This window comes from Bufo gargarizans, chromosome 3, assembly GCF_014858855.1.
Source record: "Bufo gargarizans isolate SCDJY-AF-19 chromosome 3, ASM1485885v1, whole genome shotgun sequence".
NCBI lineage: Eukaryota > Metazoa > Chordata > Amphibia > Anura > Bufonidae > Bufo > Bufo gargarizans.
The window spans coordinates 63,454,520-63,526,608 of NC_058082.1; the positions used below are offsets into that span (position 1 = coordinate 63,454,520).

The 72,089-nt window shown below is 42.9% G+C and overlaps 1 protein-coding gene across 1 annotated transcript; it reads right to left on the reverse strand.

The window, feature by feature from the left end:
- Window positions 1-6,385: 6,385 nt before the first annotated feature.
- On the reverse strand, window positions 6,386-50,582 carry CTDSP2 (CTD small phosphatase 2). Its single transcript, XM_044284815.1, has 8 exons — window positions 50,077-50,582; window positions 23,915-24,063; window positions 23,419-23,457; window positions 17,876-17,977; window positions 16,740-16,796; window positions 15,741-15,833; window positions 14,858-15,043; window positions 6,386-9,039 (listed from the first exon to the last, which is right to left on the reverse strand). The coding sequence occupies exons 1-8, from the start codon at window positions 50,138-50,140 to the stop codon at window positions 8,914-8,916; spliced, it is 816 nt and encodes a 271-aa protein (XP_044140750.1). The 5' UTR covers window positions 50,141-50,582; the 3' UTR covers window positions 6,386-8,913.
- Window positions 50,583-72,089: the final 21,507 nt, after the last annotated feature.

The following is a 72,089-nucleotide window of genomic DNA, read 5'->3' on the forward strand; positions in this document are numbered from 1 at the left end:
CTGCCCCACGGCAAGTGTTCATGCGTTCACAGGAGGCCTTAATTATATTGAGACTGCTCCAGCCGATACAGGGGCTGATTGGCCATAGACCTTACAGAGAAATTTCCCGGTGGGCCAATGCCCAGAGGGGCCATCTGAGCCCTCCTCACGGCCAGCCAGTGGAAGTTTTTGGGGATGTATTTTGTCCTGCTGGGGACAGTATTTTGTGATGGACTGTGGTATTTGGCTCTGTTGGGTGATATAATGTGCTACATATGGTATTGCTGGCGGATGCAGACCCAGTCAACTTGAATGGGTCGGCGATCTGTCCACACCGCAAAAAATAGAACATGTTTTATTATTTTGCGGTGCGGAGGCAAGGACACGGCCCGTTTGTGTGCATGAGCCCTTATTGACATGAGTAGGTCTGCAGAAAAAAACGATGCAGATCTCATAAAGCCTCCTAGCATAGCTTCATATGGGCCCCTCCCTGCCAAATTTATGATAAAAAAAAAAAAAAAAAAAAAAAGTGGCGGAAATGTAAAAGTGCAAAAGATGGTTCATAAATATGCTGTAGTGTCCCTAGCAACCTGGGTCCAAATTAAGGTACAGTAGAAACCATTAAACAATGAGGCGGATGGGGGGGGGGGGTGTATATGAAAAGAGAACGCCAGTTTTCTGGTGTAAAAAGCTGCAAAATTTACAGCAAGTGACATTTTGCGCAAATATTTGTCAACTTCTGTAGTTTTATGCCAACCTCACCAAAGTGTGCATGTTTAGTTAATTGGTTTCACTCCAGATTTATCACTGTGACTTTTTACAAAAGTTGCAAACTCACTCCTATAGTGGATGGTGTAGGAAAGTGAGAGCGGCATTTCTAGACAAAAGTGTTAGCTCCGAGGCATGTCGCAGAAAGGTTGCGCAACATTTTTTTATAACGATAGTCAATGGGGTCACAAAAAGGGTACAATTACACCACCAATGTTGCGTGACATTTTTTGTAATGATAATCAATGGTGTTGCACTGCGATTGGATTTTTGTGCGCATCGCAGTATGACACCATTAAATATCATTACAAAAAATGTTGCGCAAGATTGGTGCAATTGTACCCCTTTTGTCATGTGACATGTCGGCGTGTAGGCCTAGCCTAAAGAGAATCCAAATTTGGTACAAAGTACAGCAATGTAGGCTCAAACAAAAAACTGACTTCAAATATTTTCCTCGTAATAAATTCCTCCTGTATCTTTAGAGTTTTCACGTAATTTTGGCGATTCCTCGGCAGAGATCCCACTGCAAAAAAAGTCTTTCGTGGGGTGTTCTCTGTATGTAGTCGGTAATGCCTAGCAAAAAGCAGTCCAAGGACAATCAGTGAACAGGGTCACATTGGCAACATGGTCATTGATGTGAGTGCGGAGCAAAGTCTAGACCAGTGGTGGCGAACCTATGGCACGGGTGCCAGAGGCAGCACTCAGAGCCCTCTCTGTGGGCACCCGCACCCTGGTGTACTAGTATGCCTTAGACATCTCCTGCCATTCATCAGCGCAGGGCGCACTATGAACAGCACAGGCAGCGCACTGAATCTAGGCAGGCTATTATAGCTAAGTGATAAAGTACATGGAAGATATATGATATTGGTATTAAGGGTAAATTGCTGTGTTGGCACTTTGTGATAAATAAGTAGGTTTTGCATTGCAGTTTGGGCACTTGGTCTGTAAAAGGTTCGCCATCACTGGTCTAGGCCGTCTGGTCCAATCCCACAGAAGAGTTACTGTAGCTGAAACTGCTGAAAAAGCTAATGCCGGCTGTGATAAAAAAAAGTGTTTGAATACCAAATGCATGGCAGCTTTCTGTGTTTGGAGGACCACAGACCGGTGAAAAGCCCTACAATGGCGGCTATGTGAGCATCAAACTGGGCCATGGAGCATTAGTAGAAGGAAATGAATCAGGTCTTCTTTTGCACCATGTGGATGACCGGGCTTGTATGTCACTTGGCTGGGGAAGAGATGGCACTAGGGTGCACTATGGGAGGAAAGCAAGCTGGCAGAGGCAGTGTGATGTTCTGTCGGAAAACCGCGGGGCCTGACGTTGTTATAGCTGTTGACACATATCACCTGCCTAAATATTGTTGCAGACCAAGTTCAAGGCAACGCACTCTTTCAACAGAATAATGTGGCCTGCCACACCGCAGATATCGTAAAGAAATGGTTTAAGGGACATAATAAAGTTCAAGGTGTTGACTTGACCTCCAAATTCCCCAGATTTCATTTAGATCAACCATCTGTGGGATTTGCTTGAAAAAGCACATCACATCCATCGAAGCCCCATCTTGCAAAACCATGACTAATCTCTTCCAATAACAACACCACACCCACCCATGGGTTGTCTGGTATTGCCGCTCCAATGTAGTGAATGGTCCTGTGCGGCTATATATACCATACACCACCTGTAGACAGTCTGGTGTCATTTATAAAAAAAAAAAACATCAATTTTTTTTCCAATCCAGCACAATCCCTTAGGCTGGGTTCACACGGGCGTTGCGGATTGGGGCCGGACGCGTTCAGGGTGCGTTCAGTGAAACTCGCACTATTTTGCAAGCAAGTTCAGTCAGTTTTGTCTGCGATTGCGTTTAGTTGTTTTATTTTTTTTCCACGTGGGTGCAATGTGTTTTGATGCGTTTTTCACGCGCGTGATAAAAAACTGAAGGTTTACAAACAACATCTCTTAGCAACCATCAGTGAAAAACGCATCGCACCCGCACTTGCTTGCAGATGCAATGCGTTTTTCACGCAGCCCCATTCACTTCTATGGGGCCTGTCCTGCGTTACAAACGCAGAATATAGAACATGCTGCGATTTTAAAGCATTGCAGAAGTGATGCGTGAAAAAAAACGCTCATGTACACAGCCCCATTAAAATGAATACAGGGAGTGCAGAATTATTAGGCAAATGAGTATTTTGACCACATCATCCTCTTTATGCATGTTGTCTTACTCCAAGCTGTATAGGCTCGAAAGCCTACTACCAATTAAGCATATTAGGTGATGTGCATCTCTGTAATGAGAAGGGGTGTGGTCTAATGACATCAACACCCTATATCAGGTGTGCATAATTATTAGGCAACTTTGGCAAAATGGGTCAGAAAAGTCAAAAATAGTGAGATATCTTGCAGAGGGATGCAGCACTCTTAAAATTGCAAAGCTTCTGAAGCGTGATCATCGAACAATCAAGCGTTTCATTCAAAATAGTCAACAGGGTCGCAAAAAGCGTGTGGAAAAACCAAGGCGCAAAATAACTGCCCATGAACTGAGAAAAGTCAAGTGTGCAGCTGCCAAGATGACACTTGCCACCAGTTTGGCCATATTTCAGAGCTGCAACATCACTGGAGTGCCTAAAAGCACAAGGTGTGCAATACTCAGAGACATGGCCAAGGTAAGAAAGGCTGAAAGACGACCACCACTGAACAAGACACACAAGCTGAAACGTCAAGACTGGGCCAAGAAATATCTCAAGACTGATTTTTCTAAGGTTTTATGGACTGATGAAATGAGAGTGAGTCTTGATGGGCCAGATGGATGGGCCCGTGGCTGGATTGGTAAAGGGCAGAGAGCTCCAGTCCGACTCAGACGCCAGCAAGGTGGAGGTGGCGTACTGGTTTGGGCTGGTATCATCAAAGATGAGCTTGTGGGGCCTTTTCGGGTTGAGGATGGAGTCAAGCTCAACTCCCAGTCCTACTGCCAGTTTCTGGAAGACACCTTCTTCAAGCAGTGGTACAGGAAGAAGTCTGCATCCTTCAAGAAAAACATGATTTTCATGCAGGACAATGCTCCATCACACGCGTCCAAGTACTCCACAGCGTGGCTGGCAAGAAAGGGTATAAAATAAGAAAATCTAATGACATGGCCTCCTTGTTCACTTGATCTGAACCCCATTGAGAACCTGTGGTCCATCATCAAATGTGAGATTTACAAGGAGGGAAAACAGGTACACCTCTCTGAACAGTGTCTGGGAGGCTGTGGTTGCTGCTGCACGCAATGTTGATGGTGAACAGATCAAAACACTGACAGAATCCATGGATGGCAGGCTTTTGAGTGTCCTTGCAAAGAAAGGTGGCTATATTGGTCACTGATTTGTTTTTGTTTTGTTTTTGAATGTCAGAAATGTATATTTGTGAATGTTGAGATGTTATATTGGTGTCACTGGTAAATATAAATAATTGAAATGTGTATATATTTGTTTTTTGTTAAGTTGCCTAATAATTATGCACAGTAATAGTCACCTGCACACACAAATATCCCCCTAAAATAGCTAAAACTAAAAACAAACTAAAAACTACTTCCAAAAATATTCAGCTTTGATATTAATGAGTTTTTTTGGGTTCATTGAGAACATGGTTGTTGTTCAATAATAAAATTAATCCTCAAAAATACAACTTGCCTAATAATTCTGCACTCCCTGTATATATATATATATATATATATATATATATATATATATATATATATTATACACACACACACACACACACAGTACAGACCAAAAGTTTGGACATTCAAAGAGTTTTCTTTATTTTCATGATTATGAAAATTGTAGATTCACACTGAAGGTATCAAAACTATGAATTAACACATGTGGAATTATATACATAACAAAAAAGTGTGAAACAACTGAAAATATGTCATATTCTAGGTTCTTCAAAGTAGACACCTTTTGCTTTGATTACTGCTTTGCACACTCTTGGCATTCTCTTGATGAGCTTCAAGAGGTAGTCACCTGAAATGGTTTTCACTTCACAGGTCTGCCCTGTCAGGTTTAATAAGTGGGATTTCTTGCCTTCTAAATGGGGTTGGGACCATCAGTTGCGTTGTGGAGAAGTCAGGTGGATACACAGCTGATAGTCCTACTGAATAGACTGTTAGAATTTGTATTATGGGAAGAAAAAAGCAGCTAAGTAAAGAAAAATGAGTGGCCATCATTACTTTAAGAAATGAAGGTCAGTCAGTCCAAAAAATTGGGAAAACTTTGAAAGTGTCCCCAAGTGCAGTCACAAAAACCATCAAGCGCTACAAAGAAACTGGCTGACATGCGGACCGCCCCAGGAAAGGAAGACCAAGAGTCACCTCTGCTGCGGAGGATAAGTTCATCCGAGTCACTAGCTTCAGAAATCGCAGGTTAACAGCAGCTCAGATTAGAGACCAGGTCAACGCCACACAGAGTTCTAGCAGCAGACACATCTCTAGAACAACTGTTAAGAGGAGACTGTGTGAATCAGGCCTTCATGGTAGAATATCTGCTAGGAAACCACTGCTAAGGACAGGCAACAAGCAGAAGAGACTTGTTTGGGCTAAAGAACACAAGGAATGGACATTAGACCACTGGAAATCTGTGCTTTGGTCTGATGAGTCCAAATTTGAGATGTTTGGTTCCAACCTTCGTGTCTTTGTGCGACGCAGAAAAGGTGAACAGATGGACTCTACATGCCTGGTTCCCACCCTGAAGCATGGAGGAGGTGTGATGGTGTGGGGGTGCTTTGCTGGTGACACTGTTGGGGATTTATTCAAAATTGAAGGCATACTGAACCAGCATGGCTACCACAGCATCTTGCAGCGGCATGCTATTCCATCCGGTTTGCGTTTAGTTGGACCATCATTTATTTTTCAACAGGACAATGACCCTAAACACACCTCCAGGCTGTGTAAGGGCTATTTGACCATGAAGAAGAGTGATGGGGTGCTGCGCCAGATGACCTGGCCTCCAGTGTCACCGGAGCTGAACCCAATCGAGATGGTTTGGGGTGAGCTGGACCGCAGAGTGAAGGCAAAAGGGCCAACAAGTGCTAAGCATCTCTGGGAACTCCTTCAAGACTGTTGGAAGACCATTTCAGGTGACTACCTCTTGAAGCTCATCAAGAGAATGCCAAGAGTGTGCAAAGCAGTAATCAAAGCAAAAGGTGGCTACTTTGAAGAACCTAGAATATGAGAATATGACATTTTCAGTTGTTTCACACTTTGTTATGTATATAATTCCACGTGTTAATTCATAGTTTTGATGCCTTCAGTGTGAATCTACAATGTTCATAGTCATGAAAACAAAGAAAACTCTTTGAATGAGAAGGTGTGTCCAAACTTTTGGTCTGTACTGTATGTAATATATATATATATATATATATATATATATATATATATATATATATATATATATATATATATTTGCATAGGCTGGTTGAGATCCTGTAAACTGCGTATCTGTATGTAGTGCAGTCAATGTACTGTGGCATGTGTTCCTTGTGCAGGAAGGGGGGACTATGGGCCCATTGGTAGATTTACCTGCTCCTCTGTGCGCTAGTCCGAGCCGGGACATATAGGACTTTCAGGTCTTTTTCATTCAAATGTAAGCACACAACACAAAGTAGGGCATAAAAATAGATTTTATTACATGCTCTGTTAGAGGGATTACATATTTTAACAATTCACCCATTCAGTCTTGTAGAACCTTAAATACAGCAATGTGCTGAAAAACCATCCAACAGCTGCTCAACCTAAAAAGAAGGAAAAAATAAACCTAATACTTATTGTAGACCCTCAATCAAGAAGGTTGTATCCCAAACGCACATCCTCACACCATAGAAAATACACACAGGAATGTACGTTATTCCATTTTCCTTTTTTTTGCTGACGTATGTGCAGAAGTGTTCAGTAAAAACAAGATGGCCGACTCCACAGTGGATGGGCCACGTTACGTGATGTATAATTCAGTAGGAGTGTTTCCCCTGAGGTCTACTTTGTAACAGTCTTACAGATTCTTGTAGATCACTCACTACCTGAGAGGCAGCATGAAAATAACCTCGGAAGATGATAGCTACACATCTCAAACTCCAAAAACAACGAGTGTTATAAAGAGTAAAAAATAGCTATCTATGGACTTTTAAAATACGTGTAATTAAAATAGCCAAAAAAAAGGCACTGCATGGTTTTCCATTCATTACCTATCAGGAAAGTCTCTGCTCAGTGACCAAATACTGGCATAAAGAGGCCATGGCCATCTTATAGCTGGGTAGTGCCAATGGAATTATAAATAAGGACTAGAACGTTTCTCAAACCCTTGCTATAATAAGGCGTTGCCTTTGTAGTGTATGGTCAGTAACAGGTTGAAGTTACCAAGCACCATTCTCCACGGGCTTGATAAATACAATTATCAAACCATCGCTAGATACCAAACAGTAAAGCTATAGTCAGACCGATCCTCTCCCTCGCCCATAATGGCAGCAGATGGACAAACGGCTTTGATTCAAGTCAGTTGTTAGAAAAAAATATTACATATAATCTCTGAGTGGCTAAAAACATCAATCGTTATAAATCGCTTTGGCTTGGATAGTCTTTTGTTCCATCAAATAAACAGAGAGGGGGTTTGGGTGAAGCACAGAGGCCATGAATATGATGGCGTAACCAGTGATACGCATCCCTACATTTACCCTACTGCAGTGTTTTTACCACGTCTTTGTAGTAATTATACCCTGTACATCACTGGCATTTACATTAAAGAGCATGACTAACCCTAGTAAACCATACTGCCTTGTAGGATTGATCACGATGGGTGCAATGACCCCCCTTCTCTTGCAGCAATCCAATGTGTAGGTTTTGAGACAGTCATACTTTTATTGTGTTAATGAAATGCTCAGAGCACCAAGGGGCAGGCCTAGCTCCTTGGCGTACCCCTTCACCACCGCCTTTCATCCTTTACCACTCCCTCTCCCATAATGATTGACAGGGCTAGGCATCCGGATCTGAAACCTGGCCCTAAAGTATTGCACATGCCCCTGCAACAGTACAATTGGCGCACTGGCAGTCCTGATTTCAGAGTGGGGACTACCAAATAAGATCCACAGTGCATGCAACGAAGGTAATCTCGCCAGCGCATGCATGAGATTTCAGGACCAGGCATCAGAACAGAGAGGATGCATGGCCCTGTCAATCATTGGGGGAGAAGGAGTGGGCAAAGGGTGCAAGGCAAGAATGAAGAGGTGCTCCGAGGCCAACCCCTTGAGTGCTCCGAGCATGAATTTCTCAACAACTACACAACAGATTGCTGCAAGACAGGGGTTGTTGCACTCGACCTGATCAACCCTATCATGCAGTATGGTTTACTAGGGTTGATCAGATGCTCTTTTAACACAGGCATGCTGCCAGCGCCTGGACAGCAAAGCTCCAATCTTGAACTATAATACAAATACCGTATAAATCCGTTTCCGGAGAGATGAGTTGGAATAATCTTAAGTGACAGTAATATTCATGGAATCAAAGTATGTTTCCAATAAGAAAGACGGACTGTAAAGGGCACAAAATGCCAGTCAGTGCCAACAGTTACCATGGCCAGTGCATTCAGCAAAAAATATGCATGACAGACACTGGCATGTAGAAAATTAAGGAATCGGTGGGAAAGTTACGACTGTGTCCCAGCAGCCCGATTCCTAATGTGTGTCAAGTTATCAAACTATCTGAAGTACCTGTGTGTGCCCTTTCAGTTCAGCATTTTGGCATTGCACCCTCTGTGTTCATGTTCCAGCCTAGACATTTAATGATATGAAAGCTAAACAGTAGTGGAGAACCGAAAACCATAGGTACACGGTACCATTGTTCAAAAGGACACTGTCTTCTACTAGTGCACCAAAGCAATGGCATTAATATTTCCCTGCATTCACCGCTAACATGCCGCCTGGCATGCGAGCCATTAGGAGTGTAAGCCACAGCCAGTTTGCTTGTTAAGGGCAGATGAATTTCCCTTGAAATTCTTCTTTTGCTGTGAATATCAGTTTTTGTTCCTCTTCCTCTGAGGCCAAAGGCACAGCGAGTGAGAAAAAAAAAAAAAAAAAAAAAAAAAAAAGAAGAACATATACGATATAAAAAGTCCCCTGATAAAACAAAGTCAAGACAAAGAGTCTTAAGGTGCCCTCAGCTGTCCAAGACTTGCATAAATATCCTCAGAGTCGCTGAGCTCCTCAAAGATCGGGATGAGGCTTAAAAGTTCTGTGTCTCCCATGTCATCAAACCAAGACTGCACAGGTACCTGCAAGACAAAAAGACCTGCGATTAGTATTCCATGATGGACACTGCACCTGTACTCCAACTCCTATTATCCATGTACACCATTCCTTTTAAACGGAAACAAAAACTGCAAGCAATTTAATTACCCATGGCAATCAGGGAGGAGGGGCTGACCATGGAAACAGGAGGTGCAAGGGTGCACTGAGTGGCTTGGACCTTACTTAATGTCCTTAACTACTCATCTACATACAGTAAGTATTAAAAGTACTTTTACTCCAGAAAGATGCAACGGATCGCTAACTGAAATGTACCATTACATTCAGTTGAGCTAGTCTTACAAGGCATAGAGCTGGGATGTCACTCCAGCTGTGGTAAAACTACGACTCCCAAGATGTACACTTGCTTCACTGTTCTCAGAACTCCATAGAAATGATTGGAGCATGCTGGGAGTCGAAGTTTCACCACAGCTGGAGTGCCAGGGAGATGCAGTGACAGCGGTGCGGGCATCAGGAGTGACGCAGGAACCGGGGTAAGTATAACGTGTATGAGGTGCATGGGCATTTTGGGGGGCATTATAGGGGTTGGATAACCTCTTTGAGTAAAGAAAATCATGGATGCTCTAGTAAACCCTTTCGGTAGAAGTTTTTTTTTTTTTTTTTTTTAAGTATAATGCGAGCCATACACTACAAATGGCTTCTCTCAATAGCTTTATTTTAATACAAAAAAGTGCTAAAAGCCTTAAGTGTGGTAAATCCTATTACCTAGTAATAAAAGCAGAGCACAATGTACATCATCTGCAGACGCCTTACAATGAAGATTGAGATTTGTTATGCATTGTGCCTTAATAAAATGAATTACAGTGGGAGACGCATAAGGATAAAAAAAATAACAACCTTGAGGCTAATGTAGTTTCCAAATGAAATATACAAAGTACCAGTGAAAGAACTTTTCATCATTGTTCTGAAGCAGCGTCAGACATCTGGTATTGTTAATGGTCTCCTACCAACCAGTCCACAATACCTCTCCATACAATGTCAACATTATTATTGTGTGCAACAATCAAAAAAGGAGAACTTGGAAGGAAACGCGGAGACTCTGCTCTTAGTGATGACCTGCCTGGCAGAGCGTTATGCAACCATATACTGAAAGGTTAATAACATATATAGACAAGAAGAATACACAAGAAGAAAATCAACAGTCTGGATACTGACGCAGATAGAACTTAGCTTCAACATAATGTAAATCTTTTTAGAGCAGGGATCAGCAACCTCCGGCACTCCAGCTGCTGTGAAACTACAACTCCAAGCATGCACACTTATTCGGCTGTTCTTGTAACCCCCATAGAAGTGAAAGGAGGATTCTGGGAGTTGTAGTTGCAGAACAACTGGAGGTTGCTGATCCCGGTTTTAGAGGATCCAAGAATAACGCCTCTTCCAAGAACACATGGAAGGGCATCTGTCCGCAGATTTGTGCCTATGACACTGGCTGACCTGGTACGTGTGCACTTGGCAGGTGAAGGTATCTGTGTTGGTTTCTATGTTCACATGTGCCCGCATTGCAGAGAAAAATGAATTTATTTACACATGCAAATGAGCCTCTAGGAGCAACGGGGGTGTTGGTATTACACCTAGAGGGTCTGCTCTCTCTGCACCTGCCACACCCTCTCCACTATGATTGACAGGCCAGACAGTGAAAAACTTTATCTTTGCCGGCCCTATCAAAGTGCAGAGGACACAGCAGTTGCAGAGAGAGCAGAGCCTTTAGGTGTAATGGCAACACCCCTGTTGCTCCTAGAGGCTCATTTGCATATATTCACCCTTTATTATTTTCAGCAATGCGGGCACATAGGAACATGGGACCAACACAGATGCCTTCAGCTGCCAAGCGCACATGTAACAGGTCAGCCAGTGTCATAGGGACAAATCTGCTGACAGATGCCCTTACCAAGATTGCATTGGATTTAAAAGCTATGAAAACCTTCAGGGTTGAACTTTTTTATGACTGCATTTTTCTCATTTTCAGCAGTTTTTGTCCTACAGGGTTAAATTTCAGCAAAGCTGCAGAGTATCTTAGTTTCAGTTTTAGGGCTCATGCACACAAAAGTAATTTCTTTCCACGATCATTCGGATTTTTTGTGGATCGTATGCAGAACTGTTCATTTCAATTGGTCCGCAAAAAAAAAAAAAAACGGAAGTTCCTCCGTGTGCATTAAGTTTCCGTATGTCCGTTCTGAAAAAAATAAATAAAAATAGAACATGTCCTATTATTGTCCGCATTACGTACAAGGATAGGACTGATCTATTAGGGGCCAGCTGTTCAGTTCTGCAAAATACTGAATGCACACGGATATCAGTATTTTATGCTGGACTGCAAAATACATACGGTTGTGTGCATGAGGCCTTACACTCAGTCCCGTCATGTTGCTGTTCTGACAGCTATGTATAGTACTTACCTCTGAACTCCTCAGCTCATAAACGCTCATTTAAGCCTTTTTTTTTTATTTATCAAACTGATAAGAATATGTATTCCCATTATAAGAATGTAAACCTAAGACATTCTGCTGCTAGGCTGAAATTTAACCTTGTAGGATGAATTTATATATATATATATATATATATATATATATATATATATATATATATATATATATATATATATATATATATATATATATATATACACACACATACATACATACATACACATACATATTTTTTATTTATTTATTGAAATAGGGGAGCACTCCTAAAATACTACCAGTGCCACGAGCATCACTAGAGAGACAACGGGAGCTTAGGGAGTTAAATAAGTGGCTCAGAAGCTGGTGCAGGAAGGAAGGGTTTGGGTTCATGGAGAACTGGGCCGACTTTGCGGTCGGTTACAGGCTCTACAGTAAGGACGGGCTGCACCTCAATGGGGAGGGTGCAACTGCCCTGGGGGAAAAAAAATGGTTAGACGGCTGGAGGAGCTTTTAAACTAGGATCGGGGGGGGGGGGGGCGACAGTGGGGAGAAGACTGGGAATAACTATACATTTATAAAAAAAAAAATAGAACTGCTGGTAACAAGAACCTGTTACATACAAAAATTAACCAAGGTAACCGAAAAATCCTGGATAAATCAATTTACAGGTAATAGCTATTTAAAATGTATTTTCACAAATGCCAGAAGTCTAGCTAGCAAAATGGGGGAGCTGGAGGCTATGGTACTAGAAGAACACATAGATGTAGTTGGTGTGGCTTAGACATGGTTGAACTCTTCGCATGACTGGGCTGTAAATTCTGAGGGTTTTACACTACCGTATTTAGGAAAGACCGGGTCAATAGAAAATTGTGGGTGCGGATGGTGAGGATGTGGAAACCTTATGGGTGGAAGTTCAAAGGAATATAAACACTGAAAAAATAATACTTGGTGTAATCTATAGACCCCCTAACATCACAGAAGAGATAGAAACACAACTGTATAACTAAATAGAGCGGGCGGCACAGGCTGGTACAGTAGTCCTAATGGGAGATTTTAACTTCCCAGACATTGACTGGGGTCATGGTTCTGCCTCAACTGCAAAGGGGAGAAGATTCTTCAACTTGCTTCAGGACAACTTTATGGGCTAGTTTGTAGAAGCTCCCACTAGGGGAAATGCTCTGTTGGATCTGGTAATTTCTAATGATGCAGGGCTTGTTGGTAATGTTACTGTTCTAGAAACACTTGGTAATAGTGACCACAATATAATTATATTCCCCCTAAACTATAAGAAGCAAACTGTCAGGCAGAGAAAAAACACAGAATTTTAAAATGGCTAATTTCCCTGGGTTTAGGGCAGCGTTTCAGGGCACAGACTGGGAGCAGCTACTGCCACATAATAATACTGAAGATAAATAGGAAAGCTTCAAATCCACATTGAGTAATTGCACTAAGAAATGTATCCCTTTAGGTAACAAGTATAAACGGCTAAAATCAAACCCCCCATGGCTTACAGCTACTGTAAAAAGAGCAATAAAAGACAAAAAGAGGGCATTTAAAAAAATACAAATCTGAGGGGTCAGCTGTAGAGTTTGAAGATTACAAAGGGCTTAATAAAATCTGCAAAAAGGAGATAAAATTAGCAAGGATACAAAACGAACAGCAGGTAGCACAAAAGAAAGCAAAACAAATTCCAAAAAGCTTTTTAAATATATAAATGCTAAAAAAAAAACTAGGTCTGAGCAGGTAGGTCCCCTAAATAATGGTAAAAGGGGGGGGGGGGGGGGTAGTCACTGAAGATAAGGAATAGGCAGAGTTCCTAAATAGGTTTTTTAGCCCTGTATATACAAAAGAAGAGAAAGGAGCCGATATCTGTGGCACCGGGGCAATTAGTAAATCCAGTGATATACTCAATTGGCTAACTGTAGATATGGTCCAAGATAAGTTAAATAGGGCAAATGGACAAAACTCCGGGTCCAGATGGATTACACGCAAGAGTGCTTAAAAAGAGCTCTGTTCAGTCATTGCTGTGCCCCTGCTTATAATTTTTAAGGATTCTCTAGGGACTGTACTAAGTGATTGGCGCAAGGCAAACGTGGTGCCCATATAAAAAAAAAAAAAAAAAAAAAAAAAGGATCAAGGTCCTTCACAGGTAATTATAGACCAGTTAGTTTAACTTCTGTTGTGGGAAAAATGTTTGAAGGAATCTTAAGGGCCCTTTATTATTTAATTTATTTATTAATGATATTGAGGATGGGATTAATAGCACCATATCTATTTTTGCACATGACACTAAGCTGTGTAGAACTGTACGGTCTATGGAAGATGTACACAAACTACAAGCGGACTTGAACACTCTGAGCGATTGGACATCAACTTGGCAAGTGAGGTTCAATGTGGACAAATGTAAAGTTATGCATCTTGGTAGTAATAATCTCTGTGCTTCATATGTCCTAGGTGAAGTAACACTGGGAGAGTCACTTATAGAGAAGGACTTGTAGATGGTAGATTAAATTATAGTATACAAATGTCAATCAGCTGCTTCTAAGGCTACCAGGATGTTGTCATGCATTAAACGAGGCATGGACTTGCAGGGCAGGGATGTAATATTACCACTTTACAAAGCGATGGTGCAGCCTCATCTGGAATATGCAGTCCAGTTCTGGGCACCAGTCAGTAGAAACTAAACTGATAAGGGGCATGGAGGGTCTTAGTTATGAAGAAAGATTAAAATAATTAAATTTATTTAGTCTTGAGAAGAGACATCTAAGGGGGGACATGATTAACCTGTACAAGTATATAAATGGGCCATACAAAAAAATACGGCGAAAAGCTGTTCCATATAAAATGCCTTCAAAAGACAAGGGGGCACTGCCTCCGACTGGAGAAGCAAAAGTTCAGTCTCCAGAAGCACCAAAGCTTCTTTACTGTAAGAACTGTGAATCTGTGGAATAGACTTCCTCAGGATGTTGTCACAGCAGGAACAGTGGACAGTTTTAAAAAGGGTTTAGATAAATTCTTAAAAGTAAATGACATTAATGCTTATGAAAATGTGTAAAAATCTGAGTATCACTTTCTTCTGGGATTCGCGTCCCCACCCATCCCTTGGTTGAACTTGATGGACGTTTGTCTTTTTTCAACCGTATTAACTATGTAACGATGCAGTCCGGGTGCCCGTGTTAAACCCTTGATGTCCACTGAAAAAATCCACGCCCCTCCTTTATAGAAAGTGAAAAAATGTGCCTTTATTCACACATGTCAAAGCAGCAATGTTTCAGTCCTCTCATGGGACCTTTCTCAAGCCAAGTATATATAATTTTAGCCCAAAATGAGTAAAATACACTAATTAAAAAAGGTGGTGTTCATAGCCTCTAACACTTACAGCATTTTCTGGATGGAAGATGTAAGAGGCAGGAGAGTTGTCTAAAATGATAGTCTTCTTCAGGTCTCTCCCCAGACGGCTCAAGTCTTTCACATAGCAGCCCTGGTGAAACACACAAGCTTCCCTGAAGAGACGGGATTGGAAGACTCCTCCCTTGTCCAGAAGATCAGTCACTGGATCGGCATACTGGGAATAAAAGATAAATCACCATGATGGACTCCACTAGTCTCAGGTTTCATCCAAATTTTATTCTCAAGTGATGTTGCTACTGACAGAGGGAAAACTAGATCTGAGTACTTTGTATCCCTCTCCTCCGTACACATGCATGCTCAGCTACCATTTCAGATAAAGGTTCTGGAAGCCACAAACTCTTCATGGCTTAAATTTACAGCTCTGTTCCGTACAGTGCGATGTGTATGGGGGCCTGCCTACGTCCCTATGAGGCTGATTTCACGAGTAGGCAAAGACTAACTTTTTCTCCTGGCCTCTGCATGACTCACATTAGGGTATGCGCCATCTTAAGCCATATGTTTTCCTAGGGTGCTTAAAGGGGTTATCCAATCTCTACAATGACCCCCCCCCCCCCCCTAATGCCCTGGGCCCCTCATATTGGTTATACTTACCCCACTTCTTGGCACTTGCGTCCCTCTGGATCTCCGCACGGCCGCCTCTGCATCTGCCCATCGCGCGGATCAAAACATCCGAAAATGGCGGAGCAGCCAATAGCAGGCTGTGATGGGATGGCGCTAGGGAGGCTCATGCGAGGATCAGGAGCGACGCAGGTGCCGGGGAAAGTATAATCTATTGAGGGGCCCGGGCATTTGGGGAAAGGGGGGGGGGGGGGGGGGGGGGTCATTTTAAAATTGTAGAACCTTTTCCTTACCTTGGCAAGACTAGCAGTAAATAGCACACATTCATAGAGCTCTCCCATTCTTTCCAGAAACTCATCCACATAAGGCCTCTTCAGAACATACACCTATGGAGGAGAAAGAAGCCGGTTCAATTCTGGTTTTATGCTGCATGACCTATATTCTGCACACATGTTTATAGACCAAATACAACTTGGATGCAAATCAGTAATCCATCGTTATACGGTAATTTCCATAAACTTACTTATATCTGTGCTGTAATGTACACCTCCCAGTTAACCCTATGTATGGCCCCAATGCTCTGATCCCCAAAAGGACAGACAGATAGGGCCATATACATCAGTACTGACATTTCCTACGTTGGTCTTAACATCCCATGCAGGCCCCGTCATTAGAGATGAGCGAATTTTCGCTTATGAAATTTGTTCACACTTCGTTTGTTGGCTAAAGGTGAATTGGGTTATGGATTCAGTTACCACGACCATAACAAAATTCTATGACGGGACGCATAACGGAATGCCTTTAGAGGCATTCCGTTATAGTAGAAGTCTATGAGCAGAAAATTGGATCAAGTGAAAGAGTACCTATATTACTCCTCCTGAAAACATATCACTAAATTGGCAACTGGGTGTTGCCACTTGCCTTGCTTGTGCCCCTGTACTGTCTGACACTAGTAACACCGACTGGACAGGAATAATGGAGGAACAGAACATCACAGAGGCTGCAGAATTACTATATAGGGGGAATATTTCATAAAACAGACATGTGAGGAGAGATGACATGGCTTTAGGCCCCACTTTAGATTCTTCTTCTTCAGCGGTAACATTCCTCTCAGTCTTAGGTGGAATATCAGCTGCTTCCTGAAACAAGTAATCAAGAGTAGGCCGCGCTGTGAGGAAACAGCCTATCCTGGATTACTTGAACCGGGCTGCAGCCATGACCTTCTGACGTCTCCACTTTCTTCCGAAAGCTGTGGAGGAAATTGAAAATTATAAAAATGTCCGCCCCCTCACCTGATGAGTGGTCCCCTCAATCTCCACCGGAACGATAAAATCTGCATTGTTGATTGGCTATGTGAGAAGAAAAATAAAAATTATTATTTTTATTGATACTCCATTATGTCAGAACCTGCCGCCTGTACAGTGGGACTCCTGACCATGTCCCTCGTTTACAATGTTCTTGGCCTGGGTCCTCGTACTTTTATATGGTGACAGAACTACTTGATGACATCAAAATATTTTTACAATTAAAATAAAGAATGGGGGGAGGGGGTCATTATCACATATATGACATCATAAAAACATCTAAAAGCCTCTACTTTCTAAACAGTGTTGGACTGGGGTTCCTTGGGCCCACCAAAGGAAATTATTCTCAAGGACCAAACCCCAACTAAGTTTAATAGGTTTTGATATACCACTATGGTATCGCATAGATGCCAATAGTGTTGAGCGAAGTATAAATTCGTATAAATTCGATTCGCTGCGAAGCAGAATTTTGTGGTAGCGAATCAATTTAACCTGAAATAGTGTAAAAAAAACAAGAACATTTTTTTCTTGCGACGGGCCGTCCGCCGTTATCTTGCTTGAAAATCTCAACCGAAATCCCGTGCGCGGTGACGTACAACGCCACCACGCCAGCCAGCCATGCGAGATTCCACGCTAGATCTTCAAGCAAGATGGCAGGCGGCCGACCTGTCATGAGCAAAAGAATCAATTTGACACTTTGTTATGAACGAGGCATCTGAGGGCTACAATGACGGGGAACAGCGCAATCGCCGCTCTCGGTCATTGCAAATTTTTATTTATTTTTTTTATTCGGTGAAGCAGCCAAATCTCTGAGTAAAATTTTTTTCACTACTTGCCAGCTGTCCTAAATTTGTAGGAACTGTCCCCAATTTTCAGAAACAGCCCCAGCTAATTCAGGTTGTAACGGGCAGAAAAGGGGTGTGGCTAATGTATGCCACATCCATAAGTGGGAGTTCCCAGGGGTGGGGTTTACATGCCCCGAATTTACCAACTAAAATGGTTAAGTATGGTGTCAGAAGCCTGGGCCAACAGGAGGATCCTCTGGTAGTCTGGTGGGCCAGTCCGACCCTGCTTCTAAAGTTTAATAACAATTACTTCACAACCAGTAAATAATTAAGCTTTACCTTAAAAGAACTATGAACTAGCGTTTCATCCAAGTCTATCACCATGCATATTTTTCCCTTATCTTTTGGCACTACCTCGGGGAGTAAAGAGGTACCTGGAATCTGAGCGAGAAAAAACAAAAACATATTATATTAACTCATCTGGGCAATTCTGTATTGGGAAATACATAGGCAGCAGCACAATCTGACACCAATCATCTACGGTATATAATCAGGGAGGGAAACAGCAAATACCAAAGGCTAATTGTGCCAAAGCAGGTCTTCGCTCCTGTCCCACCTGCAGAAACATGCATCAAAAAAATTGGCCAGAAAAAGGTTTGTAAAAGTATTAAAATTAAAAGGTATAAAAGTGTAAAACAAAAAACAAAACAAAAAAAAAGCACAAAAAGTATAGTAATACGTAGTCTAATGAAATCATACCAAATAAATGAAAAATTTAAATTTTTACTGCCTATGTATAAAAGACGCATTGAAATTTGCTGGGATTTCAATCTAAAACTTTACATTATGTAAGAAAACCGCCCATTTTCATGCATGTTTCATTGAAAAGGTACAAGGTACTAAATAAACTAGTGGGACTGTTTGTCAATAGACAGCCGTTCCTTTCAAAGGGTATGCTCACTCTATGTTTCTGCCACACAGGGGAAGAAAAAAAAAAGAAAAAATATCTATCAAGCCGTTCTAATGTATCCTTCAGGATAAAAATGGTTTTACAAATACAGGAAGACAGCACTGCAATTATCATCGGTCTCCAATGTATCTACCTGGAAAGGATGAAAGAGTGAGCAGAGCTAGCCGGGATTAGATCCTGCGACCTGCAGGTCACACAGATGCTTCCAGACAGGAGTCTCAGCTGGCTGAGCACCCTCTTCGGTCCCACTGGCTGAAGCATTAAAAGTGCAGGTGGAAGAAGCTTATTGGTGAAGCTGCATTTCACAAATTAATTTCTTGAGGTTTTATGAACTATGCACAGAAAATGAAAATGAGAACAAAAATCTGGGTATAGGATTGGAGGGGTAAAAGAGATGGAAGAACCTAAGATAAGTCACTTCACACTGGCATGAGATTCATTGTGATCATGACAAGACAACACTGTTTGGGGCATGGAGTGACTGATGACCTTGAAGGGGTTGTCCCGTTTCAGGAGGAAACTGGACAGCAAAAGCGTTCCACCTGCAGTAAAGAATAGTTACTTGCCCAACAGATCCTATGCTGTCACTCCGGGTCTCCCGACAGGGCTCCGTTTACCCGAGTGCAGCAGTGATGTCATGTCCACAACATGTGACCACTGCAGCCAATCCCTGGTCTCTTCAGTGCACTGCTGAGACCAGTGATTGGCTGCAGCAGTCACATGTTGTCGATGTGATGTCACCACTGCAGCCAGGTAAACAGAGCACTGCCGGGAGAACTGGAGTGGTGGTGTGGGAGCTGTCAAGTAAAGTAATGATGCAGGTGGATCACACGTGTTGTTCTGTTTCCTACTGAAACCGGACAACCCACAAACATTTTAAGACAAATCAAAAGGTTTGCTGGTGGTCCACCATCCAGTGCCTCAGATGATGCACAGCCTCTTTGAAATCACAGTGCTAGCCTCGGCAAAAAGCCTTTGGATATGTTTGGGTCCTATAGTTTTAATCATTTTTAAAGTTTTACTCTTAAAGGGAACCTGTCTCCTGGTTCGAGGCCACTAAACTGCCAGCATCCATTATGCAGCTGGGGTTAGGGTCCAAAACCTACCCATAGAAAACCCATCTGTCCCTGCAAAAGACAGCTGAAGACATCTGTGTTGCTCCCATGTTCATATGTGCCCACACTGCTGAGAAAAATTATGTTTTAATATATGCAAATGAGCCTCTAGGAGCAACGGGGGCGTTGGCATTACACCTAGAGCTCTGCTTTTTCTGCAACTGCCCAGCCCTCTTACTTTGATGGACTTTAGGAGAAGTCCGGGCCAGACATGATGACGTTTACAGTGCCTGGCCCTGTCAAAGTGGAAAGGACGTGGCAGTTGCAGAGAGAGAGCAGAGCCTCTAGGAGCAATGACAACGCCCCCGTTGCTCCTAGAGGCTCATTTGCCTATATTAAAACCTCATTTTTCTCAGCAATGCGGGCACATATGAACATGGAGCCAACTCAGATGCCTTCAGCTGCCAAGCGCACATGTAACAGGTCAGCCAGTGTCATAGGTACAAATCTGCTGACAGATGCCCTTTAACAAAACTTTTCTTATATCTGGATCCTCTTCTTTACTAATTCAGGCCTACAACACAATGCTCTTTGATCGCAAGTAGTTTGGCTAGGAGTCTCCTGTCGCTAGGAAAAGTCAGCATTATTGGCCTATAGGGAGATTTCTAGCTTGCATGAAGGAGGATGGAGCAGATATGATGGGGGCAAATCTAACAGATATTGTAAGGTGAGACAAAAAGGTACTGTAATCACGTTCTAGCAACCTGGGAGGCTTGCACACATGTCTGAAGGACAAGAGGAGCAGCCATTACTGGAGTTGTCTCACAGCTGGTGGTAACACACATTTCATGACTGGAGCTACAGACGTGGACAAAATTGTTGGTACCCTTTGGTCAATGAAAGAAAAAGTCACAATGGTCACAGAAATAACTTTAATCTGACAAAAGTAATAATAAATTAAAATTCTATAAATGTTAACCAATGAAAGTCAGACATTGTTTTTCAACCATGCTTCAACAGAATTATGTAAAAAAATAAACTCATGAAACAGGCATGGACAAAAATGATGGTACCCCTAGAAAACACAGAACATAATGTGACCAAAGGGACATGTTAATTCAAGGTGTGTCCACTAATTAGCATCACAGGTGTCTACAACCTTGTAATCAGCCATTGGGCCTATATATATGGCTCCAGGTAATCACTGTGTTGTTTGGTGATATGGTGTGTACCACACTCGACATGGACCAGAGGAAGCAAAGGAAAGAGCTGTCTCAAGAGATCAGAAAGAAAATTATAGACAAGCATGTTAAAGGTAAAGGCTATAAGACCATCTCCAAGCAACTAGATGTTCCTGTGAGTACAGTTGCACATATTATTCATAAGTTTAAGATCCATGGGACTGTAGCCAACCTCCCTGGACGTGGCCGCAGGAGGAAAATTGATGACAAATCTAAGAGACGGATAATCCGAATGGTAACAAAAGAGCCTAGAAAGACTTCTAAAGAGATTCAAGGTGAACTTCATGCTCAAGGAACATCAGTGTCAGATCGCACCATCCGTCGTTGTTTGAGCCAAAGTGGACTACATGGGAGACGACCAAGGAGGACACCATTGTTGAAAACGAATCATAAAAAAGCAAGACTGGAATATGCCAAACTACATGTTGACAAGCCACAAAGCTTCTGGGAGAATGTCCTGTGGACAGATGAGACAAAAATCGAAGTTTTTGCCAAGGCACATCAGCTGTATGTTCACAGACGAAAAAATGAAGCATATCAAGAAAAGAACACTGTCCCTACTGTGAAACATGGAGGAGGCTCTGTTATGTTCTGGGGCTGCTTTGCTGCGTCTGGCACAGGGTGTCTTGAATCTGTGCAGGGTACAATGAAATCTCAAGACTATCAAGGAATTCTAGAGAGAAATGTACTAGCCAGTGTCAGAAAGCTTGGTCTCAGTCGCAGGTCATGGGTCTTGCAACAGGACAATGACCCAAAACACACCGCTAAAAACACCCAAGAATGGCTAAGAGGAAAAAATTGGACTATTCTAAAGTGGCCTTCTATGAGCCCTGACCTCAATCCTATTGAGCATCTTTGGAAGGAGCTGAAACATGCAGTCTGGAAAAGGCACCCTTCAAACCGGACACAACTGGAGCAGTTTGCTCATGAGGAGTGGGCCAAAATACCTGCTGAGAGGTGCAGATGTCTCATTGACAGTTACAGGAAGCGTTTGATTGCAGTGATTGCCTCAAAAGGTTGCGCAACAAAATATTAAGTTAGGGGTACCATCATTTTTGTCCATGCCTGTTTCATGAGTTTATTTTTTTACATAATTCTGTTGAAGCATGGTTGAAAAACAATGTCTGACTTTCATTGGTTAACATTTATAGAATTTTAATTTATTATTACTTTTGTCAGATTAAAGTTATTTCTGTGACCATTGTGACTTTTTCTTTCATTGACCAAAGGGTACCAACAATTTTGTCCACGTCTGTATATCTCCCCTAGCATGGGTTGCCCTGGTCTTAGGTGGAGTCCAAGTAAGTCACTAGCTGAATCTTATTCATATAAGCAACCAAGAACTTATAGGTAATGAATCAGAAATAAGAACTAGAATTTCTAAGAGGCTTGCACTGAGGGAATCTTTAATAGGACATGTCAGCCATTGTAGATCATGACTACATAAATGGGCCGACCCTCGATAAAATCATAATTCACTTTGTTGGATCACACACACACACGACAAAAAACATTTTTTAACTGGATTTATACAAAAATTGCTCCTGTGCCTAGATACTGATGTTAGATACTTGTTATAGCGCCCCCTGGTGTTTGTATTCCTTCTCAGAATGTCCAACTAAGGCCTCGTTCACATTTCAGTGTCTGTGTTGTGTGACATCCGTGTGGTGTTCGTGTTTTTTCACAGACCCATAGACTATAATGGGTCGGCCTCACAGACCAAAGTAGTGCATGTGTCTGATTTTTTTTTCTGTGACCCACAGTCAGTAAAGAAAAGCGCTGATACGGGAAACAGACACATTAAAATCAATGGATACGTGCTGTCCGCATTTCTGAAGTGTGAACGAAGCCTAATGTGAGAAGTCGCCAACATTGTGCCCATTCTTAGTGGCTGATTTGCCCAACACCAAGAAGCAAATCACATGTACAAAGAGATACGGAGGGAAGTGGAACTGAGCATGTGCGACCACTAATTACTGGAAGTTCTGAGAGGGAATCAAAAGAACACCAGGCGGCGCCATAACAAGTGTGTAACCCTAATATCTAGACACAGGAGTGTTTTTTTTTTTTCATTCCAATTGAAAATTTCTTACATTTCCTTTGATCTAAAGGAATAAATTAAAGGGGTTCTGCAGTTTTTTAAAACTGACGATCTATCCTCTGGATAGATCATCAGCATCTGATCGGCGGGGGTCTGACACCCAGGACCCATGCCAATCAGCTGTTTGAGAAGGCAGCGGCGCTGGCAGTAGTGCCGCGGCCTTCTCGCTGTTTACCGCAGGCCCAGTGACGTCACAACTTGGCCTGGGCGCGGCTAAGCTCCATTCAAGTGAACAGAGCTTAGCCCCGCCCAGGCCATTGATACTAGTCGTGAAGTCACTGGGCCTGCGGTAAACAGCGAGAAGGCCGCGGCGCTACTGCCAGCGCCACTGCCTTCTCAAACAGCTGACCGGCGGGGGTCCCGGGTGTCGGACACCCGCCGATCAGATGCTGATGATCTATCCAGAGGATAGATCATCTGTTTAAAAAAAACTGCAGAACCCCTTTAATATTTATTCATGGGACAACCCCTCTAATGAAGTATGGAAGCAATCCTAGGACCAAGAAGACACATACCTGGTAAAACTGATACTGAAGACACTGGAGTAACTCCGACTGAAAGAAAGGGGGAAATATCACAAGTAAGCCATCCTTATCTTTACAGGATACACAGCTACATACAGTAGACGGGAGTCCTGGCAAAACACAGGGAAAATGCCGACGCAAGGTCAAATGGTAGTCAGGCCAAGCAGAAAGCAGTGGGCTATTCACAAATTCTAGAAATAATAATATAATTTCCGATTTCACTCCATTTCTCTGCAGAAGGATAGGAGTCGACGGACATTATGTGACATGATAGCTGCAGAAATGCTTTGTCCATCGTCACAGTAGTGCTTGGCGCTATTCAGAACTCCCATAGACTACAATGAAAAGGGCCACACCGCCAACTCTGCCATAAAGTATGTATAAAAAGGGGAAGGGGGGACGGGGCAGGATAACCCTAAATATTATATTCAGTACAAGGATAAGGAGTCCTACATACAGGACTTCTGGATATCTTGCTTGAACGTACCTTTGGGGTAGTTTGGGTCTCCTCCTTTTGGGTGGGAGGTTCACCGGTGCCTCCTGGTCGATTAACATTCTGTGCACTGAAGCAACAGAAAAATGCCTTAAATATACTCCGATTTCTAGGCTTCTTTGGTGAGGACCTGGAGACTAGCCCTGGAGGAAGAGAGAGACAGATCGTTTAGGTTTTCATTGGGGGATCTAACATCAAGTAATTCACTTTTTGGAACACTAGCGGGTTATTGGAAGTAAGTTCTTAGCCTGGAGTTGCAATGCGCATCTGCACCAAATTTATGAAAATGGCGCACAGTAATAATACATGGTGCAAATGCAATGTAAATGCTCCTCCTGTAGTAACAGTTTGCCTGGGGGATGCCTGGTGTGGAGTTTAAAAAAAAAGTCGCACTTCATAAATGTGATCTAATGAAGTCCTGACCAACTTTTAACTCCACTCCATCATGTTTGACAATTTTTGCGCCTATACAAGGCGTGCCTAAGGCCTATTGCACACGACCGTGTGGCTTTTTCAGTGTTTTGCGGTCCGTTTTTCACTGATCCGTTGTTCCGTTATTTGTTTCTATTGTGTTTCTGTTACTGTTCCTTTTGTCCATATGGCATATACAGTAATTACATAGAAAAAATTGGGCTGGGCATAACATTTTCAATAGATGGTACCTCAAAAACGGAACAGATACAGATGCATACGGATGCATTTCCGCATGTGTTCAGTTTTTTTGGGCGGACCCATTGACTTGAATGGAGGCAAGGAACGTGATTTGCTAGCAATAATAGGACATGTTCTATCTTTCATCGGAACGGAAAAACGGAAACGGAATGCATTCCGCTTTTTTTGTGGACCTATTGAAATGAATGGTTCTGTATACGAACAAAGAAAAAAGAAAAAAAAAAGAAAAAAAAAAAAAAAAAAAAAAAAAAAAGGGTCGTGTGCATGAGGCCTAATAGTAGTCTTAAAATGTAGCGAATTTAGCAAAATCCTGCGCCATTTGTGTGCACATTTTCGGTGAGGATGTACAGCAGTCATAATGAAGCTGCGTAATGGAAAGAAATGTCTAATGCACCCAATATACTATGCCAAATGCAATTTTCGCAAACTTTCATGCATCTTACGACAATGATTATAAATCTCGCATGTTTCTTGTTTAAGTGGAAAATGGGGAAATGGTTAGAGCCCTTCTCAAAGCCTTGAGCGCCAATTGTGATTTATTGATTCCATATTACGAGTGTAATCTTGGAAAATTCCTCTATTACGGAGTGTCGCATGCTTCATTTGCTTCAGATTATTAACAGGAAAATATAGCGAATAGCCAAAAAGGTAGAAAATGTTACAAAAACATGGGCTGTCCATACAATGCTGGCATTTCAACACTAGAGGGCAGCCAAGCCAACGTATTACCCTGAGCTCTCACCCAGAAAACACAGCTCAGCCTTAGTGCATATGACAGAATAGGAAGAGCGCAAATATATGTGCCTGCTATTAGTGAACAGGGAAACTAATGCTCACATTGAACTGAAACGTGTTAGCGGAATTGCTTTCCCGCACAGGAACGAGCATGTCCAAAAGATAACATGGGATATACTCGAGTATTAGACGGTCCAGGAGATAGTTTTACTTTATTTCACTGGACCAGCAATCAGTATAGTAGAGATTAATATAAGATACAAAGGATCTGTCCTCCCTGAACAAACATATAGTCAGTGCCCATTATATGCTGGAGAAGTATTTCTCTCCCTTCGACATCTTAAAGGAGCAACAAGTGGACCAGTATCCATTAAAGGGCATCTGTCAGCAGATTTGTGGCTATGACACCGGCTGACCTGTTACATGTGCGCTTGGCAGCTGAAGGCGTCTGTGTTGGTCCCATGTTCATATGTGTCCGCATTGCTGAGAAAAACAATGGTTTAATATGTGTAAATGAGCCACTAGGAGCAACAGGGGAGTTGCCTTTACACCTAGAGACTCTGCTCTCTCTGAAACTGCCGCGTCCTCTGCACTCCGATTGACAAAACCAAGCAGCGAAAACATCATCACACCTGGCCCTGTCAATCAACGTGCAGAGGGCATGGCATTTACAGAGAGCGCAGAACCTCTAGGTGTAATGGTAACGCCCCCATTGCTCCTAGAGGCTCATTTGCATATAATAAAACACCCATTTGGGACCAACACAGATGTCTTCAGCTGCCAAGTGCACATTTTACAGGTCAGCCAGTGTCATAGGTGCAAATCTGCTGACAGATGCCTTTAAGTGCTATGTTAGGCACGACAATGCTCCTCCATGTTCATGATGGAAACCATCAGCATTAATACCAAGTGGAAACCATTGGCAGAGTAGACAAAAAAATAATAAAAAATACTGCAACCATAAAAGAGCTCTAAAATGAATATTCACAAAAATTTCAAGGTTGCTCATCCATGGCAGTTTTTTGATATTCACCAAGTATATTACAATGTTATCTTCTCACGACTGGCCAGAGCCCCTTCCCTCCCCCCTCGTGCCGCAGGGATCTCCTCCTGGTTTAGCTGAACAAAAGCTGCAAAATGGAAAACACATCACAGTCACACACAAAAAAAAAAAAAAATTATCAAAAGATCAGAATTTAGGAAATGCCTGGGGGGGGGGGGGGGAGGGTGCAATTTTGGCATTGAAAACGGTCAATCAAAAATTCATATTGAAGACCTGCATGCATTAAATAGCTTTTTATAGGTCATGAGAAGGCATTTACTAATAAGCAAGCAACTGGAGTAGCTCCAGGACCTTTTATTGCATTTGCTTAATTGTGCTCACTTCCGTAATAGCTTCAGGAATGTGTTATCTACAGGTTTAAGTTTTCAGCAAATTATAAAATATCCAGAAACGTCCAAAATCAACATGTTCATTGTCAGCTATTGTTTTCTCTGCCACAGCACTGCCCCAGCAAACTATATCTAAGACCTCATGCACACGGCAGTTGCCCGGCCGTGGCCGTATTGCGGTCCGCAAACAGCGGGTCAACAATATGTGGGCACCGGCCGTGTGCTCCCCTCATCACAGATGCGGACCCATACACTTGAACGGAGGCAGAGAACCCGACAGAAGCACTCCTGTGTCAGTCTGGATCCGTAGCGGCTGCCTCACGGATGGGGCCCGTGCATTGGGGACCGCAAATTGCTGGACCAGTGCATTGGGGACTGGGCTGTCCACACAAAGGCCGTGTGCATGAGGCCTAAGGAAGCACGCCCCATTTTGGTTGGATTTTCATGCTAGACGTGCCCATTTAAGTCAAAGGATCTGTGAACAAGAACGGCCAGTCCTTGGATGTTTTCTACGAAGCGCTGAAAAGAAGTAAAAGCAGTTCTTCGGAGGACAACCTGATGCCACAACCGGAACGCAGTCACAGCCAATACTGATTGCACATAGAGCATTGTCCTTTTTAGTGGCTGGAACATGGACAAGTTCTACAACACACATCTGAATATGACCTAAAAGGTGGCCATACACATTTGATGACCAAACCGAAGAATTTGGTGGGACTTGCTGACCATCTAGCGTAATAAAATCTAGCAAAATATTCCAAAAGTAGCAGGATCCGGCGTGTGGTGTCACCACCAGAACACTAGGGTATACGGTTTCACGGTCAATACCATCTGGAAGCCTCCTTTGATGAAAGAGCAGAAGACCTGCCATACAGTAGTAAACACTTAAGAGCAGGTGTGAAATTACCCAGACTGTTTCCGCTGCAGAGATACAGGGTTATGGACCTAAAAAGACAGCAATTAGAATAGATAAAGCCATAAAACATAAGTGACGCCTCTAGGTCCTTGTGGTTTCAAAGGTAATTTTCATGTCCAGCAGGTAAAACACCAGGGTACAGCAGTTAGGTATAGCCGTATAGATTTTACTTATGTGTTTAGAAGTATCTAGAAAATTTTAAGGTTTTCTGGGATTAGACCACCCGTCTATAGGCTGGATCTTGTGTCACCTATAACATTACAGCTTCATTCGTTTTGTAGGTGTGGATGGAAAGGGAGAAGGAAGAGGTGTCAAACGCTTTAACAGACAAAGCTGGAGAGACTATTAACAGGATGCCACCAAAGACCACAAGCAACTTGGCATTGGCTATGAAGAAGATGGTTTGGCCACTGCACCTCTGATTGCATCAACTGGAGGGATGGTTGTAAATTTTCTCTGGTTGGGTCACTACATAACCAATACATACGGTACCACATTGCACGAGTGAGATCAATCAATTTAGTGACCAAATAAGCCCTTTGCTACGGTCAATGTTGATATGTCATCTGAGGGCCACCATCACGGAGGCACTGCTGCCTTTACACTGGCCTATGAAACCACTGTTGCATTTGGATCGCAATCCTTATCATCTAGACATTTTTCTCCTCTCACAATGATACTTCATAGAGTTTATCTAGTGCTACATGGAGATAGCACATAAGGATGGAGTTCGTAATAAATGATTACCGTGGGCAGAAATTCATTCATTGATCTACAGCACTTTCCATATTTAGGACTTCTTAAAGTGTCACTCAACACTTTTCTTCTGGGTGTCGTGACATTATTTTTAAATCCCAAGTGTTAAAGGAAATCAGTCAGCAGTTTTGACCATTCTAAACTGCTGACTGCACTAGGTAGGGAGCTGAGGAGAGCAGTACAAACAGTTTTGTCTTTAATTAAAGGAGTAGTATGAATATGAACTTTTATTCTGCATCTGCAAGTGCACAGGAGGAAAAGAGTCACCATGTAGTGTTCTCTACATTGAGCTGCTTCACATCCCCTACTCTCTGCTCTCAGTAACAGCTGTCCTATCCAACCAGGAGACCACTACTGCTGTCACTCAGCAGAGGAGAGGGCTAGTGAAGTGTCACTCTGCCTCCAGGACCCTTAAGGAGAAGAACTTGGCAGAATTAAACGTCATATTCACATTACTCCCGATTCCAAAAAATTCTCAGCATAAGGTATGTTTGTCCTGTTCTCCACAGCCCCAACCTAGTGCTGTCAGCAGATTAGCATGGTCCAAACTGCTAACAGGCTCCCTCTAAAGTGATATGTTCCTACTAAACCCAGCTTGCATTCATCAATAACATGAAAAGAGAAGCATTTGAGACTTTATGCTCCAAACTTAACAAACCCTTTCAGGTGAAACGTTATGAAGAGGCTCAATACTGGGATCTTTGTTTTTGGATTAGATGGTCACTATGAAATGACTAACAAAGACAGAAAATTGTGGGAGTAGAAGCTTCAGACCTGACTCACGATGAGTTATGATATATATATATATATCCACCGTAGTAAGCCTCTAATTATAGTCCACAGCTTCCTTCTCTGGGAGTTCCTAGCAGGTCTTTTGAATTGTCTTCCTTCAGGCCAATAATGACTTCCTGCAGTGCTTCAAATAGGTTCTTCACATCTTGCATATACTGGTCTTCTGCACCACCTCAATTCCTACTCTACCTAGTATTATGCTCGGTTTATCAGCTCATGTCCAGTCTTACCATGTAGCAGAGCCGATTTTGTATTTTCACAACAAGCTTTATAAAATGTAGAATAACAAGTCTTACAACCTTCTAAAAGTCTTTTATGCCATTTTCAAAATATCTGCGTGCTGTCTGTGAAAGGGAGCAGTCATCCATATGGAGAACTTGCCGTGTAAAACGTGCCACTTACTGAGGCGCGCACCTAGGTAGGTACATCAGAGCTCTCTCTTCTAACAAGCCTTGCAGCTGTAATAGAAGTTTTGCTGAGGTTTTAGATTGAGAAGTTCTATGAAGATGCTCCTGAATGGTTGTTCTATGGGGAAAAACAAACATGTGAGGAGCGCTGCCAAATCCTCTTTCATTTCATGGGGATGCATATTAGGATTACCTGCAGATCTGTGCAAAATGCCAAGTATTAAAGCAAGATATAGATCCCGAATAAGATTCGGACAATCTGCTTAAACAGACACGGCTGTGCGAGTCAACTCAACAAATTTATTGTAGCTCAAGCCTCAAAGCATCTGCGGCCCAAACAGATGCAATATGTTAAGATGTCCATGTCCAGTCTAAAGGTCATCAAAATGTATGGATTTCAACCAAAACAATGTTAGTCAGGTGAAATTTAAGAATGACTGATGGCTTTAGCTGACCAATTACATACCATAACTGTCCAAAAAGAAGTCGGCAGGTTTTATTATTTTCATCCGATATTCGGAAGAAAGCTCTTTAGATCAAAGAAAGATAGGGGGTCATTTACGAACAGATATACAACACTTTTGTGACTTATATCTGGCGCAGATTCTGTCACACGCCATGTTGCGGCAGAATCTGGAACTTCTTACCCACTCACGCCAGGTCTAAAAAAGGGGCCGGGCAGGAAGCGGTCTTACATTTAGAATCAGTGTTGAATACGTTAAAGTTAGAGAGGCTGGCGCCTCTACATAACTTTGCCGATCCACCACAAGCACAGGGGCTTATGAGGCCGGCACCTAAAACGCCGGTCTTAATAAATAACCCCCATAGAACGTGGACGTAAGATCTTTCTTTGAAAGAAGGTTTCTGCCATCCAGAAAGAGCTTTCGTCCATCGTCCAGTTTCACTGAACATGTATGGCCAGACCTGTAACATTTAATACGGACTAAAGTGTGTATGATCGAGTCCGTGAAACGTTCACCAGATGTTCAACCATCAACCGACTTCTTTATAATGTGCCTGGCCGCCTTTAAGGCAGCCATACATATTATGTTTACTGACAGTGTACAGGTAACTTCTAACTCCGATGATGTCGGGGCAGAGAAGAATTGGGGAAAAGGAATATTTTCCCTTAATCCTTTTGTTCTACTGGGAGAGAAGCTGCCACTAGAAGTGTCTGGCAGAGGCTTCTCCTCTCTTCCCGGGATGGTGATGGGGGAAATAGGCCTTGGCCGTCCAATCGCTCAGCTGACAGCTATTGAATATGTATGGCCACCATTAGTCCTGACAACATTATTCCAACCAGTTTTCAAGCTTACAAGATGACCTGAAATAGCCATCATTAAAGACTACAACAAAAAGACTCATGTCTCCTACCTAATAAGAACCATTTCCCTGAAGCAGGACAAGACTCTTCAAGCAGATATGGAATGTACTATGGTGGCACGCAGGTTATGAGAGATACAACTATGTACAGAACGCAGCTGGAGAACAGTACATTATGTCCTATTCCATTTCAATTACTGATCTACAGGGCATTGTAACACGAGTCTGGACCCTCCTGGCACATCTGTTTTACACCTCAGCTGACAGAAGGCCTACCTCCATAAGTGGGCAACTGCACAGATCGGACTTCCAACAGTTATCTGTACCTTGCTTGGCTAGACATACAATATTAGATGCAAGTAATCCACACCTGCTCTGAAATGTATGCAGATTTTTCCTGCCACGTGAAAATGTTGTTTAGTAGACCCCACTTACTTGCCCTGTGCTACACTTTCATACACATTTCTGGTGCACAGCTCAAAACAAATCTGGACGTAGCCTAATCCTTCCATACAATCACTGATGTGCATGGCCACTGATAACGGATGTAATCTACTCGTTACTGAGGGTTGTAGTCAATGCCGAAGAAGCAGATGCTATAGAATGCAATAAAAATACATCCCCGTGCTGGGTCATAGATACACCTCTGACCATGGCAGGTTATGTGCTGGATTTTAAAAGGACAGAGGCTTACAAACCTGCCACAAATGGTCAGTTACTTGTATAAAGCCCCCAAAAGGACCAAGTCACTTGAGACATACATTACTTAAGGAGTTTACCAAATTTGTGATGTCAATTGTACAGGTCCATCAACTGTGACTCATCAAGCAAGGGAAGTCCTTCTCCACTGAAATCAATAGACGTTACAGAAACTGGAGACCAGTGACGATGGCAGCTGCTGAATCGCCATTAAGGGCTTATTTACACGTCAGTGAATCACAGACGTGTGCTGTCCATGTTCTTCATGGACAGCACATGTATCCACTGAATTTAAACGTTTTAACTCACATAACAGTGATTCTTCACTGATCTGCATTGCTTTGGTCCATTTTCTGTACCAAATATGACCATAGAAGTTTATGGGACTGTGAAAAACACTGACAGGATACAAATGGCATAAATGTTGCCAATGATTTTCACTGATCACTGGTAGGGGAAGCTCTGGAAACCCCTTTTTTCAGACTAGCAGTGTCCATGGAATACGGGATGACTTAAAAAGCGACAGGTGTACCCAAAACGGACCGTTCCCAGACATCTTCACGTGTCATATGACTAAGGTCTTACACAAAAAACTCATTAACAGACATTAGCTTCAGGTGGTCCCCAATAGGGCTCACAATCTAGATTCCCTATCAGTATGTCTTTGGAGCGTGGGAGGACGCCCACACAAACACATACCAGCTCCATGCAGATGTTGTCCTTGGTTGGATTCGACCCTATGACCTCAGCCCACCAGAGCTAACCACTGAGCCACCATGCTGCCCCTTACTATCTCTGTATATCAACGTGAGCTGCCTTTAACATTACATCCAAGCACCATATATACTGCATTTCCTAATTATTATATAGTACTTCGCTCTTTGTAGTCAGAAGTTTGGTCTCCTACAACTAAGGTTTGAATTCAATCATGTCGTCTTTGTCAACTTTCTTAAAAACTAGTCTTCGTATCCAGGTTGTGTATAGCAGAATGACTTAAAGCAGTATATATGTAGCCTTGCTCTGAATACCGGCTCAAACACTATGAATTACGGAGTAATTAATAATAATTAAAGTATTAACGCTATGACATCTGGAAAATATGTCAGTTCTCGGCAGGAGTGGGATGCATAATTAAGAATGACCCAGTTCAGATTATGAAAAAAATTTTTAAAAAAATAAGATCACAAAAAAAGGCAATGAAAAATATGAGATCTATGTAAAAAAACAAAGAAAATAGACATATGAAAAAAAAAAAAAGAAAAAGATTTCAGCTGGCCACAGGTCATACTTGGCCCTACATATGATCAAATGTGATCACTAAAGGTGGCGCAACAAATTACATGAATGTTGGTTGAATTCGCCGATATCTGAAGCAATAGCTGTCAGCCAAAACGGATCGCCATCTAAAATGTACGACCACCTTAAGGCTTCATGCACACCATAGTTTCGGGCCGCATCTGATATAATAATATCGCAAATAAGAAAGATCTGCATGGTCATGTGACTACAGCCCAGTACGGAAAAAGGCAGAAGAGATACATTATTTATGAAGGTAGCTGCAATTCAGTAATCATTTTAAAGGATGTTGATGCAAACCGGAAAAATCCCTTTAGGACTGCAGTAAAATAAGGAGGTTAGTTCAAATTGCACGTGTTGGGGCAGTAAGGAAACCCACCTTAAGGCGTAATAGGGCCAGCCAGGCCTAGGTACGAGGACGGGGAGACTCCACCTTTAGGGGTCACCCCCGAGCTGAGGATTCAGCAGAGCCACTTCAGGGCATCCGTTTCCCTTTTACAGACCGCATTGCCCATCCCGTCTATATAATCACTGGCGGCCTCTATTGTAGCAGGAATACATTTAATTATTTTAAAAAATCTTTTTCACACTTACCTTGTGAAGTTTGGGATAGGTGGCCTGCGATGTCAGGTCCTTTTAAGTGAGTTAATAAAAGTAAGTTTTAAGGGGTCAATTAAATTTTGTTGTTTTATTAAAAGGAAGCTCTAAAATTAAAAAACTAAAATCTCACATTCTGTGTAGTTTATATTAAAATAAACCACAGCACTGGACCACCCATGGTCAATAAAGAAAAAAAACACTTTCCACTATGTATAGATGATTTACGGCGAAGGATTGTCTCAGGGCTGGCGATGCCTTAATGTAACATCGAGGAGGCAGATGGTGCTTCAATCTGTCCTGTATATCTCATGTCGCAGAGAAAAGCGAAGCAGGCCACTACTCAAGCTGTCCTCCGAGGGGCCACCCTAGGAGAGAGGACCCTTAAATTACATGCGCCAAAGATCAAGCCGAGGTGAAAGACAATACATTTCCTGTCAGCGGTGAGGCAAAGCGCGGAGTTTCTTCAGGGTAGTGCTGAAGCCGTAAGAACAATAAATTAGCCTCATAATAAAACCACGCCATTAGCCAGGTTTTATAGCTAAAGAACAAGGACTGGAAAGTCTTTGTACAAAATGTACAAAGCCCTGAGAGATCCATTACTAAAGAACAAATGAACAACTATTCAAGATGAAAAATAAAATCCTCATTATATGAAGCGAAGACACACGCCTGTAAAAGGGAAACAGATTTGTAATCTACAGAAATACCAAGATGGCTGAACAAGTCAGGCCCTGGTCACGCCTTGTGGTAGAGAAGGGAGCACCATGTACAGGCAGGAACAGTGGACACCATGTTAGTCAGAAAGGTCACATTTAATACTTAAAAAAAAAAGATAAAACTATTATACGGATATATCTTTATCGGCTAAGACTATGTCCACATCTGAGTTCTGTTCAGCAGACTACTAGAACTGCTGTATCCAGCATAGCCACTGCCGCGGCCTGCTGAAGCTCCACCTAATATAATGGAATCTGTTGGGTTACCTGCAGAAAGACACCCTTCATGCCAGAAACCTGTAGGATTCCATTATAGTGAATGGGGATCCGGCAGGTGCCAGCGGTGTCTGGCTATATAACCCATACGTAAATTCTGGTGGTCTGCTCCTCTGCTGGAATAGACTACTGAAATACCATAATGCAAATGAGAACATAGCCTTACCAGAAACCTTATTTTTGCGATATTGGCTCCAGATCTGAGTGATGGCTCAGGTAGACTCCTGATTGGACGCTAGAACTGTCACTCAGAAAAGAAGGGAGGGGCTGGGGAGTGTTCATTGCAGAAAACCAAGGGCACCGCCTGAGAGGACAGCCTTCTAGACAACTGTGGCAGCCTGCATGACTATAACCCAAGTTTATATTTGCATTGCTCTCTCCGTAAACTACATTGAACAAAAATATAAATGCAACCCTTTGAGTTCAGCTCATGCAAAATGGGAGCAAAACTGAAAGATCTGAAACATTTTCTACATACACAAAAGACCCATTACTCTCAAATATTGTTCACAAATCTGTCTAAATCTGTGTTAGTGAGCACTTCTACTTTGCCAAGATAATCCATCCCACCTCACAGGTGTGGCATATCAAGGTGCTGATTAGACAGCATGAATATTGCACAGGTGTGCCTTAGACTGCCCACAATAAAAGACCACTCTGAAATGTGCAGTTTGATCACACAGCACCGTGCCACAGATGTCGTAATGTTTGAGGGAGCGTGCAATTGGCATGCTGACTGCAGGAATGTCTACCAGAGCTGTTGCCCGTGCAATGAATGTTCATTTCTCTACCATAAGCCGTCCCCTAGAGAATGAATGGGTCCACACCGTTCCGCAATTTGCGAAAAAGGGATGCGGACCCATTCTACGGACGTGTGAATAGACCCCTAGACAGATTTGTGAACAATATTTGAGTGTAATGGGTCTTTTGTGTATGCAGAAAATGTTTCAGATCTTTGAGTTCAGCTCATGCAAAATGGGAGCAAAACCGAAAGTGTTGCATTTATATTTTTGTTCAGTGTATGTAGAGCTGCCCAGCATCAGACTAAAGTCACTTGGGCCCACCAGAGGAAAGTATTTTGAGGGCTCACCCTCTGTGTATACAGGACCTTATCGGCCCTGTTTTTTTAGGGGTCCATTATTGTCAGAGCTTGGGGCCACCAGAGGATCCTCTGGTACCCTGGTGGGCCAGTCCGACCCTGGTGCTAGCAGCAGTTTTTGGAGAGGTCAAAACTGTTGACAGTGGTGTACAACCTTTTCTGGTCTAAGGGCCACAATGTCATAATGAACAACAACCAAAGGCAGCAATAAAAGCCTAAAGGGGTATTACCATTTAAGATATATCAAAAGTGGAGGCATCACTTCTAGTGTCCCCTCCTCTCCAATCAGCCCACCAGAGTGGACACCATAAACTACAACAGAGAAAGCTGCATACATGGACAGCGCCCGGCCCCCCTTTAATGTCCTTAGTCCTTTCTGGAGACCCCATTCTTCTGATATAGGGCAGTACTTCCCTAGGCCTCCTCCTCATCTCTCCGACATGGAAGCTACATGGAGCAGCCACTCACAATCACAAATATGCTTTTTTTTTTTGTCTAAATGGTATCGGGCAGGACAGAATGGCAGTGTGGGCCCTGTGTGGCCCCAGTCTATAGGTTGTACACCCCTGCTTTAATTAATATGCTCTTCTCTCAGTCATTCTAAACTTGCCTGATGGAAGGAAAACTCCAAAAGAAGCCTGCAAATATTATTTTTCTGGTTTGCCAATGAAGGCATCACTTCTATAAAACGTTGGCCTTTTCTACATAACGGTATTCAAAGAGTAACTGCATTTTCAAAAAACTTTTAGATGTCATAGTGACATATCAGAGTGTGATCGGTGGGGGTCCAGATGCAGAGACTGGCGCCGATGGCTAAAACAGGGGACAGAAGCGCTCAACTGAATGCCGTCTTCTTCATTGCTGAAGAATAGAAAGCTTAGGGGTCCCACCGTCAGCAGATCGCCTCATTCTAGAGGTGTCACTAGGACAGATCTAAAAACTTTGTGAAAGTGCGGTTACTTTTTAGCATTAGGAGGAGAAATGCGCACACCAACTGCGTAACAGTATATGTAGAATACATCTGGATGAGGCTGACAATACCAACTTTTTTGTTTTAATCATCATTAGATACAATTGCGGTCACCGCTCAACAATACATTTTGCCCCTACACGTCCTGTAAGTCCAGGCTTTGGAAATCCCCTGTCCTGTGGATGCTCTCCTTGCCAATGAGCTGAATGCGGGGAATTCCACTGGCACGGTGCACATGACGTAAACAGCTTAAAAGGGTTTTCCAAGGGTGTTATGCTGGTGATCTATCCTCGGGATAGGTCACTAGGTCATCACTATCTGATGGGTGACGGTCCGACTCCCAGCACCCACGCTGATGTGTGCCATGACCTCCTCACAGCTTACCAAGCACAGTGCCATCCACTGGATAGTGGCTGTGCTTGGTATTGCAGCTTAGCCCATTCACTTGAATAGAGCTGAGCTGCGCCTATGCCATGTCACGGATTAACGTGACGTCACTGACCTTGGAGGAGGCCACAACCATCAATGGAGTGGCGCAGCTTCTCTAAACAGCAGCGGGGGTGCTGGGACACTCGGAAAACCCTTTTACCGCACAGACAAGCAGGTGTGCAACGCCTGAGCGAGAGCCGCCATTGGTAGCGAACGGGACAGATTCTAGATTCAGCCAGGCACAAACACCTGGCACATACTGTATTTCTGAGCATGGCATAAGCCATGATGGCACACTGACCTACATATTGCCTTACACTGGCAGAAGCTGAAGCTTGACATGAGTCACATTCACGGTGCAGTAAATCAGATCACACATAAGAATAAAGTAGCCTCTGTACTTGACGTAAAATACAGCACACACATCCATCAGCAGATATCAGCGACACTGTCTTCATGTCCTGCAAAAGATTCATCAATATAGAGCAGGAGGAGCTGAGCAGATGGATATGCCACGTGGGTGGTCTCATCAGTGATGGGCAGCCAAATAGATGCCAATCACTGATAGGACCACCTACTTGACAAACCAAGTGCGGAATGAGAAGAGAAATTAATAAATTACAAGTTTTGTTGAATCTTTTCCCACCAAACTACATATTCATACATTTTCATGGTGACAGGTGCCCTTTAAGTGGGTACAAGCGCGCCCACAGGTTTATCTTTATATGTTCTAATTTGAAAAGCTGTGTCTTAAGGTCAATATACAAGAAAGGCTAGCCAAATCCGCCGGCCATCTTCTTATGTGTATAGATTCCTGCAGAATTAAATTTTTTAGCATTTTCACCCTTTTCTCAGTAGAAGGAAAAAAAAAATTGTGAAACAAAACTGAACTACACTTTAGGCTACTTTCACACTTGCGTTCGGGGCTCCGCTTGCGAGTTCCGTTTAAAGGATCTCACAAGCGGCCCCGAACGCATCCGTACGGCCCCAATGCATTCTGAGTGGATGCGGATCCGCTCAGAATGCCTCAGTCTGGCAGCGTTTGACCTCCGTTCCGCTCAGCAGGCGGACATCTGAACGCTGCTTGCAGCGTTCGGGTGTCCGCCTGGCCTGCGGAGCCAAACGGATCCGTCCAGACTTACAATGTAAGTCAATGGGGACGGATCCGGTTGAAGGTGACACAATATGGCTCAATTTCAAACGGATCCGTCCCCCATTGACTTTCAATGTAAAGTCTGGACGGATCCGTCTGACTAACTTTCACACTTAGAATTTTTTCTGAAATATAATGCAGACGGATCTGTTCTGAACAGATCCCATCGTCTGCATTATAGGAGCGGATCCGTCTGTGCAGACACCAGACAGATCCGCTCCGAACGCAAGTGTGAAAGTAGCCTTAGAAAGTAAGGTACATTTTACTGCCAGAATGAGGTCTTATGTCTATCTGCCTGCCAACCGAAGACTGGACGGCTGCGGTCTCCACCAGCAGAGGGCGCTATCTGCAGTGCAGAATGGATAAGACACTATACGCACATGTATCTGCTGCAGCGCTGCGCCACACAGACTGATAGCAGTGGGAAAAAGGTCTACAAGTAATACACGGAACATAGAAGTCCTACATGGAGTAAGTATCATACCGGAGAGCAAGGGTGTGTCCTCTGTATACACCGATCAGCTACCCTGCATATACACCTTCGTGTCAACCAGAAATGAAACTAGTTACCATCAAAGGAAACCACCAAACTAACAAACAAAGCCTATTGATACTGTTATAACAAGCACAAAGGACACTGATGACAGAAGAGCCCGTGCTGTTAACAGAACAATGACTAAATGCCCTGAGGAAGGGGAAAAGGGGACCATGTCCAGTACTCTGTGCAGAACCCATGGGACATGCCATGGAATAGCTGCTCATAAAGGGATTTTGGCAAATGCAGAATTGTCAACTTTTGAACATCATCCATGTAAATGCTAGCCAGTCATCTCTACCAAGGAAAATCAAAGGAATATTCCAGGATCGGGGTCATATGCAATTCCATACCAAACAGAAAACTAGCTATTTTTGCATTTCTTATTTTTTTTTTTTGCATCATCATAAAAGCCTATTGTCAAAGGAAATGATCACTTTAGGTGGTCAATGCTGCTCGACATGTCTACAGACAGAGGAGCTCCTGATCTGAACATATCTGGTCTCACATCAGCATTGCTGGTTCCATTCTTCTGCTTCATTATAAGAGTCAGCACATAAATGACCCGAACAGAGCCAAACAGATACCCCCGACTATAATAGGGTCCGTTCAGTGGAGAAAGAAGTCCTGCATGCAGGACTTTTCTCTGCTGTTTTGGACAGGACCTGCAATGGAGCCTCCAACGCAGGAGTGAACAAGCCTCAAAGGGCATGGCTTCTTCTGCGTCAGAAAGCTTGTTTCTCACATTTGCAGCCATCGAATATCCAGGATCTGGTCCCATTAGTGTTTGGTGGAATCGGCAATGCACGCCGATTAACATGGAGACTAGGAGGAGTTTCATCAGAGATGAATGTTCCTTCTAGGTACAAAATGGTGCCGGTGTAAAGAGCAGCTGCTTTAGCAACCCGATTCTAGCGCTTGTGTCTCCAGGGCAGGTTAGGAAATGAAAGATTCACTGCATTCTTCATATATTTGCTAGACATACTGTTCTGCATTCATAAGATGTCATTCATATGGAAACAATAAAGGGTCTGGATGTTCTCTGACTGCTAGACATTAAGATTCCCTCAGAGCTAGGAATAGAAGACAACTTCAGACTTTACTCAAATACACGGCATCTGATGTCTGGTGGCAGAGCGTGCCGCCATAGCTGCCTCCACAACGTGCAGCCCTCAGCATATACTGCAACCTGACCACTATGCCATATGCAGAACAACCCACCGTCGGCATTGAAATCTCAGCATTACAGCCCTAAAGGTGCCCAAACACCTTCACTGGCCGACTCCCCCGCCCTCATACGCCACCTGCACTGCCCTGACTGCCCCCATACGCCACCCGCACTGCCCTGACTGCCCCCATACGCCACCCGCACTGCCCTGACTGCCCCCATACGCCACCCGCACTGCCCTCATACGCCACCTGCACTGCCCTGACTGCCCCCATACGCCACCTGCACTGCCTGACAGCCCCCATACACCACCTGCACTGCCTGACTGCCCCCATACACCACCTGCACTGCCTGACTGCCCCCATACACCACCTGCACTGCCTGACTGCCCCCATACACATGCATTCTCAGTTTAGACTTGCATGCATCTCTTTTCAATGAGGAGAGAAGAGGAACCCTAGCAATCCTACACTGCCAATCCTCCTCTCTCTCCAGAGTCAGGAGTCCCCCATACGCATTAGATTGAACAGTTAATTTTTTTTAAAGCCATATAAAAATATGTAAGCAAACAATAAAAAATAAATGTCAGCACAGCTAACGTAAGATGGCGTGATCAGAACAACAACCCGCCATTTACTTCTGGCCATCACTGAGAACACATGAATACGCGGCACCATGTTTGTCCTCAGCAACAAATGTGCATCTTGTAAAGCTAGGAGACAACCATGACATCCATCATAGCTCCTACAAGGGTGGCTCTGAAGCTCCTACAACTTTATCAAGCACATTTCCCACTCCTAAGTAAGGGTCCAAAGACGGCAAAACTAAATATAATAAACCATAATTGTACTTTCCATCTTAAAATTTTCCCAGCCAGACGGCACAAAGGTTAATCCCTGTAGAACTCCACCTCCTGTTTTTTGGTACACCATGAATTAAAGAGGACCTCTCACCTCTCTTGACATGTCTGTTTAGTAACTACCTGCATTCCCCGGGCAATAACAGTTCTGGAGCTTCTATTAGTATGACTATGTTGTGTCATTCCTTTATTATTCCTGCTAGAAGTTATGTATGAATTGCTACCATTTTCAGTGACGGTCCAGATGTTTCAAGTTGGGGGGGGGGGGGTGTCCCTGCACCATCTGACACTGGCAGCACTGAATAGACAGTGTCAGACTGTGCAGGGACAAACATCTAACTGGTAACATCCATCTGGACCTTCTTTGGAAACTGCCAGAAATTTATGCATAACTTCTAGCAGAAATATTAAAGCAGTTGCCCACTATATAAAAACTTGAGCAACCCCTGTAAGTGGCCTAAAATAACAAATGAATGGATTCTCGCCTGTTTTCTCCTCCTTCCTGCGCTGAACTCTGGTCCTCACCACTGCTTTTTGTTTTTCTGTCTGCAGCGGTGATGCTCTACGCACACAGGTCACCACTGCAGCCAATCAGTGACCTCAGCAGTACGTCATTGCTGCCGCCGAAGGACTGGAGCTGAGCGCTCGAAGAAACAGGGAAGAAAACAGGCGAGTATACATTCAATTGCTATTTTAGGCCATTTACAGGGACTGTCCGAGTTTTTATGTAATGCCGACAATCCCTTTAAGGGAAAGGTACATCATAGAGTCATAAGAATAGAGGCTCCAGGATTATTACATAGGGATGAAAGGAGGCACTAAAAACAGACATGAGAGGCGACGGGGGCTCTTAAAATGAGGCTGAATGTCTCATGACAAACCCCAAAAAGAATAAATGGGACTGACCCAACGGCACAGTATTTATACTGATGTTATCTGGCGGTGGTTTTACTTTGGTGACGTGTAAGCATGGCTTGCCAGTCTAGGTAACAAGAAAGCTCTATATCACCGGTGCCATTTGTCACGTTACTGGCTTATTTGCTTTTGGATAAGGCTATGGTTACACGAGCATTGGCGCCTTGGTCAGCAGTTCCCTCACATCTGATGGCAAGTTTAGCACAGCATGCAGCACTCGCTCTTTCTGTCCAAACGGAAACCATGACAGAACTCTGGCCGACTCCATTATAAGTCGATGGGGTCCATTGGGATCTGTTGCACAGAAGCCATGATGATAATATGAACAGAGGGTAACCATACAGACTTTCAGTCTGAGCCCTTTTTCTTCTACTGGGGAAATATCTACCATACTTGCTGCTTACTAACTACCTTGAAAGGGGGTGTTCACCCTGGGGTCCGCCTGGGTAGACGCCCCCCAGTGTGGCTGGACCTGCAGAGGGAGTCATACCTACCTGATTCATGCCGCAGGGTTCTGGCTACTTCCCTTCCCTCCGTGGAAGACTGTAGCTCTGAGGTCTCCCCGCGACCACATCTGGTTTGCTGCAGGTCACACTGGCCGCTGCAGCCAATGACTGGGTGCAATGGTGATGTCTCTCAGGTGTCATGTCACTGGGTTATATACAACGTGACCTGTGTAAAAGTGGATGTTGACGCGGGGAGACCTGAGAACTGCGGCAACTTGGGGGCAAAGAAGGAGCTGGAACCTAGCGGCAGGGATCGGTAAGTACGATTCCCTCTGCAGTTCTGGTCATGCTTGGGGGAAGGGGGGAACAGGGTCTACCTGAGAAGCCGCCAGGGGTGAAAAACCCCTTTAATAAGCAGTAACCTGTGAGGATAATCATGGCTGCCTTCCTTTAGCACAGAGCTGCGTTTGGCTTACAAGTCAGGAAATTCTCCAGACGTAGACATTTATCTGTCGGACATAGTGTCCTTTTGGCACACGTCTGTCTGGTCTAGTATATCCTTATATTTTCTATACTGAAAAAAAATAATATACACACACGATATTTTCTCGCATTCACATGCGATTACATAAAAGGTAAATTGTGGAAGAAACTGATGCAAGTGAAAACCCAAGTGGATACAAAGTAACTAATAAAGATAACATACCAAGGACTAAAACACGGGGCTGATTGACAAGCTGCTGCTTTCTAGAAACTGTTATTTGGCATAGCCAGAACGTAGACGCCAGTGGGCCCCACACCCAGCGTCAAACGTCTCCGGTTACTCCGTCAGGAAGTTAACCCATTAGATAACAGCAGAGGAAGTCTCATAGCCACCAGGAATGCAGAATCTAGATGTAAAGAAACAAAAAAAAGACTGAATCCTCTGCGGCGTTACCCTTGAACTTCCATCTAGGGGAGGTTACCGCGCTGTACACAATGCAGACCTATAGGTCCACGTATGCGGCAATGCCGAGTGCATGGACCCAAAGGATTTCTTTTTTTTTTTCGCTTCTTGCTGGGTGTCATACCGTTATTATTTTTACGCTTTTTGCTTCTTGAAGGACAAGTCATTTTTTTGGTTCCTATGTTGATATTTAAAAGGAGGATTCCAGCATTCAAAGCAACTAACGTTAGAGGTTCTGCAGTTTGTGAAATTCTTAACATGGGGGGCTTGCTTTTTGGCATTCAGGAGAATAGAGGGGATGAGAACTGCCCGGACTAGATGTCAGCAATGCAGGATGGTCTCGGCTCTCAACATGGCTGGCTGCTAAGGCTACTTTCACACTAGCGTTGTTTAAATCCCGCGATCAATTCCGACACCGGAACTGTCCGCCGGATCCGGAAAAACAGATTACATTTGAATCCTGATCCACCATTTATGGACTTTAACTTTTTTTTTCACATTTTTCGGGTTTAATGGGAAAAAGACTGGATCCGGCGTTCAGTCAAAGTGTTGAGGATTTTTGGCCGGAGGTAAAAATACAACATGCTACGGTTTTCTGAAAAGCCTGATCAGTCAAAAAGACTGAACTGAAGACATCCTGATGCATCCTGAACGGATTGCTCTCCATTCAGAATGCATTAGGATAAAACTGATCAGTTCTTTTCCGGATTTGAGCCCCTAGGACGGAACTCAGCGCCGGAAAAGAAAAACGCTGAAAGTACCCTAAAGCCAAGCTCACCCTGAGTGACAGATATGACGTATTAGACACTTTCCTCTTACACCACCTCTTAGCTGGCTCACTAAACACCAATAATTTAGCGCAATTTTGCACAACGAGTGTTTCCATTTTTCTACTCGCTCATAAAGGGGTAGGGCTCGGAGGGAAGGGCCACGGCGTAATATGCAACGTCTTGTGCCAAAACTGTGCCACAATTCTGGCGGAAAATTCTGCCTCAAAGTAAGCCAATCAATAGTTAGGGTAGGTTTACATTCGTGTTAAACGGATCCGGCAGGCTGCTCACTGGATCTGGCCTACCCGGGTGCTGCCGTTCACCCCCGGAACCCATTGATTATATAGGGCTTACATAGCATACACAGCTTACATAGGGTTAAAGGGTTGTCTCACCAGCAAATGGCATTTAACGGGTGGAGAAAGTTAATACAAGGCACTTTATAATGTATTGTGATTGTCCATATGGATTCCTTTCCTGGCTGGATTCATTTTTCTATCACATTATGCGCTGCTCGTTTCCATGGTTATTACGACCACCCTGCAATCCAGCAGTGGTGGTCGTGTTTTCACACTATATAAAAAATAAATAAAAGCATCGGCCTATGCACACTCCCGTGGTCCCGGCCACTAGAGAGGCTGGCGCTTTTTCCTAAAGTGTGCAAGCACGACCACTTCTGATGGATTGTAGGGTGGTCGTAACCTCTGAAAACAAGCAGCGCATAATGTGATGGAAAAATTTATCCATCCAGCAAAGGAATCAATATGGACAATCACAATACATTAGTAAGTACCTTGTATTATCTTTGTCTACATGATAAATGTCATTTGCTTAAGTGAGACAACCCCTTTAAGGGGTTCTCCCATCTCAGACAATGGGGGTATATCACTAGGATATTCCCCCATTGTCTGATAGGTACGGGTCCCACCGCTGGGACCAGCACCTATATCGAGAACGGGGCCCCGCAAGTGAAAGAGGGCGCACAGCCACCCTCCATTCATTTATTTTTATGGGGCCACCGAAAATAGCTGAGCGCTGGCTCAGCTACTTCCATAGGCCCCATAGAAATGAATGGGAGACTGGGCTGCGCATGCGCGGTACGCTCCCACTCACTTCTATGGGAGCAGCGCTTGGTGCTGGATGGACCACAGGAAATCTGGGGTCCTCCAGCCACAGCTCCCCGCTCCATTTTCGTTATAGGTGCGGACCCAGCAGTGGGACCCACACCCATCAGACAATGGGGGCATATCCTAGCGATATGCCCCCATTGTCTGAGATGGTAATACCTCTTTAAGTGTGGAGATCAGAGGTTGCCCTAACCATTACAGTCCTGACTATGGAGCAGTAGGCCATGTAGGGAGGTCAGGAGACATAGGTGCACAAGTAAAGACTATGGGGGTCATTTATCAAACTGGTGTGAAGTAGAACTGGCTTAGTTGCCCATAGCAACCAATCAGATTCTACCTTTCATTTCGGACAGTTCCTTTGGAAAATGAAAGGAGGAATCTGATTGGTTGCTATGGGCAACTAAGCCAGTTCTACTCTACACCAGTTTGATAAATGACCCCATATATCTAAGTCTTATCAAGATTTTGTAGTTGAGATCAAAGGCCAGTTCCATGACACCCTTCTCTCAGATCACTTCCCATACACGTTATCCCTTGTGTACTGGTATTTAACATTTTCGGACTAGTCCCCAAGCTAATCTGGGGATCACCTACAGAGGTATTCGTAAATCACAAGTCCCAAACACTAGTAAAAAAGCAGACTACCCTGCCATGCTGGTACTTGTAGTTTCACAAAAGCCTGAAAGCCAGGGGTTACCGACCGGGAAGAGAATTATTTTCAGTGTCAGGTCAAAAAGCACCGAATAAGGCCTATTTCACACGACTGTATGGCTTTTTCAGTGTTTTGTGGGCTGTTTTTTCTGGATCCGTTTTTCATTTCAGTTTAGTTTTTCCGTATATACAGTATATAGTAATTACATAGAAAAAATTGGGCTGGGCATAACATTTTCAATAGATGGTTCCGCAAAAAACGGAACAGATACAGAAGACATATGGATGCATTTCCGTATGTTACTTTTTTTTTTTTTGCGGACCCATTGACTTGAATGGAGCCACGGAACGTGATTTGCGGGCAATAATAGGACATGTTCTATTTTTCAACGGAACGGAAAAAATGAAATACGGAAACAGAATGCATACGCAACACATTGTGTTTTTTTTTTTTTTTTGTGGAACCATTGAAATTAATGGTTCCGTACACGTAACGGAAAAAACGGCCCGTAAACAGAAAAAAAAAAAAAAAAAAAAACGGTTGTGTGAAAGAGGCCTTATAATAATGATCATGTCGCACCATCCAGGCGAAGTAATTCTCATTACTGGAAGAGTCCCTAATTAGCCTGGACAGACCACACGTAAGCGAAAGAATGAGCTATTCATTGTGTGAGAAAGTACACGGCAATCCTCACATAGCGCGATACGTGTCAGCACACGAGTCCTTCACGCTGTGGTTACCAAACCTGTACTGTAGGGGCCAAGATCATAAAGGGATGTAAGAAATACAAAACTAAAATAAATGGGAATAAAAGAACCTTGGGGGACATTTATTAAGCGATTTACTCCACATTCGGCGCATTGAAGTCCAAGATTTTGTTGCAAAACTTGTATCGAAATTTGTGACTTTCTCCCAGTTTACTCCAGGTTTCAGAAAGTTGCGTGAAAAAGTGGCGTGATGAGGGCAGGAGGGGGCGCTGCAGCAGGTCCGCCACGTTTATCTTAGTTTTCTGGTGTGAATAAACTGTGGCATGGCGCCAGAGAGGTGTGCGCCTCTACCTAAATGTGGCCCATCCTCCAGCTGCAGCTGACACACAGGCCTTGTTTCCGCGGCAACCATTTAAGGTGTATGGGGTGCTCCTCCATCGGCAGAGGTTGGAGAGAAGGATCAGGCTGTTCAATTTCAACATGGTCAATCCTTTTATTCTCAAGGAGATAAACTGCATATTCCCTCCTCCCCATGGCAGCACCTGCCTACTGTATTGGGAAGGGGGGGGGGGGGGGCAGCTAGATAACGGTTATCTGAACGAGCAATTGGCCAGCTTGATCCTGGTCTGATCGGTCCAGCGGGCAGTCAATGACACTGACAGCCTTAGGCCTCTTTCACACGAGCGTCACGGATCGGCTCCAGATGCGTTCAGTGAAACTCACACCAGTTCAGTCACCTTTGTCTGCGATTGCGTTCAGTTTTTTCCGCGTGAGTGCAATGCGTTTTTCACGCTTGTGATAAAAAAAACTGCAGGTTTACAAACAACATCTCCTAGCAACCATGAGTGAAAAACGCATCGCACCCGCACTTGCTTCCGGATGCAATGCATTTTTCACTGACTCCCCATTCACTTCTATGGGGCCAGGGCTGCGTGAAAAACGCAGAATATAGAACATGCTGCGGTTTTTCACGCAACGCAAACCTGATGCGTGAAAAAAAACGCTCATGTGAACAGACCCATTGAAATGAATGGGTCAGGGTTCAGTGCGGGCGCTATGCGTTCACGTCACGCATTGCACCCGCGCGGAAAACTCGCTCGTGTGAAAGAGGCCTTATTCGAGCGTATGTAACGATGGCTGGCAGGCGCCGAGTATGTCACCTACTAGATTTCTAAATCCGGCAGCTGAAAAATAAATTTACAGTTTACACAGGGCATCTGCCGCACGCAGACAAGATCCCACCCACGGCGACCATTAGCAGCACAATTCCGAAGGCAGCTCAGCTTCAACCACAAAATTGTGCGCCTGTCGACCTCCAAGGGGGGTGCGGGGGGTTAGTCACGTGCAACATCCAGTGTGTGTGTGAACCCGCCCTTACACCGATCACCAACCACATGATCAGCCTGTTCAATGTGTGCAACCAGACCCGTCAAATCATTTCACTGCCGGACAGAGTAAATATTTGGCGCTAAGGGGGTGGGGAGTCCACATGATAAATCGGTGATACCGCAGGAGCCAAGCAACAATATCCAGTTCTCTTCCAGAAAGTGACGTGACGGACGTAGGTTTCAGACTGGGACAGAAGCAGGAACACATCTGGGCAGAGGCGGAACGTACATTTGCAAACTATAAAGTAGTTGTTTCCTTTAAAATACAAGCGCGCCGGCGCGCCTCGCCTCTTCTTATCTTCTACACCAGCAGAACATTTATAGACAGGTGTGACAGCGTCAAGAGGAAGTGGGGGGGGGGGGGGGGAGAAACGGATACACAGATAATGACAGAATATGCATTGGATCCATTTCCCATCAAATATACAGTTTTTGGCATGTGTCCTGCTTTACCAAAAATAGGAGGATCATGTGGCCCCTCTATCCTCCTGAATACGGGGCCGCACAATGACAAGAGGTAAACACAGGCACAGCGCCGAAAGTCATCTACATCCATCGTCTCAGTGGTTTTTGTTTCGGCGGGGTAGAGGGGGGGGGGGGGGTCATCGACTTGACGATGGGCTCTAGATGATCCCCCCCCCCCCATATGAGATGCAGGATTCTCTCTCATTCCTTGGATCGTGAAAAATCATTGCAAACATAAAACCGACATACAAACCAATAAAACTGTAACAACGTCACAGCAGTTAAAGCGTGCAAATACTTCTACAGAAGGGATGGTTATAAACGGATATAAGCGACAGATTCCCCTCCCCCCTTAAAAACACTCTACGATAGGCACGCGCCATACATGCCTCTCTTCCATGGGATTCACACACACAAAAAATAATACTGTTCCTTTTTTTCGGTTCTGTCACCTGTCGGAGCCTGTTGTCACCCAGTGTTATTCAAATCTGCAAGTCCCCCGACGCTAGATGGCGAAAATCAATGGCAATGCAACGGGCGCCGAGTGCCAAATGTAAATGCACTGCAGATGGTTAATGGCAGCGCATGAAATAACGTGAAGAGGCAGCTGCACCTGACCAGCGCACATGAACATCAATCTGGACCGAACACGCCCCATCGGTACAGATAGGTCACTGATTCCCGCGTTAACCCTTCCACAGCCACCATAACAACATGGGCTGAGCTCCACAGACAGCCATCACATGGCACTGACAAACTAACACAGGAATCCATTTTGAGCTCAGCACAGACCCCTTTTTTTTCCCCCTTCTTCTTTATGGCAAATACCCCCACAGTGAAAACATTTCAAAGGGCAGCGATAGACCGACGGATCGCTGAATCTTCCGTCCAGCCAGGCTATACGTGATCTCCCCACGCCGCCACAAAGGGGCGTGAGGCGCAGATACCTGTGCGATTCTGGGAACGGCTGTTTGTTTTGCTGAAAATAGAATAGCAGCGACTTCTTCTTCTAGCAACGCAGGTGGAGCGAGGTAAATAACCTCCGTGGCCACAAAAACAAGCGCAGGCTACACGGCAAATGTCAAGTCCAAGATGGACTCCCGGAGACCAGATAGGACATTCTAGAGAAATGCTAAGTCGTGTGTAGCTTTTGGTTGAATGTTAAAAATACGCAAGTAAGGAAAAAAAAAAAAAAAAAAAAAAAAAAAAAAAAGGATCAAAATAAATAGGTAAATATATATTTATCTATAAAAAAAAAATATAATAAAAAAATCTATATATATATATATATATATATATATATATATATATATATATTCTAAAATAAATCTATACAAAAAAATAGGTAAAAAAAATTGCTAGGAAAAGTCTAATAGGTAAAAACATCTATAAAAATAATAGCTAAAAAAAATCTATAACAATAAAGGTCAAAATATTTTTAAAAAAAAAGGTAAAAAATAAATCAAAATAAGTAAAAAAATAAATACAAATAGGTAAACAAAAAAAATACTAAAAATAAATAATAAAAATAAACAAAATACAGAAAAAAAAATTATAACAAATAAGTAAAAAAATAAAAATAAACAAATGTTGTTATCAAAACCAAGCCGGGGGTAAGACCATCTTATAGTACCTGTCAGGGGACCAATGAGAAGAACTGGAGACACCAACAGTTAAGGCATCCAAAAGCCCAAATGATACCCCCCAAAAACAAGGGTGGCCCCCAAAACACAGCAAGCTGAGCTCCTCAGAGCAATGACAGGTGAGGGAATCCACCATCAGCAGGCTGCATTATTTAAAATGTGTAGTGATCACACCCCCCACACAGGGAGGGGTCTTCAGTTGTTTTCCTCTAGGACAGTGACATAACTGGGGACATTCATCACCCATACAATGTTACAATAGAAATCTAGCAATGCCAGGGGGGCACAGGGTGGGGGCACTTACCTTGTTTTGGATGCACCAGAGGCTCTTCTCTCTGCACTTGGGTGATGATACAGCTGCTTTCCATCTAATACTTGCACGGATCCAGTGCTGACCGCGTCTTGCCCGATCTGGTCTGCAGATCTCCGCCCGATGCTATGGTGCTCCTCCTCAGTGCACCCTGCCGCCCAGAACAGCGCCCGCCGGGATCACACAGCACATACAGGCGCGCGAGGCTCCCAGCCCAAAGATCCGAATTGGTTCAACATGGAGAATCCAGACTAAAGAGAAGCAAAACAACAGAGGAAATAGGACGGGCTGTTTCAAGGTCCCCCCCGATACTATAGATAAACAACCTCCCCGGATCTGCCTCTTCTGCTCCGCAATCCTCTTTGGAGCTGCACCCCGGGAACCTGACTTGGCTTACACTTAGAAGCCGTGATCGTCAGAGCGGGGAAAATAAAAGATTTCGTGGAAATTAAGCTTTGTTTTCCTAGAGCAGGGCAGTGTGATCGGGGAGCCTTGAAACCGCCGCCGCCTCGGATTGGCTGCCCGGGCTGTGGGCAGTATGAAAAGGGCGGGCTTTTACTATGCAGTGTTTATCTAACGACATTCCAGCGCATAAACCGTGTGCGGCTAATGGCCGAGAGTCCGCGCATATGGCTGCCTGCCAGCGGGCGAGTGGCCCCTCAGCCTGGCTCTGGCCCTTTGTGATACCGGCCGTGTGCCTTCTGCATTCTGCGGAGTGGAACTTCCAGGCCATAATAGAACAGTGCTATCCTTGTCTGTAAGGGTGGGTTCACACTAGCGTTACGGAAAAGAACGGAATCCATAAGACGGAAGTCAAAACCGAAGCCTTTAGAGGCATTCCGTTTTCATCCGTCATAATAGAAGTCGATGGGAATCATAACGGATCCATTATCTCGTTATGCAAGACGGAAAACAAAGTCCTGTCGACAGGACTTTTTTCTCTCCGTTCTGCATAACGGAAACCAGACGGATCCGTTATTCTTCCCCGTCGACTTCTATTAAGATGGATCAAAATGGAATGCCTCTAAAGCAGGGGTGCACAACCTTTTCTGGTTGGGGGCCACGTTGTGAGCCTGAACCAATTCCAAGGGCCGAAAATAAAACTTAAAGGGGTGATAACAACTAAAATACTATTTTTATGGTATATTGAACATACAGTATATATCATAAATGTCTGGTTACACTTCTAGTACTCCCATCTAATGGGAAAATACATGAAAGATACATGTGAGCAGCCACAAGACATAGACATACATGTCTGTTACCAGATGATTGGGGGCCGCAGAGAAAGGTATCGAGGGACGCATGTGGCCCCCGTGCCGCAGGTTGTGCACCCCTGCTCTAAAGGCTTCGGTTTTGACTTCCGTCATAATACAAGTCTATGGGCAGAAGAACAGATCCGTCCTTCCGTCTTATGGATTCTGTTATTGTCCGTTATAACGGAATCCTTCACGCTAGTGTGAACCCACCCTAAGGCATGGTTAATATTTTTGCAGATGCCACAGAACGGACATATGGATGCGGAGTACCTTCCACATCTATCGTGGCGCCATTGAAGTGAATGGGTCCGCATCTGACCAGTAAGAATGTGGATAGGATGCGGCCAAATAATACATTTGCATGTATGAGCCCTTCGGCCCACAAGGCAGCCCCTGTCCTGAAGTGCACATTGCGTTACTACCGCATCAACGCCAAATGATCAGATATTCTGGATTACTGAGCGTTTGTAATAAAGTACGGGGCGGATTTCCCCTTAGGTCTCATGCACACAACTTTGTTTTTCATCCGTGCGCTAATCTGTATTTTTTGCAGATAGCACACTCCCCCGTTTATTTCTATGGAGCCATGCACACGTCCGTATTTTTGGAAGGTCCGTGTGGCCAGTCCTATGCTGGTCCGCATTGTGTGAATAGTGTTTTTAGGCCCCCTGCGCGCGACCGCAAATGGCAGATCCGCAAAAAACAGCTGCAGTCCGCATGCACCCAGCAATTTTTGCAATACCCACTGTAAAAAAAAAAAAAAAAAGTCTGTAGGACAGGTTCTATCATTTGCGGACCAGTCACACGGATGTGCAAAACACTGGATAACATCCATGTTCTGTGCGTTTTTTTTTTTTCAATTTTTTTTTGTGGTCCCATGGAAATTAATGGGTCTGTGTGCGATCCGCAAAAAAATACGGATCACACACAGGCCGAAAATGCGGTCATGTGCATGAGGCCTTATCCATATTTTGTGGATCCATGGTTTGCAGACCGAAATACGGACACCATCATTGGCTTGACGCCTTACTGGAATTTTCTACACAGATTTTGCTGACCCACCTATTTCAATGACAGAAATCCGTGACATAGATTCACATGGTGCAGAATTAAAATCTGCTGTGGAATTTTTAATTTCATCCACTTTACCAGAACACTGTGAATTTTTTGACTGCAGTTCCACAACGTAAAATCCACAGCATAACCGCCACATGTGACCATCTTCATGTAATGCATAATCAAGTGAATTCCAGTCTCACCACCGATCTACTGAACTGTTATGATAACAGCTCAGTAGATCAAGGTGAGACTGGAATTCACATCATAAACCATTATAATGTTGCAAGTTCACTTCACAGGAGCAGCGTCCAGGCCGGGAAACACCCCTGACACATAAAGCATGTGTCCCTGAATGAATACCATGGTCTGAAACTAGCCTAAGGGTCCATTCACACGTCCGTTGTTTCTTTCCTGATCTGTTCCGTTTTTCGCGGAACAGATCTGGACCAGTTCTGTACCCATTCATTTTCAATAGGCCCTGAAAAAAAATCCAGGGCTGTCTTTAATATTGATTGGACCCTGAGCAAGAATTTACTTGGGCCCCCTGGATCCCGCCTTCCCACACCATAGCATGCAATCGCGTCCTCCACCACAACACAATGTGCAGTTTGTGAGTGTATTACAGATCACCTCATCAATACGATGCACAGGAATGTGCAGTGTGTGAGTATATCATAGACAACCCACTGCTTTCCTATAGGGGAGCATTGGGAGGCTATTGCGCATGCGATGCTTTGAATCATTGCATTTCTATGAGGAGTGTTTAGCGTGAATGCCAGTGTTGCACGTTGTGGAACACTGGACTAGGAAGCACCTCTAGTGCCCGTCTGATGACTGGCCCTTTGATGAGTGGCCACTAGAGGTGTTCCTTGGCAGTAATGTAAATACTGCCTTTTTTTCTGAAAGGGTAGTGTTTACATTAAAAAGCTTGCAGAGACATGCTATAGACACCAGAACTACTACGTTTAGCTGTTGTGGTTCTGGTGACTATAGTTTCCCTTAATATAAAGAATAAAAAAAAGAATCAGCACAAAAGTATCAAATAAAATGGCTACATAGTATTTTGTAGATTACTTTTTTTTATTTTTACAATGTGTAGATACTACTGTACTACTAACCCTCCCTCCCCCTTCTCCAACCACCCAGCACCAGCGGGCTCAGGATCAGTGCTCTGGGCAGCTGGGCTCAGGGCTGGAAGTGGGCACCGCTCTGCAGTTCAGGAAGGAGACTGGGGCTCGGCTCACCCTAGCGTTGGAGTGCTTCCACGTGACATCACGGCGCGCAGCGTATGCAAAGGGCAGGGGAGGTCGGGAGGAGGTGCAAGCAAGTACTGTATTTTTCGCCCTATAAGACTCACCGGCCCATAAGACACACCTAGGTTTTAGAGGGGTACAATAAGAAAAAAATATTTTTCATTATACCTCAGGTCAGACCACCAATGTTAATCAGACCTCAGCTAACAGCCCCAATAGGATCCCCAATGTTAATAAGACCTCAGCTCAGACCCCAATATGAATGACCCACAATCATACCTCAGATAAGAGCCCCATACCTCTCATCAGCCCCCAGTAGCCTCATATCAGCCCCCAGTAGCCTCATATCAGCCCCCAGTAGCCTCATAGCAGGCCCCAGTAGCCTCATAGCAGCCCCCAGTAGCCTTATAGCAGCCCCCAGTAGCTTCTCATCAACCCCCAGCAGCCTCTCCATAAGCCCCCAGTGGCTCTCACCAGCCCCCAGAAGTGTCCATCAGCCTCATAAATATAAAATAAAATAAAACACCTATCCTGCTCCTGGACGTCGCCGCTCCTCTCCTCCAGCACCATCTGCATCCCTTTGCTGTCGGCTGTGCTGTGAAGGCTGCACACAGCATGACGTCACAGAGCGCCTCACGCCTGTGCGCAGCCCTGCACAGCCGAGAGCCAAGGACCAGGAAGCGGTGAGTACAAAGCCTTCACCTGCTTCCTGGTCCTCTGATACTAATTTACGAGTGGCCAGCGGGGCTCAAGAGGCAGCTGCCTTGGGCCCCCCAGGAGCAACTAGGCCCGGGGCAGCTCCCCTTTTTGCCCCGCGTTAAAGACGGCCCTGCCCCTGTCACTGACTGCAGCAGTCATGTAACCCGTGTCAAATAGGATGTTGACATGTGAAGACTGGAGTGAGATGGTGGGGAGCAGTTAAGTATAGTTTCCCTCTGCAGGTCCGGCGACATCTTGGGGTCTTGTAGAAAGGCCCTGCGAAGGTGAACAACACCTTTAAATTTAGGAAGGGAGCTCAAAATCAAATGTTAGGCCTCATCCACACAAACGTATTTTCTTTCCGTGTCCGTTCCGTTTTTTTCAGACCGCATACGGAACTATTCAGTTTCAATGGGTCGGCAAAAAAAAAAATTGGAAGGTACTCCGTGTGCATTCCGTTTCCGTATTTCCGTTCCGCAAAAAAATAGAACATGTATTATTATTGTCCACATTACGGGCAAGGATAGTACTGTTCTATTAGGGGCGAGCTGTTCAGTTCCGCAAAATACATACGGTCGTGTGCCTGAGGCCTTAAAGGGGTATTCCTATCTGGACATTTATGACATATCCACAGAAAATGCCATAAATGTCTGATAGGTGCAGGTCCCACATGCATTAAAAGGGTTTTCTGAGATATTTTTATTGATGACCTATCCTCAGGATCGGTCATCAATATTAGAGCTGTTCGGCGGGGGGTGCTGGGTTTTGGACCCCCGCCGATCAGCTGGTTGAAGACAAGCCTGCATGCGGTGCCAGCACAGCCTTCCCTTCGTTGTTTACCTGCTCGCCGTTGACAGCGCAACGATGAGCAGGTGTAACTACAAGCCGTTCTATTCAATTCTATGGGACGGCTCGTTCTTATACACTTGTATACAGTCGAGGCCAAAAGTTTTGAGAATTACATAAATATTGGAAAAGTTGCTGCTTAAGTTTTTATAATAGCAATTTGCATATACTCCAGAATGTTATGAAGGGTGATCAGATGAATTGCATAGTCCTTCTTTGCCATGAAAATTGACTTAATCCCAAAAAACCTTTCCACTGCATTTCATTGCTGTCATTAAAGGACCTGCTGAGATCATTTCAGTAATAGTCTTGTTAACTCAGGTGAGAATGTTGACGAGCACAAGGCTGGAGATCATTATGTCAGGCTGATTGGGTTAAAATGGCAGACCTGACCTGTTAAAAGGAGGGTGATGCTTGAAATCATTGTTCTTCCAGTGTTAACCACGGTGACCTGCAAAGAAACGCATGCAGCCATCATTGCGTTGCATAAAAATGGCTTCACAGGCAAAGATATTGTGGCTACTAAGATTACACCTCAATCAACAATTTATAGGATCATCATGAACTTCAAGGAAAGAGGTTCAATTCTTGTTAAGAAGGCTTCAGGGCGTCCAAGAAAGTCCAGCAAGCGCCAGGATCGTCTCCTAAAGAGGATTCAGCTGCGGGATCGGAGTGTCACCAGTGCAGAGCTTGCTCAGGAATGGCAGCAGGCAGGTGTGAGCGCATCTGCACGCACAGTGAGGCGAAGACTTTTGGAAGATGGCCTGGTGTCAAGAAGGGCAGCAAAGAAGCCACTTCTCTCCAAAAAAAACATCAGGGACAGATTGATCTTCTGCAGAAAATATGGTGAATGGACTGCTGAGGACTGGGGCAAAGTCATATTCTCAGATGAAGCCTCTTTCCGATTGTTTGGGGCATCAGGAAAAAGGCTTGTCCGGAGAAGAAAAGGTGAGCCCTACCATCAGTCCTGTGTCATGCCAACAGTAAAGCATCCTGAGACCATTCATGTGTGGGGTTGCTTCTCATCCAAGGGAGTGGGCTCACTCACAATTTTGCCCCAAAACACAGCCATGAATAAAGAATGGTACCAAAACACCCTCCAACAGCAACTTCTTCCAACAATCTAACAGCAGTTTGGTGAAGAACAATGCATTTTCCAGCACGATGGCGCACCGTGCCATAAGGAAAAAGTGATAACTAAGTGGCTCGGGGACCAAAACGTTGACATTTGGGGTCCATGGCCTGGAAACTCCCCAGATCTTAATCCCATTGAGAACTTGTGGTCAATCCTCAAGAGGCGGGTGGACAAACAAAACCCCACTAATTCTGACAAACTCCAAGAAGTGATTATGAAAGAATGGGTTGCTATCAGTCAGGAATTGGCCCAGAAGTTGATTGAGAGCATGCCCAGTCGAATTGCAGAGGTCCATGAAAAAGAAGGGCCAACACTGCAAATACTGACTCTTTGCATAAATGTCATGTAATTGTCGATAAAAGCCTTTGAAACGTATGAAGTGCGTGTAATTATATTTCACTACATCACAGAAACAACTGAAGCAAAGATCTAAAAGCAGTTTAGCAGCAAACTTTGTGAAAACTAATATTTGTGTCATTCTCAAAACTTTTGGCCACGACTGTACACTTGAACAGGAAGGAGCCATCCCATAGAAGTAAATGGGACAGCTTCTTGTAGTTACACCTGCTCACCACAGCGATGGCGAGCAGGTAAACAGTGAAGAGAAGGCTTCGCTAGCATGGCGCGCGGCCTTCTCTTCAACCATCTGATTGGCGGGAGTGCTGGGTGTCGGACCCCCATAAATAAGATATTGATGACCTATCCTGAGGATAGGTCATCAATAAAAATATCTCAGAAAACCTCTTTAACATCACCATTTTGTTTTCCATTGTTATCCGTTAGAGGAACAGCAAAGTAAAAAAATGCTACACGCAACATTATTTTTTCCGGGGCGAAAGTTGACCGGATTACTGCCAGATCATATTACAATGTATGGGGATTCGGCGGTGAACAGTGGTATCCAGCTATGCCAGAAACCATGAACTCCGGCAGTCTGTTCCTCCACCGGAACAGACTCCTGGAGTTCACAGTGCAGATGTGAACCCAGCTGAAAAAGTACTCCTTGCAGGACTTTTTCTCCTGTCTAAATTAACGAATCTCTGACAGAACTGACAAAAACTGATGCAAAGTGATCGTTAGGGCCTATTCACACATCCGCAAAATGGGTCCGCATCCGTTCTGCATCAGTTTTTGGACCCATTTATTTTCAATTGGGCCACAAAAACTTCTGTTCCGCGGCTTTGCAAAAAAATACAACATGTCCTATTCGTGTCCGCAGCCATGGACAAGAAAAGGCATTTCTATTATAGTGCAAAATGCGGAACGCATATGGTCGGTGTCCGTGTTTTGCAGGTCCGCAATTTTCGGACCGCAAAACACTTGCGGACATGTAAATGGACCTTAACTGGTGCTTAAAAAAAGCAAACTAATGCTAAGTAAGCATAACTGATGCAAATAAATAACGGATTTTATTTTTTTTCTCTTCTGACGGATCAGGAGAATAGAAAACATAACAGTGATGTGAATGCACCCTACTGTGTTGGCCTGGGTCCTGCAGCTGTGGTGTGGATGATGAAGTGTGGCCCGGTTATAGCAGTTTGACCCTACAGTATACTGAAGTCTTTGCTAAAACAAGTGCTGGGCTATCGGACTTTTAAAAATGATGCCAGATTTCAGGAATTACACTATACGTTATAGAAAAACGATTAGGAATCTAAATGATAAATCCAGCTTATTGAGCAGTGTCCATGAAGATTTACAGTCTTGAATGAAAAAGATACAGAGGTTGTGGTTAGAAGCTGCATATATAGCTGCGTACTGGAGACAAGGTTATTGTAGGGTTATTTTCTGAAGAGCTCAATCTTCAGGTGGCTTCTGGAGAAAAAAGAAAAAGAAAAATCGAGGCCTTTAGGTTGAGGTAGCAAGTTCTTTGGTTATGGTCGATGCATGGGATACATTCCTTGCAGAACTTAATGGGAACAGCAAACAGCAGAAGAGCAGAGCATGGTCTTGTAAGGTCCAGAGATTAGGGCAGAGATGTTCGGAGGGGACAGGTTGTGGATCGTATGTCATTGTGAGTATTTGGAAATTAACAAGGACAATTGGTAGAGGATTGAGGAATGGTGGATTAACTGAGGTAGAGTTAAGGATGCATTGGATGGGTACAGGAGTAATAGTTGAGAGGCTACAGAAAAGGATGTTGCAGTAGTCCATACAGTATATGATAAGGACATGTACAAGAATTTTTGTTGACTTGAGGTTGTGTGAAATGTGTGTAGGGCGGTAGTAGTAGTATGTGTTTGGATGTGTGTTCTGAAGGACAGTGAGAGACCAAAGTGTATCCCTAGGCAGCAGACTTGTAAAACTGTGTACAGCTATTAACTGATTGATGGTTGTGGGGAGTTTCAATGGGATGTCCATGTTGAATTTTTGTAACCGGAAGAAGTAGATAGTTGAGAAACTCTAAATAGCTGACAGGTAACATTAGGGCTAGATTGTTTAATTTGTGTCACCAGAATTTAAGTATTATAGAAAGCAATGGGATAGACAACATAAGCCAAAAGGTATAGATGGAGAGAAGCGAGGGTCCTAGGACAAAGCCTTGAGGAAACCCTCAAATGGCAGATTTATTAAAGTCATCCTTGTTTTCACTGTCAGTTCTGTTACCAGGTGCCTTTTTGCTTCTTTTATCATTCTGGAGCAGTTAAACTGTCAAATTTGGCACGTAGGAAAATTTATGCAGTAATGTACATCAGTCTTGCAATTTTAGATTAGCTCTACGGTGGTTTATATTTGTGAGAAAAATCAGGCCACATAATGTAGTGACTATAGCCCAGTAGACCTGCGGTCAGACAGGAACACACAGAATCATTAGAAGTTATGATGCTGTGAGTTTGGTCAGTGAAGCAGTGTTCAGTCCAGAAAATACATGTCACACGGGGAGTGTTTCCTGGACTGAATATTGTGTGAAATTAGCCTAAGAATTAGTCAGCCACCGGCCATGAAAGATTAAAAAAAATGGTGAACCAGGCGCATGAGAAGGATGATAAAAATGTTTGATAAAAATGTCTAAGTGTACTTTCACACTAGAGTTTAAGTTTTCCGGTATTGAGATCCGTCATAGGGGCTTAATATCGGAAAAAAATGCTTCAGTTTTGTCCCCATTTATTGTCAATGAGGACAAAACTGAACTGAACAGAACAGAATGCTCCAAAATGCATTCCGTTCCTTTTAGTTGCGTTCCCAGACCGGAGAGCAAACCGCAGCATGTTGTATTTTGCTTTCCGTCCTGGGATGCGGAGCAAGACGGATCCTGCATGACCCCCACTGCAAGTCAATGGGGACAGATCCGTTTTCTCTGCCACAATCTGCCACAATAGAAAACGGATCTGTCCCCCATTGACTTTCAATGGAGTTCATGACGGATCCGTCTTGGCCATGTTACAGATAATACAACCGGATCCGTTCATAACAGATGCAGACAGTTGTATTGTCAGTAACGGAAGCGTTTTTGCTGAACCCTGCCGGATCCAGTAAAAACGCTGGTGTGAAAGTAGCCTTAAACACAAATCGCAAACAAGATAATAAATGTGCCCCTAAATGTTCAGTCTGTGAAGCAGGACGGGATTGCTTGTCAGAGAGGAGTCAGACTGGTAATAACCAAGCCTCAATGCTAATACCTACAACTGCCCCAGAGCAGATTTACTCCTTATGTATCATATATACCTGAAAAACGTGTCAAGAATGAGAACTGCAATTACCTGAATAAAGTATGTGAGAGCCTGTCCAGACAAACCCAACACTCACTAGCCCACATCCAGCATAGAGCAGGTGCATTGCAGATCATTGACATAGAATATGACGTCTGACATATAATATTCTAGAAAATGTATTATTTTATACCACTATTTTAGTTTGAGACTGTCTGTATTTTTAAGCACAAAGGTTGCTAATATATGGAAATCACTGATATCATGAATTAACGCGTTTGGGATATTTAACTTTAGGGGGGGGGGGGGATTTATCAAGCCCTACACCAAAAATTTCGGCTTAGAGTGCTATTCTGGTTGTGACAAGTTATCCCCATCCGCAGGATACGGGATAGATATTAGAGCACACAATCACAAGAACAAGGACCCCCATACCCCTCAGGGCCCCAAAATATGAATGGAGACAGGCATGTGCACTGCTGCTCCATTCATCTCGGTTGGAGTTGCGGAAATAGCAGAGGGCTGGACTTGGATTCCTGTGGATGGTTGATAACGTGATAATATAATATAATACCGCTTTGAAGGGGTTTCCAGGATAAGAAAAACATGACTGATTTTGTGCGAAATATTGCAACTTAGCTTACGTTAATTGAACTCATCTGCAATAACACACACGACCTGTGCACCGGTGTTGTGCTCTTCTATCAAGAAAACAGTCCTGTTTTTCTTGTAAATTTGTACTTTATTGGGTTACACAAAACATTGATTGAACATCTAAGAATAAAATAAAATAATGTTGTTCTGTTCAATTACGCAAACATGAACATACAATAATATTCTTGGATGCTATAATCAGTTCAAGACAATTCCATTATAAATGATTTACATAACTTACCGGTACATAACATAACGAACATACATAACATCGCTAACAAGGGCTCTAGTGATATTAGGAACAGGAGTGGGGATAGGGGACAGCCTTTCCTGGTCCCGTTAAAAATATTGAAAGGTGCGGAGGTTACGCCATTTACCGTAATTGATGCTGAGGGTGTGGTGTACAGAGCTTTGATCTTGTGGGAAAAGACGTAAGGAAAGCCGAATTTAGCCAGAGAGGACATCAAGACCCTCCAATCCAGCCTATCAAAGGCTTTCTCTGCATCAGTTGATATTAAGACTGTGGGCAGGCGCTTCTTCTTGCTGTATTCAATGGCATTCAATACTTTAGTAATGTTATCTTTTGCCTCCCTACCCGAGGTAAAACCAACTTGCTCTGGATCAATAATCTGCGGGAGTATCTCTTGTACTCTGTTGGCTAGAATCTTTGCATAAATCTTAATGTCATTATTTAGTAAGGAGATTGGCCGGTAATTAGGACATTGGGTTGGGTACTTATCTTCTTTAGGGATGACTGTTATATTTGCCTTTAATGTTTTGTTTCTGAATGGCATCGGTGAGCCAATAGTATTGAAATACTTCGTAAGATATGGGGTCGAGATATTGCTATATTTCTTATAATAACTAAGGCTACTTTCACATTAGCGTTCGGGGCTCCGCATGTGAGTTCCGTTTGAAGGCTCTCACAAGCGGTCCCGAACGGATCCGTCCAGCCCTAATGCATTCTGAGGGGATGCGGATCCGCTCAGAATGCATCAGTCTGGCACCGTCTGCATCAGTCTGGCACGCTTGCAGCGTTCGGGTGTCCGCCTGGCCGTGCGGAGGCAAACGGATCCGTCCAGAGTTACAATGGAAGTCAATAGACTTTTTAAGTGAAATATAATGCAAACGGTTCCGTCTGAACGGATACCATAGTTTGCATTATAGGAGCGGATCCGTCTGTGCAGACACCAGACGGATCCGCTCCGAACGCAAGTGTGAAAGTAGCCTTATACTGTACCCATCAGGGCTGGGGCATTTTCCACTAGGAAGTTTTCAAATCGCTTCCTCTATTTCTTTCTGTGTGATCGGGAGCGATAGGGATTCTTTCTGTTCAGTATTTAGCTTGGAGGGTGATTTTTCTGTCCTGTTTTTCTTATCTTGGACAACCCCTTTAAATTATGTGACTTTTTAAAAATTAGTAAAATTGCTACAAACTTATTTCTGTAAGATAAAAATACAATATATGATTTGTACCCTCATAATATGTGCAGAATTTTTCAAGATGTCATGCATATTAAATAATAAGGGTCCATTCACACGTCCGCAATTTCGTTCCACATTTTGCGGAACGGAATTGCGGACCCATTCATTCCTACGGGGCAGCACGATGTGCTGCCCGGACACGGAATTGCGGACCCGCACTTCAGGGTCCACAATTCCGTTCCCGAAAAAAATAGAACATGTCCTATTCTTGTCCGCAATTGCGGACAAAAATAGGCATATTCTATAGTGCCGGCAATGTGCGGTCCGCAAAATGCGGAACGCACATTGCCGCTGTCCGTGTTTTGCGGATCCGCAGCTCTGTGGATCCGCAAAACACGTTGCGGACGTGTGAATGGAGCCTAAGTATGTTATTGGGAATCTCTGATCAGAAAATTACCTATTTTTTAAATAAGCTTTTTATGTTAAACATGTTATTTTTTATCATTTTTAGTGTTTTTTTTTTTTCAATTTTTCATTCCACTGTGTATATTTTTCTTAAAATCCTGCAGTTTTCGCACTGGCTCACAAGCAGGGGCGTAACTGCCATAGTGGCAGACCATGCAACTTCTATGGGGCCCATGGCATGAGGGGGCCCAGTTGGGATCATCCCCTCTTCTGGAGGTGAAAACTTGGTCAGGATCTACCCTCTAAAGCAGGCATCCTCAAACTACGGGCCTCCAGCTGTTGCAAAACTACAACTCCCAGCATGCCTGAACAGCCTACAGCAGTGCATTGTGGGAGTTGTAGTTTTACAACAGCTGGAGGGCGGCAGTTTGAGGATGCCTGCTCTAAAGGAACAACTTTTAGCAAATGAGGCAGTAGAAAATTGGCCCAAGGGTCATTGAAAGGGGTTTAGGCGGAAACCCTTATGTCCTGTGTGGGGGGCCTGGTTTGATCCTTTATTTGGGGCCCTTACTTCTCTATGTAGGCCACGGTTACAATGACAGATGACAAAAACACAGGATCCCCTGTTCATAATAGGTGATGGTCACAGCTGTCCATTATGTCTTTTTATCATTGTGTCCATGTGTCTGCAGTCAAAGAACAGAAAGTCTTGATGTATTTTAGACCTAGTGGTCTGATATGATTTTTTTTTTCATTATAGATAGTGAAATTGAAAATGTATAATTTTTTTTTTTAAAAAGTCAACAAAAACATGTTTAACATAAAGAGAATCATCTCTATAACAATGGGTGACTCGGTGAGCACTGTTTCCTTATAGCACTGGTTTGAATCTGCCAAGGACAGCATCTGCATGGAGTTTACACTTTCTCATTGTTGTCCTCTGGTTTCCTCCTACACTCCAAAAGCATATTGGTAAGTTAATTTGGAATTTTGATTATGAGCCCCAATGAAGACAGGGACCAAAATTCATGATGATCTCTATACAGTTCTGCAGAATATCTTGTTGTCTATGAATGAATCTGTGCATCACATTGAATACGTGTTTTCTGATTGTTTAGTGGCACCTCTGTACATAGCTATATTGCTATCTAGAAGCATAGAAGATTGACTGGCAGATAAAGACCACCTGGTCCATCTAGTCATGTGTGATCCCAGGCATGTTTAAATTCACTTACTATAGATTTTCCAACATCATCTGCTGGAAGGTTGTTCCAAGCGTCAACCACTCTTTCAGTAAAGTGATATTTCCTGACCTTGCTCCTGATCTCACCCCAGATTGTGTCCCCTTATTCTCGTGTTTAGCTTCTTATTGAGAACACTTCCCTCCTGAACCTTTAACATATTTAAAAGATTTCTATCATGTTGCTCCTTTCCCTTCTTTCCTCAAGGCTATATAGGTTTTCTTTGTCTATCCTGGTATATATAATGCTTAAGACCCTCCACCATTTTTGTAGCCTGTCTCTACACCTGTTCCATTTTAGCTATGTCTTTTTGTAGGTGGAGTCTACTTGTAGCAGGACAAGTTGCTTTCTTCCAGATTATCATTACCTAAAGGTCCCTCTACATGGACACTGCATGGAGGACACTAAGTGAGTAACATACTGTGCAGGGAGGCACTAAGGGTGCATCATAATCTGTAGGGGCACTAAAGAAGCATCATATTGTCTAAGGGGCACTACGTGACATCACTATTGCAAGGTGGCACTAAGGGGGCATTCTTATTCTGTTGGAGCACTAATGCAGTATCCTTACTGTGTGGAGGACACAAAGGGGATTGGGAGGGATTAGAGATGTGGCTTGTTGCAGTGCACTATGTGTCACTGGTATTCTTCCCCCTTTAATTTTTTTGCAGCTCGGACCTCCACCTGACATCAGACCCAGGTATGTGGACCTTTACCAAAAGTACATGAGTGCCCCTTCTTTAAACCATTATTTTGCACAAGACATTATTTTGCCACAGTAATAAGTAAGAATATTAATGTTGTAAGCTGCATGTATTTCTAAGAGGGAGCAAAGTATGCCAGGTTTATTCAAGTGGTGCAGATGGCATATGTTTGACACCATTGGCTAGCTTTTCTACTCCTTGTGCCTCCTCATGGCTGGTGTATTTGTAAACTGATATTTTTTTTACCAACATATGTCACGTCTTTGATAAATTTGGTGCATTTTATGACTTCAGTTAGTCACATTTCTCTTGTAGAATCACCTACCTAGTCCTGACCCCATTGCACGTTCATTAAGTGTATTATATATGTCCTTTTTGGTACTGTTTTTTTTTTTATATATACTGCTTTATAACTTTGATATACAGCATTTAAAAAACTTTATAGTAGAAAAACATATTCATATTTTAAAGCTAGACACACATGCTAGTTTTTGGCATGAGGTATATTAATAAGGTATAAGGTCTTAATAAAAAAAATAAAGGATCTTTCTCTCTGCTTTGTTGTCTGGTATTATTTACAGGACCCGCGTCTGGATTCTGTAACTGATATTTTTTAGTTTATTTGTACATAGCATGATTTACTGCTATTCTCATGTGTATTTTACAATTCACTATTAAAGAGGTTGTCCAGAGAGGGGGGAACTTGGAGATTGTCAGAAACGGCTCAGAGGAATTGTCTGGAGATGACCCAATCACTGGCTGAGGCAGGTCACTGCTGCACCAAGTCATTGGCCGAGCAGGTATCTCCAGCCATTTCCTGCATGTCAAAATAGATGAGAAGAGATCGGTGGGAGTGAATATCCATTCTTTTATTTTATTATCCCTCTTTGAGCCCCTTTAAGAGGTGTTCCCCCTGGACAAGCATTTTCATCATATTTATGACCAACACAACTGTTGGCAGGTTATATCTCTCCTCCTTGCTCCTCAGAGAACTCCATATTTTAGCACTTGCACGGAACATCCTGTCTAAATTCTGCTTAAATGTAATCTTTCTTGTTGTCTTTTTGCTGCAGTTTTCCGAAAACCTTGGCAAAATGCAGCAACAAACCAGTGACGGGAAATCAGGGAAGAGGAAATCTTTTTCAGTCAAATAAAATTATTAGATGCAAACAAATGAGTGTTTATTTCAGAAACGTATCTATCTTCATCTTTTTCCTTCCTCTATTTCATGTTAGTTTTAAATGTGGAGAGTGGGTCATTTCAGGGAGATACTAGTAGTCTACAGCACGTACACCTTTAGTACAGACATTGAGTCAGCAAGGCAGGGTGGAAGATTTGAGCTCTAAAGCCTGCAGAATTGTTAAGGCAGCTCAGGATCAGTATGAAATAAAAAAAGAAAAAAAATAATACAATGTTATACAATGTTTTTTTTATTTTATTTTTTTATTAAGCAGTAATAATTCCATGCAAAATAATACATCAAGATTATAATTTCTTTACCCTTAAAGCCCTCCCCCCCAATTCCCTCCCTAGGTTCCACACCTTTGCGATGCGTCTCCCATCCCCACTACAGAGAAAATATGAAATGGGGATAGTGGGAAAATTGAAGTAGGAAAAGTTAAGAATGCTATTCTCCCCATACCTTAAACCATTTATCCTCAGAATTTCTTTTTTTGTATAAGATATATTCATAGCTTTTTATCTTACAAGAATAAACCATGTATTCATAGTTGGAGCATCAGATGAAAACCAAGCCTGGGCAATCAGTAGCCTTGCCAAGAATATTGTTTTAACCAGAAGAATCCGTTTATACTTATGGCACCCTACCTTGGAGAGATTACTCAAAATCCAAAACTCTACCGTAAACAGAATAATAACTTTCAATTTTTGGATAATATAACTATGTATTGCCCCCCAATATTCTTTTAATTCTATATAAGTCCAGATCATATGTAAATGATCAGCCTCAGGTAAATCGCATCGTGGACATTTAGAAGTGTTTCTCAGACCCCATTTATTGAGCCTTAGGGTGTAACATAAATTCTATGAAGAATATTAAATTGAACCAATATATGATTAAAATTGTGAGAAACTAATCCCATATTAACCAATATATTATCTCAGTCCTTCGGTTGAACCAATGGACAATCCCTTCTTCAGGCCTTTTGTCCAGGAGACTGTAGATTAGTAAATCGTACATTAAGTAAATATTTCTAACACTGTGAAATCTTGACCCTCTTTGCTGATGTTACTATTAAATTGTGCAAAAAAGTGGAAGTATCTATATGAAAAAATAATTTTTCTTTTATACTAGAAAGTGCCAAGAGTAACTGAAAATACCAAAACCAAGATAAATTAGATATATTTTCTCTTTGTGATAACTCCAACATAGTAAGAATATGCCCATTCCCAACCACCTAAGCAAGATAACGAATATTATTATTTTGCCAGTACTGATCTTCAACCAACTCATCTAAGGCCTGTAGATAATAATTATGCCAAAGGGGCATACAAGAAAGGGATCCCTTTATTCCCAACCAGTCTCTAATGATGCTCCAGGATTTAGTAAATAACTTCACAGTAGCCCTATATTCCTGTTAGGAGTTGATTAATTGACTAGATTCCAATAGAAAAAAAATATTGTCATATGAAGAATTCTTCACCAGCATTTTACAAAGTGGGGTCTTCTCCCATTCATAATACAGCCATAGCTGTGATGTTATGAAATAGCCCTTGAAACAGGGAAGATTTCATCCTCCCTGTTTCATTGGTTTATAAAAATGCTCACTCACATTCTCCCTCAAAGTAAATCATTAATAATTCTCTCAATCAATTTAAAGAATCTATCTTCAATCCATACCGGGGAATTCCTTAAGGAAACAGTAGTAGAATCACCATCTTCACCAAAGATATTCTATCAGCTCTAGACAACGGGAGTCGAAGCCATATCTTTATTTTAGATCTCAATTTTGTTATCAATTGAATCTTCAATCTTAGAAGAAATAGTAATCCCCAAATATTCAAATGAGTCAGAGATCCTCAAATTGCTACCCAACTCCTCAGTAAAAGGTTCTAATCTGTCTAAAGGCAAAATAATGGTTTTGGACCAATTGATATCGAGGCCTGAGACTTCACCAAATGAGTTAACAAATCGAATGACCTTAAAAAGTGTGGTGTTGATATGTTGTATATTATATAAAACATCATTAGCATATAATGAAATACAATCTTCTGATCCCAGTGTCCTAAACCCTTGAATCCCGGGATCCTGCCTGACCCTAACAGCTAAAGGCTCAATATAAATATCAAATAATAATGGAGAGAGGGGACATCCCTGACGAGTGCCCCTCTGCAAGGGAATATACCTTGTAAGCATCTTATTAATATTCAGCCTCACCTTAGGGGATTTTCTAAAGAAGCTTAACCATGTTTATGAATCCCTTCTTCTCTAACACCCTCTAGAGGAATCTCCACTCCACCCTGTTGAAGGCCTTAGAGGCATCCAAAGACAGGATGGAGTGAGAGGCCCCACGGGAGGACTGAATATTGGCAAAAAGACGGTGCAAATTATAGTGGGTGCCCTTACCAGGGATAAAGCCATTTTGATCAGGATGTATAATAGATGGAATGACCTTAGACAACCTGGTGATAAGGATCCTTGAAAAAAGCTTAACATCTGTATTTAATAAAGAGATCAGCCTATATGAGCTCATATCTAAATGATCCTTACCTTTTTTTTTTATATTAATACTATTACAGCCTCTGTCATAGATTCTGGAAGATTACCTCAGTAAATACCTTCAGAAGATGGGGAAAAACAACCTCCCTGTATTTGCGATAAAATTCATATGGAAATCCATCAGATCCTGGAGAAGAGTTTCCCGCACAAACTTTCAAAGCGGCCTCTAACTCTTGCAGAGAGAGATCAGCATCGAGGAATTCTCTTTGAGTGTCTGTGAGGACTGAAAAAGAGATAGAGTCCAAATATGAATCAATCGCTTCATCTGAGACACTGTCTTCCGATTTATACAACTCAAGAAAGTAATTCACAAATGCCTCTTTAATGCATTCCTGATCTTGAATAATTTTGCCTTGAGGGGAGCGAATACTAGCTATCTCTTTTTTTGGATCCTGATTAGAGATCGCCCTAGCTGGCATTTTCCCTGGGCGACCTGGTTCCCAAAAATATTTTTGTCCCCTAAAAAAAAAAAAAAGCCTTTGCTGAGTCTTATCCAGAAGAAAGTCAGAAAGAGCCTGCGTTGTCCTCTGCATAAGTTCCCTATTTTGTTCTGTACTTTTATTAGAAAACTCATCCATACTAGCTGCCGCTGCTTCTTGCTTTCTTAGCATGGCCTTTCCTTCAGTTAGAGATGTTGCTAATAAAACCCCCTCATAAAGGCCTTTAATGCATCACATGCCAAATATGTCCTTGCTGAATTATAATTGGTTTCCCAGAAAAATTCCATCTCCTGTTTAATCAGTTCATGGTTGTCCATTATAAGGATCCAATGGAGGTTTAATCTAAATGGAGGCCTAACAGTATATTTATCATCCAACATACAAAGCTCAATAGAGAGAGGTGAATGGTCGGATAAAGACCTAGCCTCATATTTTATACTGTCAAAATTCAGCTTAAATGTAATCTTTCTTGTTGTGTTTTTGCTGCAGTTTTGCTGCAACAAACCAGTGATGGGAAATCAGGGAAGGGGAAATCTTTTTCAGTCAAATGATGCAAACAAATGCGTGTTTATTTCAGAAAAAGATCTATCTTCATCTTTTTCCTTCCTCTATTTAATGTTAGTTTTAAATGTGGAGAGAGGGTCATTTCAGGGAGATACTAGTAGTCTACAGCACGTACACCTTTAATACAGACATTGAGTCAGCAAGGCAGGATGGAAGATTTGAGCTCTAAAGCCTGCAGAATTGTTAGGGCAGCTCAGGATCAGTACAAGATAAAAAAATACAATGTTATACAATGTTTATTTATTTGATTATTTATATTATTTTTGTATTTACACAATTCGCTTCGAAAAGCAATTCCAATAAAAGCGTACTTATACATAGATTCCTTCAGGAGGCCCTTCGCTTCTATGCGACTAATCACTTTGCACATTTCAAAATGGCATTCACTGTGGTTGTCCATTTTTAATTTTTTTTTTAATAAAAACATTTTACATTGGAGACACAATAGGCAACCCTGTCCAGAAGGGAAAAATTATATCCATTGTGTCTCAAATGTAAGACACATAATTGCTTAACGATTCACTAATTCCCCTCTCCCAGCCCTGGTCCCAGGTCCTCCACTTCTTGCTTGTTCTTCAGACTGGAGAGAGTGCTATATGTAAAGGGTGGCTTGCAGTCTGGCATTTCAATAGCTAAGCCAACCCTCATCTCTGATCATAGTTAGAGAAGGTCAGTGGTTTAGCTAATGGAATAAGCCAGTTGGCCAGTCCTCTTCACAAACAGCACTGGTCACATGACCCCATGGGAAACTCTCTCCTGTGTCGAGACCAAGCTGCAAGTGGAGGTGCTGTGGACTGGGACTGACAGCAGGAAATCAGCAGACCTTTGAGCAATAAATTGCATTTTACATTAAAATACAGCGAAAATATATTTTTTCCTGTTAGACAACCCTTCTAAGCTTTATTTTCTCCCTTGACTATTATTCCTGAGGACTAATTTGGCTTTCCCATAACAGGATCTGCACCAGGGGTTTCGTGGTTGCCACTATTAGAGAATATCTAATAGGAATGTAGTTTATGCACACTGAGATTAACATTAGGTGAAAGGACTCTGAAGAAAAGAAATGCAAGTGAAATGTTTTTCATACCTTATCTTGTAAACCTTCTGAGGGTGTCATGTTTACTTTTGTAATCAGGACACGAAATCCTGCTCCATATTATGTATTTTCCCAACATACTTCATGAGAAACCTGTGTCATTGAGACCACGTCAATGCAGCACACACTGATCTAGAAGTAAGACGTACCTACTGTCTATCACACACAGGCTCACCAGTGATTTCAAAGGAAAAAATATTTTCCTTCATGATCCATAAATCCCATGAGACCTATGCAGTTTCAAGAGAGACTTGTTATTCATGGTTGATCTGTAGGAAAGTATAGTACATTGAACAAGGTATGGTATGTTTCAGTGGTAAGTTCAACGTACAGAAGGTTACACACTTCGTAGTAGCTCTGACTTTAAAAACTAAATAAATGGTAGAAAATATGTTCTCTTTCACAAAATTAATTTTGTAATGGGCATACAAAATATACCTGTTTTGTCTGTAATTTATAATGGTTACATGTTATACAGAAGTAAGTATTCCAACTATATATGTATTTTTATAGATGTATATTTATTTTTTTCTATCCATCTTGCCTAAGCTGTTGTTAACAGTATTTAAAGATATGCTTTATAGCAGCCAGATGCACCATAGTAGACCACAATAATGACTTCTATGGGAGAATGCTAGGAATACTCAGTGACTTGTACAGCAGTTGTGCAGGGAGGGGAAGTAGATAAGCTGTGACCATATCTATTGTGAGGGGTGGATCCTGTGTTATTTATACAGAGGTGTCTTTTATTATAACCCTGCCTGTGATCATAATGAGATGACAGCTGAAAATTGATGTCCACAGAGCAGAAATTGTTAACATATTATTACGCTTAGTTGCCACTGTGAAAAATGCATTTTTTTTTATTTTTATTTTTATTTTATTTAGACAATGATATGGAAAAATCTGGGCTATCACCATAAACTCTTAAAGAGGGTATACCAACTTGTAGGCCACCAGGTGACTATATACATCCGGGTGGTCCGTACTCTGCAAGGAAGTCCCAAGATCAGCTGTGCAGTCAGGCTCCACAGCCTTGTTGAAACCTTCTAGGTGTGCATTTCCCCTGTAGCTGGGGCTGATAAGGTCATATCTGGTATGACATATAGTGAAAAGTAATAATTAAAAAAAGGACAAAATAAAAAATAAATATCCTTCTAGATCTGCCTCCAGAAGCTCTAATCTATATATCCCCTATGGAAAAAAAAACAACCATTATGGAAAGAGGACACATAAAAAGAGAAAAAAAGTATTCTAGTTGAAATCTGTGCTATTAAGAAAATAAAACATGAAAAACATACAAATTTTTTTCTTACATTTTTATTTTGCCTTTTTTTGTTTTTATTTGTTATATACAAATAAAACCAAAAAAATGGCAAAATAAAAATACAGTCCCATGTATAACAAATAAAGGAGCAAAAATTATTTACATAACCAAATGGAATAACCAAAAGTTATGTCAGTCAAAGACTCACGTACTAACATAAATGGAAATGACCCTGGTCAGGAAGGGGCTAAATGGACCAGCCTTGAACTGTTTAAGCTCTTCTTTTTTTTACTCATCTGCTAGTCTGGAGGACTTTCTTTCCTTTCTGTAGGTGGACAGAAGCTCATCAAACATCTTCCCAGGATGCACTGCAATTAGCTCTTGTGAATGCCTTCCTCCCTTGCATACAAAATAGTCTCTGACATATAGCCCCAGAGATACATATGTATAATACCCTCCCCCAATTTCCTTCTCCACTGTCTACACAGAGATATAGCTATGTATTTGTATTCATTTAAAAGCAGAGACAAAAGAAAAGTCTTAGGAGAGTTTCAACTGCTTCACTTTGAGA

Excerpts from the sequence above, each read along its gene's own strand:
- CTDSP2 (XM_044284815.1), bottom strand. The coding sequence starts at position 50,140 with ATGGAAAGCAGCTGTATCATCACCCAAGTGCAGAGAGAAGAGCCTCTG. Across the intron at positions 16,797-17,875 it reads TAGTTCATAGTTCTTTTAAG|CCAATCAACAATGCAGATTT; the intron begins GTAAAGCTTAAT and ends CTTCTCACATAG. Across the intron at positions 9,040-14,857 it reads TCTTCCATCCAGAAAATGCT|GTACCTGTGCAGTCTTGGTT; the intron begins GTAAGTGTTAGA and ends TTTGTCTTGCAG.